The following is a 72,089-nucleotide window of genomic DNA, read 5'->3' as shown; positions in this document are numbered from 1 at the left end:
TATTTTGTATAGAGACTCCAGTAAATGTATGCTGAGATTTAGAATCCAACCTAACAGAGTTGTAAAATGTCGGAGCCACAATCTAGGCTCATTCCTCTGTATGCTATTTTCCCTCTTACTTTAACATTAATTTAGAACCAAGAAGATCACATCCATCAAGGCACAGAAAAACTTTTCTATGGGTGGGTTTACTCTTTTAGTTCTCTTTTCCATTTTGATATCTTCTCTTTTATAGATGCAAATCACAGTGTAGTTAATATGATTTTACTATAATTTAAGTATAAATTATCAGAATGTAGCTTTGTTGCTTCTTTAGATTTTCCTTGATTTTTTAATCCCATAATTAGGATTATTTTGGTCAAATCACCTTAGTCTCTACCAGGATTTCACACTGTCCAAAGTTATTACAATATCCCTTTCCTTAAATAAAATCAGATAAACTTTTCTCAAACATTCTCTCTGCTTGCCTTATAAAATGTATTGAGGCAAAGGTTTTAATTAAAATGCTGTATCCAACAGCTGTTAGCTTGTGAGCTTATAAGCCAAATGTATCTTTTTAGGAAAACGAGGTATAATTGAAATATGAGACTAACAATAGGAGATTTAAAATCAAGAATGAAATATAGTTTTTTCACAGCTCAGATGTGTCACTTGGAAGTTAAATAGCATTTCATCAATGCTTTTTTGTACTGATCAGTCTGCCTACTTTTAAGGGCCCTAGATAATGACAAGGAAACATGTCTCCATATTTATAGGAAGAGTCAGAATGAAAGCTAAGGCTTTTCTATGTACTCTTTTTTATTGTCTCCCAAATTAATGAATAAGAATGGCTAGATAATGTATTTTTTTCCTCTTCTCTACCATAAGATCTTGATCTTTGATCAATTATACATGGTTGGCTGGGAAGAAGAGACCTATACAAATATTTCTAACACATAGCATTCAACACAGCCCTACGTTCAAGAGAACTAGAACAAATCTGCATTAGCCGTCCCTCTGTGTGGCGTCATGGATTTGACCTACCCCGTAAGAAACAACGATAACTTGAAATGAAAGGAAAACGTGTGTGTGTATGAAATCAAGGATCAGGAGACATTTTGAGTCACACCTTATCTTCTAGAATAAGCCCTATGGTTAAAAAAATCATAAAGAGATGACTAATTTTAAACCAAGGTCATTTGTAGGTATTGTGCATATTATAGTGGAAACTTGGATGTAAATGGAGAATTTGAGGATCCCTGGATGGCTCAGAGGTTTAATGACTGCCTTCGTGCCAGGGCATGGTCCTGGAGTCCCAGGATGGAGTCCCACATCCGGCTCCCTGGATGGAGCCTGCTTCTCCCTCTGCCTGTGTCTCTGCCTCTCTCTCTCTGTGTCTCTTATGAATAAATAATCTTAAAAAAAATCCTTGTAAATGGAGAATTTCTCTCCAAATGTACAATATTCTGCTCTCGGGCTCAGGGTCAGATATGGGTGAGAGTGCATAAATGGAAGAAAATGCCTACTATACGATAATTAAAATAATATTAGTAAGATATGAATAATAATTAGGACAATAAAAATAAAGATAGTGATGATGAAATGGTAATTTAAACTTCTTATACAGTATTTATCAAGACTATACTCAATGCTTTACAGGGTCATTTCATTTCATGACTAGGTAATTTTTTTTTTAATTTTTATTTATTTATGATAGTCACAGAGAGAGAGAGAGAGAGAGGCAGAGACACAGGCAGAGGGAGAAGCAGGCTCCATGCACCGGGAGCCCGATGTGGGATTCGATCCCGGGACTCCAGGATCGCGCCCTGGGCCAAAGGCAGGCGCCAAACCACTGCGCCACCCAGGGATCCCTATGACTAGGTAATTGTTAATAAAATGGGAATAATAATAACATGATAGTCAGAGTTGTTGGGACATTCATACATGTAAAACGCTTATGAGAGTGCCTGGAATATGTAATTATTTAATTATTATTTTTGTTAATGTTTTGTAGTAATCTGGCATATCACAAGAAATAGGAATTAATACTTTAATTGTTTGATTAGACTCAGAGATTTTCAGTAATTTATTCAATGCCACACAGTGAATAAATTGGAGAATGATGATATAACACTTTCTCACTCTAATCCCAAAGTTCATGTTCCTTTACTGTGCTACACTACCTCATTTGATATCATGTAATTACAAAGTCTTATACTCATTACTTCATATATATTGAGCTATCTGTAAATCAGTTTTCTTGTCTGTAAAATGATGGGTTAGACAAAGAAGTTATTATCTTTCCCTATGTTGTGACATTTAGCCAAATAACTCCAGTTAGTCAAAATTCATTCCATATACTCACTTTTAAGCAGTTTAAAGCTACCTCTATAAACTCTTAGCAGTGTAAGTATTTCTGTCAAAGATCTTCACTTGATCCGTCTATACTGCCTTGAAATACTGTGCAGCAGTGCAGGGAAAGAGAAATATAGCTCACTTCTCTTGGAATCACTCAAGCAACTTCTAATAGGCATACAAATTGGGTAATTTTCACCCATTCAATGTAAAGAAAGGAAAAAATTAAGGAGAATTGTTGCCACTTGGCATTTCTTTCCTCCTTGAGCTGAGAGCAGTGAGAAAAGATTCTCACTCATTTTTTTAAATATAGAACCCAAATTAGACATGAAAAGGAAAGTGCTTCTTTTCTCGGTGGGTAGCTTCTTGATTTTGTTAAGTTTACACTTGTTCTTTTTCTATTAAGTCACTCATCAATTGGTAAACTTAAGCTTATTACTCACATATCAAGTGAGAACAGAAACCCAAAACCATCAGCTATGAATCTCAACATACCAACATATCAAGTGACTTTTTTGAACAGTACCCTGCAGGCAAAGGGAGCTCAGCTAAAGAACACACAGACGGCATCACAGTTCTGAATTTATTTTTCCTCTATGTCCATTCTAAATAATTTTAAGGTACTTCAAATCACCCTGGGTCTGAGATCATTGTTATTATCTTATTTTCAATTTGAGAGAAAGAGCAATGGAAGAGGTTAAACTCTTGGGAGCCCTGACAAAGAGTCAGGTACTGAATTAAGAGTCAGGTACTGAATTAAGATATAAGTAAAGATGTTGATTGTTACACGGAAACTGGATGGCACTTCTAATTTTTTTTTTGTAAAGCAAAGTTCAATTCACACAATTAACTTCCAAGCTGTTAAAGATAAAAAGTCAAAAATAACAAATAATAAATAATAAAATAAAATAAATAATAAATAATAATAAATTATATTTATAAATAAATTATATAATATATAATATATATATTATATATTGATATGGTTTTGATAAGCCAAGGGCAAGGGCTGCCACACAGAAGACTTGAATAAGAATAATTTTATAAAAGAACACTTTTTTCTTTCAAAAGAAAGAAATTATTTTTATGGAAGTAGTGAATGCCCAAACCATTCTTTTCTTTTTAAAGATTTTATTTATTTATTCATGAGAGACACACAGAGAGAGGCAGAGACACAGGCAGAGGGAGAAGAAGGCTCCATGCAGGGAGCCTGATGTGGGACTCGATTCCGGGACTGGGATCATGCCCTCAGCCAAAGGCAGATGCTCAACCACTGAGCCATCCGTGCGCCCCCCACAAACCATCCTTTTATCCCAGCCTAAACCCGTATAAAAGCCATATGACCCTCTTTTGTCACTGTCCTTCATCATATACCCTTCCTTCTTTTTCTAGATATAAACAGAAACAAAAAATGTTTTGCATATTCCATGGATGAGTTTGACATTGGGAAAAGAAAATATCAAAGTATGTTCTGTAATAAGATCCTGGACCCTAAGAAAACCATTACATGCCACATTCATGTGTGCAACAAACATTTCTGAACATCTCTATGCCAGACAATATTCTAGGGCCCCACCATATATTACTGAATAAAGTGAGAGAAAATAATTATCATACTAGAACATAGAGAGCAGAAGCTAATAATAAATAGTAAACATAATAAATAAATTATATTATATATTGATATGGGAAAACCACTATAGGAAAAATAGAGTCAAGAGTATGTGTGTCAATGCTATGAAACTAGAAGTCAACCACATAGAAAAATCTGGGAACACCACAAGTACCTGGAGGTTAAATAACATACTAATAAACAATGAATGGGTCCACCAAAAAAATCAAAGAAGAAATAATAAAAAAGTATGTGGAAACAAATGAAAATAAAAACACAGCAACTGAAACCATTGAGATGTAGCAAAAGTGGCTCTAGGAGGGAGGTTTATAGCAATACGGATCTACCTCAAGAAGCAAGAAAATATCAAATAAACAACCTAACCTTACACCTAACGGAGCTAGAAAAAGAACAACAAACAAAACCTAAAACCAACAGAAGGAAGGAAATGATAAAGATTAGAGTAAAAATAAATGATATAGAAACAAACAAACAAACAAAAATCCCCCAAACAATAGGACAGATCAATGAAACTGGGAGCTGGTTCTTTGAAAAAATCAGTAACATTGATAAATATCTAGTCAGACTTATCAGGAAAAAATGAGAAAGGACTCAAATAAAATAACAAATGAGAGAGGGGAAGTAACAATCAACACCATAGAAATAGAAACAATTAACGGACACCTGGGTGGCTCACTGGTTGAGTGTCTGCCTTCCAATCAGGGTGTGATCTCAGGGTCCTGGGATCAAGTCCTCATCGGGCCCCCTGCAGGGAGCCTGCTTCTCCCTCTGGCTGTGTCTCTGCTTCTCTCTCTGGGTCTCTCATGAATAAATAAACAAAATCTTAAAAAAAAAAGAAACAGAAACAATTATAAGAGAATATTATGAAAACCTATATGCCAACAAAAGGGACAACCTAAAAGAAATGGATAAATTCCTAGAAATATATAAGCTACTAAAACTTATATAGGAGAAGAAACTAGAAGAAAGGAGAAGAACTAGAAGATTTGAACAGACCAATAATCAGGAAAAAAAATTAAATCAGTAGTCAACTCCCAAAAACAAAAGTCTAGGATTAGATGGCCTCACAGGTAAACTCTACCAAACATTTAAAGAAGAGTTAATACCTGTTCTTCTCAAATTATTTAAAAAAAATAAATAAAAGGAAGGAAAACTTCCAAATTCATTCTATGAAGCCAGCATTACTGTGATATCAAAACTGAATAAAGACACCACTAAAACATAGAACTATAGGCCAATATCCCTGATGAACATAGATGCAAAAATCCTCAATAAAGTACTAGCAAACTGAATTCAATAGCACATTAAAAAAAAAAAAATCATTCACCATGATCAAGTGGGATTTTTTTTCCTAAGTTGCAAGAGTGGTTCAATATTCACAAATCAATGAATGTGATACATCACATCAATAAGAGAAAGGATAAGACCCATATGATCATTCTAATAGACACAGAAAAAGCATTTGACAAGTAATACATTCATTCATGATAAAAAATCCTCAACAAAGTAGGTTTAAAGGGAATATATCACAGCATCATAAAAGCTGTATATGAAAAACCCACAGCTAACATCATCTTCGTTGGGGAAAAAATGGAGTTTTTCTTCTAAGATCAGAAATAAGATAGTGAAGTCCACTTTCACTATTTTTATTTAGTGGAAATCCTAGCCACAGCAGTCATACAACAAAAAGAAATAGATTTCATCCAGATCTGTGAGGAAGAAGTAAAATATTCATTATCTCCAAATGACAAGACATGATGAAAGATTCTACCAAAAGACTGCTGGAACTGATAAACAAATTTCATAAAGTTACAGGATGCAAAGTCAACATATAGAAATCTGTTGCATTTCTGTATACCAATAGTGAAGCAGCAGAAAGAGAAAATTTTTAAAATCTATATCATTTACAATTGCTTCAAAAATAAGAGGAATGAGTGTAACCAAAGAGGTGAAAGACCTGTATTCTGAAAACTAGAAAATGCTGATGAAAGGAATTGAAGTCAACACAAAGAAATGGAAAGACATTCCATTGGAAGAACAAATATTGTTAAAATGTCTTATATTACCCAAACCTTCTACACATTTAATGCAACCCCCATCAAATTACTACCAGCGTTTTTTGCAGAGCTAGAACAAACAATTCTAATATTTATATGGAATCGCAAAGGACCCTGAAGAGTTAAAGCAATCTTGAAAAAGGAAAGCACAGCTGGAGGCATCATAATTCTGGACTTTAAGTAATATTACAAAGCTGTAGTGATTTAGACAGTGTGGTACTGGCACAAAAATGGGCAGATCAATGGAACAGAAAACCCAGAAATAAAGCCACAACTATATAGTCAATTCACCTTTGACAAAGCAGGAAAAAATATCCAATGGGAAAAGAACAGTCTCTTCAACAAATGGTGTTGGGAAAACCGGATGGTGACATGCAAAAAAAAAAAAAAAAAAAAAAAGAAAAAAGAAACTGGATCACTTCCTTATAAACAAAAATGAATTGAAGTGGATTGGGGACCTACATGTGAGACTTGAAACCATAAAATCCCTAGAAAAGAACACACCCAGTAACCTCTTTGACATGGGCTGTAGTGAATTTTTTCTAGATATGTCGCCTGAGAGAGAGAAAACAAAAGCAAAAATATACTATTGGGATTACATCAAAGTGAAAACTTCTCCACAATGAGGGAAACAACCCACAAAACTAAAAGGCAACCTATGGGATGGAAGAAGATATTTGCAAATAACATATCTGAAAAAGTGTTAGTGTCTTTGTCGCGATGAGCGCTGATGATGTACGGGATTGCTGAATCACTACGTTGTACACCTAAAACTAACACGAGTAAAAAAATAAATAAATAAATAAAAATAAAAATAAAAAACTAACATGAGATTGTATGTCAACTAACTGAAATTTAAAAAAATAAATAAATAAAGATTAAAAGAACTAACATGAGACTGTATGTTAACTAACTGGAAATAAATAAATAAATAAATAAATAAATAAAGAAATAATAAATATTGACATAAGACTGTATGTTAACTAACTGAAATTAAAATAATTTCTTTAAAAGTGTGTGCATGTGCATGTCTGTGTGTGTGTGTTTGTTGACTGGGGACAGAGAGAGCACGATGGTGGAAAGTCGGAAAGATCTCCTTAATCAGGTAGTACTTGAATACAGACTTGAAGTCTATGCATGTCTTAGGGCCAGCGTTCATCCTGAAACTATCTGAGAACTATAAATTGTTAAAGCTAGAGCCACAACCAGCACAGAATAACTCAAATAGGACACATCATGTTCAAGAGCATGAAAGTGGCCAGTGTTGCTGGTGTTCAGCTTCAAGGTAAAAATAATAATAATAATATTAATCTTAAAAATGTTTAGGAAGCCATAGAAGAGAGTAGAAGAAGAGAAGAGAGGGACAATAGGATGCAGATGAAATGGAGCTGTCTGGCTGTGATCATCATGACTTTCACTTTGAAACGAGGAGCCACTGCAGTGTTGTGAGGAGTGGAATGACGACAACCTACATGTTTAAAGAGTCACTCTGGGTGCTGTGCGTGAGGGAGTGGATGGTAATGGTGAAATCCAGGAAACTCACAAAGAAGCTAGTGACAGAAAGAGTCAGAATGGATTTGAAGGAAGGGCCAACAGGAGTTTTCCAGACCTTAGATGTGAGAGGCAAGGGAACGATGACAGGAGTGAATGGAAGTTCGAGTTGCCATCGGATGGATGGGAAAGGTGGAGGGCAGACGAGTTTGGAAGGGGAGTAGATCAGGAGTTAAATTTTAAATGCATTAAATTTGAAATGCCTGGTTGACATCTCAGTAGAAAAATCAGGTAGGCAGGCTGATCCATGACTCTGAAGCTCAGGAGGGAGCTAAGATCTACATACGTAAGAGGTTGTTAGCCCATGGATGGTATTTTAACATGGGATAGTGAAGCATGTGAACGGGGCAGTCAGTAAAGCTGGACAAGGTACCAAACACCAAGCTCTGTGTCACTATAACTTAAGATGTTAGGGAGGAGTAGGGGAGCCAGCAAAGGATCCTGACAACAGCAGTCCAGGGGAAGGAGGGAAACCACCCCTGGATGCTGGCCTGTGTGTCCGGGAAAGAGAATATCGAGGCAGAGGGAGCGAGCTAAGACTATGTCACATGGTATTGATCTGTTGACTGAGGTAAGGATTATGAATGGACTAAACATCCAGGAAGATCTACTCTGTAAACCCCAAGAAACAAAATAAAAACCTGGCCACCAAATGGCTTTGCCAAAAGAACACATGGAAAAGAAGTATGGAGACATAAAAATTGTCGACATCACAATATGTGGATTATTCTCTTTGTTTTGCTTACTACGGTTCCTTCATTATCATTATAGTAATTTTGATAAAAGGAAAGTATACTTCTATTCTTCCAATGAGCATCAAGTTAAATGGCCATGGTGATGGATGGATGTGTGCCAGCCATTTGTAAGGCTGCCTGCATTCTTTCTTGCTTGGGGGGCTCTCTTTCCAGGGTATTTTCCAAGGCCTTTACCAGCGCTTGCGATCCTCTCCATGATTCTAACCACTGAGCTCTCACGACTACTTTTGTCATATTTTATGGATGAACACACACACACACACACACACACACTCGTTTGCTCTTTCTCTAAATTCCCTCATTAAAACATCCACTTCCACAATCAGTTTCATCTCTCCCTGTTAGCAGTGTTGTTTCCACTTCCTCCCAGATGACTCCTCTCTGAGCTCCAAAATGGTCACAGGTTCCACAGTAGGGACACCTTCCCTTCTCCAGGCATCTTTGCAGATGGAAGCATTTCTTCCAAAATTCTCAAAGTAGAAACATTCTGACTGCATTTCCCTTATTGAAATACGGGGCTACTCCGCCATCCTCCTATGGGAAAATGCCTTCTTTGCCTTCAGATAACCCAGCATAGTGGCTGGTTTTAAGGAAATTCAGAAAAACTCACTCTTCTAAAGGAGATTGCAGAGGTGATACTAATATGAGTTTTTTTTTTTCCACCTCTCTCAGAGAGATGGACAGGAAAAACCATGGCCACTCCACTAAGAAGAGTCATGTGCCACCACTCATATGATCAAAAAAGAGCTGTCAATCCTCTTAGCGTTTGGGCCAGGTAAGGTGTCTTGTGTTAATGGTTTCTGCCCAAAACAACCAGGCAGATGGGATCACAGGAGAGACTCCCTTCTACTAGCACATCTGGTCATACCCATTTCATTCACTCTAGATATGACAATGGAAGGGTCTATTTTTCTTGTTCATCTTTACATCTTGAGACATGAGCACTCAGCCTTAAACGCAGAAGGTGCTCAATAGGTATCTTCTGAGTGGATGCCTGAGTCTATCAGCAGTACACGCGGGACACTGTTAAGGCCATTCATTTCAAGAAAGTTTTTAGACAAACCCAATTTCACATTCAAGTCCTATCATTCCTGTTGGTGATCACATCTAGGCCAAGGAGGAGCATTGCTGTCCAGGATGGTGGAGTTCTGGAATCCCAGATACCTCCGTGTGCCCCTCTGGGCTGCTCCCAAGTGCGATGAACATTACAAGTCGGCAAGTTTGCATTGTGCTGGCAACGCAGCACCAGGAAAAATTACCCAGCCCGTTGCCACTCAATTCCAGGTGCTCGCTGGAGTTGTTTTCGCCTCTTTCTTGCCTTAGCATCAGTACACAATAAAATGACTGCTACCCCTTTTTAAAATCTTAGGGAATAAGGGCCTGTGAACTTGTCTGTGAACTACCTTTGGGAACATCAGTATTTATTTTCTTATCTGTATATAGGAAACTGCAATTTGGAATATTAATGCCAGGAGTCTTCAAACCTAGACATTGAGAAAAACACTCATTTGTAAGTAGTAAGTTTTTCAGGGATATGGATGTTATTTCAATTACAATTAAATCAAATGGAGAGACAAAAATTCTGTACATATTTTGGAATTTGAAGAATCCTATGTAAATCATTTGTTGCTTAAATCTGTGAAATACAAGTTTCTTTGGGGGAGAGTATACATTTATAAATGTTGTGTAGAAGCAAGTGTTTTTATTGTATTTATGTAATTGTTTTTAAGTGTTGAGTGTCTTCATTGCAATATGAAATTCATTAAAAATCCATGTTCCATAAAAAAAAACTGAAAAATACTGAAAACTTTAAAAGCATTCAAATTTAGTGCATATTTAATTTATGATGTATGTAAAACTTAGAGATCGTAAGTTCCACATATTGAGTGATCACTATTTCCATTTAAAAAAAAATAAAATCCTATCTACCTTAAGAGAAAAATAGTCAACAGTAAATACAGTAAAACATACCTTTTGACCTTGGGTAATAATTGTAGAAGTATAGTCATTTTTATTCATCTTTTCATATTTATTTATTTTTCAACTGTTTTATAACGAAAAAGCATTACTTTCAATGTTACTGCAAAATCCGCCTGAGGTTGACATTTGAGGCATCTTCACTTTGAATTGTTTAAAATGTTGCAAAGTTTTTATTAGTGATTTCAAGAGAATATCCCCCTTGTTGCCTCAAGCAGTAATTTTTAAAGAAAGTAATTATATAGAAATAAAGAAAGTAATTATATGGATTAAAAAACGAGACATCTTGCTTTCACTTCTATCTCTGCATAAGACTGAATACCAAATGGTTTTATGAGTTAGCATAAAATTGCTACAAATTTCAGAAACGCCTTTTCTCATTATCTTCCTGAGACATCTGTCAATATTTATCTGTTAACAGACTAAGCAATCAGCCTCAGTAAATAAAATATCAGATCCAAATACATATATCCCTTCTGCTGTTAAAGGGATGCTTAGGGACAGGATATTAGGATAACGGTCGTCAGATATCCTACTTATACTGATTTTTCTTTCACAAAAATTAATAGGTAGCGAAACTGGCAAAAGAGTAAATGATGATATTTTGTAGGTTCCCTCCAAACTGTGTTGTCCGACCACTGCGCTGATGACAACTTTGAGATGCTTAAGTAGAAGCAAGTGTCAGAACAAATAGGGCTCCAGTTTATAAAAGTAAGACAAAAGTCAAGGTCAATTGCAGATACTCTACTAAAGCAATACTCTTATTCACGTAGAAGCACAAATCGCTGAAATTGACTCTGCTTGGCTTTTAGTCATTAAGTGTGTTACAGAGCCTAACAGCCTTTGACTTACTGGTTGTATAAACTTGAGGAGGTTCCTTGAATTCTTTGAAGCACATGAAAGGCATCTATCAAATGCGATTATAAAATCCACTTCATTTAAATTGGCATGAGAATTTTGAGATAAAAATATGTAAATCACTCTGTGTAATATGCAAGACTAAATAATCTTTGAATGCTTCTTAAATCAGTTTGGAGTGGTTAGAGAGACTTAAACAAATGGAAGACACTCATTTGTAAATAACCAGGTTCTTAAAAGTGATAATTTTGAGTTGAAGTGACAACACAATTGTTATTTTAATCGAATTCTGAAATGACCTCAGTATTTCAGACAAACTTATAGGTACACACAGATGTGAATTTGGACATGTTCATTTTAGCCCTGCCTATACTCCTGAGTGATGTGAAGTTTCTGAAATGTTTTTACTTCACTAGGAAATAAAAAAAATAAAAAATAAAAGACACGTAAATGTTGTTTTCCACCACAGGGAAAAATGGCGGCATGGGGGGTGGGGTAGGGAGTAGGGCACAGAATACAAAATACAGTACAAGAAGAAGAGAAAGGCTTTACAATAAAAGAATCATAATAAAATTCCACCTACCAGCTTGTATTACTCTTTTTAGTATCCAAACTTTATCTGAAAATTAGGGATAATAGTATCAACTTCAAATAGTTTTTGAGAAGTAAACTAATAGATGGCAACCAGTCATAGCTTACATGATGAAACCTTATATATAAGGTCTCTATAAATGTGACTAGCAGTAGGTTCAACTAAAGGTCATTTCTTGGGAGAACTTGTGCAGAGCTTTTACTGTAAAATAAAATGTCAGTTCTATCTACACAACACCTTTCACAGGGAACAACAAAAAACTTTTCAAATTGTTAAATATGAAGGCTCTTTCTCATATACTAAATGAAGAAATAGTTAATAATGACAAAAGACTAAATTTAATACCTTTTTTTTTAGAAAATCAAGAATATTGGAAATTTTTTTTTCTGGCTTATGGCTTTGGCATCACCAACCGCATATAAATAGGACAATCTAAAGAAAGATCATGATGATACTAGCTTCTAGTTTTTTACGACATGAATCACATTATAGGTACTTATCATTGGAGTATATAGAGTAAGATTATGAATTTGGATTCTAAAGTCTGAGGTCATATCCCATCCCTTCTATTACTTTTGTTTGATTTCTTCATATTTTCTCAAATGTACAATGAAGTTTTTGTCCAGTTCCCATTATCTGAATCCTGTGCTTCGCAGAAGTCAGGGAGCAGCAGTTATGTGAAACCAACTATTAGACTATTATTCTCAAGCAGGGAACCACAACACAGAGTTGAGTCATAAATTCTTCATGGACATGTCATCAGTTTGGGATAAACTATAAAATTCAGTTTTGCTACATGTTTGATGATCAGATTTATATCAGACTATGCAGTGTATTGGAGCCTAGGAAGCAATTATTTGACAAGAAAAAAAAATAAGGCTAGAATCAGTTCAGTAGTAGAAGTTGAATACAAACTCAGAGTGATGTCATGTTCATTAATCACACTTGATGGCTGTGCCAAATGTAATATCACATCAGAAATAGTAACTTGGAATTCTTGTTAAATCATAGATTCTTCTTCAATCGGTCTGGGTTCTATGCATCTAACAAATGCCCAGGTAGTGTCCAAGTCATTGTCCTAGGGAAACACTCTGGGTAGGATGAGTCTAGCTTAGTGCTGCCCAAATAGCACTCTCTGTGAAGTGGAACTGTCCTCTTCTTGTACTGTATTTGTCCAATATGGTAGCCACTAGCACCTACGGCTTTTAACCTTTTGAAAAGCATCTCATGCGACTGAAGAACTGAATTTAAATGCCTTTTCATCTAAGTTTAAATAGCCATGAGAGGTTGGTGGTTATTGGTTATTGGGCAGCACAGGTCTAAATAATTCAAGTAATTCGTCTTGATGATATGAGACCATATTCAAGGCAATAAAATTATCTTTCCAAACAGCAACCCAGGGTCCTGATTATTGACTTAGTGTTGATTTGTGTCTATCGATCCTTCAAACGTGGCACAACAACTACACTTACCCAAAAAGAGGAGACAGTTTTGGAAATCGTAATGGGGCAAATGGTTAGCTTCTGGGGTTTCAAATCTACCATGTCCTTACTAGCTGTGTGACCTTGAGTAATTTAACTACTTTGTGCCTCAGCTTCCTTACTTGTAAAAGGGGATAGTAATAGTAATGCTGTGAGAGTTGAATTAGTTGATACTTCTAAAGCATGACAACAGGGTCTGACACAAGCCTGTACAGCATGGTGGGTGTTATAAATCATGCTCCGCGTTTTGTACAAAAACATCAGTTTCAGGGAAATCAAACATTTCCAATGTCAGAGCCAATTTGTTGTGTTTAATTTGGCATCATTTGCACACTGCATGGAGGCATAGTTCTTAAATGTATAGTTAGATAAATATGTCACCCCAGAAAGTTCCTTCAGGTGTGTTCCTAGATTAAACCTCCTAGCAACCACAACCTTTATTTCTCTTACCAGAGATTAGTTTTTGCACGTTCTAGAAGTACATACAAATGAAATTATATGCACTCATTCTTGCTTTTGTGACTGCAAAAATTATTTTTAAGGTCCACCCCCTGGTGAGTAGTAGTCTCTTGTATGACTATACCACAGTCTGTCTATCCTTTGTCCTGTTGATATTCAGTTGAGGTTTTGGTTAATAAGGAATAAAGGAAGTTGCGCTAACCATCTGGTGCAAGCCTTTTATAGACATTCATTTCATTTCCTTTGGATAAATACCTAGGAGTAGAATTGCTGGGCAATAGGGGGAGGTGTATGTTTAAGTTTTAGGTAAGGTCAAAGTGTTTATCAAAGTAGGTGACAATTTCCCTCAGACGTCTTACTATGTTTTGAGAGCAGAGGTAACTGACTGCCTTTGTTCTTTTATTTTTTTAAAGATTTTATTTATTTATTTGAGAGAGAGAGAGGGGGTACGCATGAGTGGAGGAAGGGGCAGAGGGAGGGGGAGAAGTAGACACCCCACTGAGCAGGGAGCATGATGGGTGGCACACTCTCAGGACCCTGGGATCATGGCCTGAACCAAAGGCAGACACTTAACCGCTCCTGAACGCTTTTGTTTTGGACTACTGTGTTAATATGGCATATTGAAAGCCTTGAAAAATAGAGCTAGGCTCCACCTCTGCAGCGAAGAATAGGTTTGCTTCCTGACAAGTATCACAAAGAAAATGTTTCCCTCCAGAGCAAATACCTTATTCTCCATTATTTAAAATTCAGGTTCCCTAAGCTCAAGATTTCTTTCTTCCAATATATCCTGACCATGCAGCTATCACCTGACTCTCTTCATCATTCTGTGGGAACTGGGGCTTAGAAAATTGGCACAAATGCTAATACGCTGGCTCATTGCTCTGACCTGAGAGTCTTGTGTTTTCTTCTAGTGTCTAGGAAACCATGGCAAGACTTAGCTGTGATCTTGCAAGTAGGGTAAAATCTCAAATCCTTCACAGTTCTGGGTAGTTTGGTAGCAAGGATTAGATGTTGACAAGACATATATTGCTGGAACAAGAAAGATGAAGTGTTTTTTGAGGTTTTAGGGACATACAATGGAATCAGCAGCCAACACATTGACCAAATTGTATGGTTATCAGGTGGGTTTATAAAGAGGCATTGGTGAGATATCTGCAGGCTGAGTTCCAGAAAGTAGGTTAAAGACAACTCTCTAAATGATGCCCTGATTGCTGTTAACGCTCCTACAGGTAGGGTGACTTCTCACCAGGCTGGCAATCATTCTCAAGTCCATCCATTCTAATGGTTTGTACAGAGCTTTGTGTTAGCTAGCAGAAAACCTCACCTGCCCACCTCCTTCAGGCCATATTTACAAAAGCACACACCTGTACCATTAGTAGAAGGAGGGTTATTTGCAGCTGCTCTGGGCATAAAGCAGGGCACTTATTATATCTTTGGCTGTTTCCTTGGAAGATGAGGGGGCTGGAGGGACATGCTGCTTGTTCAGGAAAAATGGCAAGAGCTGAGCGTCCTCTGCAGGCCACCATGCCAACTGGAGAGGCACTCAGACATGAAGTAGAAAGGTCTCAGGGATGTTTATTTCTTTTTGCCATGGATCTGGGCTGCGATAGCAAAGCTTTAGCTCTCTGAGAGAGATTTCCCTGAGACAGGGGAAAACAAAACAAAACAAGAAAAAAAAAAAAAAAAACAAAGCAAAATAAAAACAACCTTTGGGAAACCATAAAGGAAGCATTGACAAGTATACAAGCTTGAACTATCCTAGACTGGATTTATAAGGCCGATAAAATGACCCATTGGCAAATGGGCCAGTGTGCTCTTTGTGGCTCCACTGCTCATATACTAGTTCTGTGGTTTTACAGTTGTACTACGAGTGCCTGTAAAGTCGAGGGGGGGTGTTGTTTGTTCAGGGGACTGTGGCCTGTAGAGAAGTGCTAGTGAGGGACAGGAGTCACTCCTCAGTTTGTCTCCTTGTCCTCATGTAGCTGCTGAGGCGGAGACCATATCGTAACTGAGGAAGAGAAGGAGACATCACAGCCATGATTAAGGACCTAGTGCCTCACAGGCAGTAGGAGATGCAAGACTGCAGTACCACACCCTGTCTGGTCCACTGTAAAGCCAACAGGAGCTGTTTTCCACAATGAAACCAACTGAATTCCATTCTTGCTCCTGTATTCTTGGTTTTTCTAGATATTGTGACTGTTACTGAATTGATTGCATGAACCAATGCCCTCAGTGTGTTGCCTTAGACATCACCAACACTTTTTTTTTTTTCCATCCCAAAGGCACCCAAGAACCAAGACTAATTTGCATTCACGTGGCAAAGCTGCTCATCTGCATTGGCAGTACTCAGCAGGGTTATCCAAACTTCACCCTTCCCCGCCTGTGGCTGGGTCAGGATGTAGAGTGAATGTCTACGTTTTGTGGTGCGAAGTTTTCACCATACAGATGATGCCCTGTTTATTGGCAAGTCAGGACCCTCATGCCCAAAGGTCCTTACTGCAGTCTCCATCCATCGGCAGACATGCTTAATAAACCCTGACAAAATTCAGGAGCTCACTTACCAGGTGAAATCTCTTGGCATTATGTGAATAGAGTCACAACTCTCAGTCCCTCTGGCATTCAGGGAAAATTGCTTTCTCTTCCTCCAACAATATTACCAAAAAGGAGACTTCATTGGACTTTCAGGTCTTAGAGACAGTATGGTCACGTGGGGGCATTCTACTTGGTCTCTTATTCATTGGCTACCCTCAAATCAGCATCCTTTGAGTGGGGACCAAACCAAAGTCTTCATCAGAAACTGTTTAACAAGCTATTACATGCCATTTACATTTGGAGTCCCGCAACCCAAATGATGCCTTTGAGCAACATGTTTCTATGACAGATGATTTTGCCAAGTGGAACCTCAGCAAAGGGTGTCATCCTCTGCCCCAAGACCTCCTTTGGGATTTTGACTTATCACTTCCCTGACTCTGCTACAGGCTACATCCCTGTTGGAAATTAGCTCTTAGCTGGCTGCTGTCCTCTTGTTGACATGAATGCCTGAAGCGGGAGGTGTCCTGACTCTTCAGCCTGATAATCCCTTTTTGGTGTGACTTAACTCAGACTTAGTGACTATCAGCATGGAAGGGTCCACCAAAGCTCACATCTTGGCTTTATGTGAAGAAAGTAGCAGCTGTTCCTGTTAGGGCAACTTCGTCCTCCTTTCTACTGGCTGGAGCAAATCTGCTGGCTCAGTGGGGCCCTGGGGTCATGGGAAGTTCTACTAAATGCCTGAGCCTATTTCACTGATGGCTCCTCTAAACTGAAATGCAGTGGCGTCCACTGGGATAGTGCACCTGTTCAAACTCAGCACCAGCCATGCAGAACTGATAATGGACACAGTTGCTCTGCCCAGTGGACAGAACTCAAGGTCATACATCTGACCAGTACTTCCCTTGATGAACCTTGTTGTATTGTTACCCACTCTTGGACTATTTACTATCATTTACTATTACTTTAGCCATTTTGTTTGCCACTTGGAAAAGTACAGACTAGCAAATTAGAAACACTGTGCTTTATATGTCTTTATCATTATTTAATCATTATTATTTTAACATCACATTTCTTCTGTAGTTAGTACATTATGAGTTCTGAGAAATTTTTGCTTACTCCCAAATTATGATGATATTATCCTCTTTTCTTCTAGAGACCATATAGTTTTAGCTTTTATGTTTCCATCTATGATGCATCTCAAAATAACCAAGTCTTACGATGTAAGATATTACATAGGGGTCAAAGCTTTTGTTTTTATTATTTATTTTTTAACATGACATCATTTCAACACTAGTGGTTGGAGAGATTTGCTTTCCCCGTTGAATTGCTGTAATGGCCTTGATGAAAACCAAGTAATGATTAATTTTTTAAAGAATGTATTATTATATTTTTGTAAGAAGGATATCTTAATCAAGATACAAAAGGATCTAATCACAAAAAGAAAATGCTCATGTACCTGAAAAATAAACTTAAAACTTCCATTTTTCAAAAGTGCTTTAAAGAAAATACAGATAAACCGCTAATTAGAGAAGATAGTCCTGGTACATAGAACTGAGATAGCTACAGATCTAGATATAAGTATATACTTCCTCAAACAAATAAGAATGGCATAAAAACTCAAATAATGCACTCAGATATTATCAAGCCATCTGTAGAAGAGAAAACGGCCAATGGATATATGGAGTGTTTAATTATATTAATAACCATTTTATATCCATTCCATTGGAAAACTTAAGGCAATGCAAGCTATTTATGATCATATGGATTTATTAAAAACTGATAGTTGATGCAACAATTTAGAAAATAATTTGGCATTCTTTTAGATGTAAATATGCAAATATCCTCTGACCTTGTTATTTTACTTCCAAGTATATATGCAAAGACATTTTGGTACTTCTGCCACATGAGATCTATATAAAAATATCCATAGCATCATTATTCATAACAGCAATACAGATGGAAATGGCACAAGTGTCTTTCAACAGGAGAAATTATCAGTAAGTTGTGATACATTCTTCATAGAGTATTACACAGCAGTGAATATTACTGAATTAATGTTCCATGCAAAATATAAATGAATTTTAATGTCATAATGCAATGTAAAAAAAGCAGGTTGCGTGAGACTACATTTTTTTTTTAAAGCAAAACCAAGAAATATATGTGTGCTATAAAAATACATTAAAAAAAAACAAACTACTAAAAAAAAGAAAAAAGAAAGCAAACTACTGTCAAACAAATTAAGGACACATCACTTGGTGGGGGTAGGTGAATAAGAAAAAGAGACATAAATATCTAGAATCAAGTTGTTGATAATGTTTTAACTTGAGGCACAGTAATTTCACCAATACCTGTGCTGGCTTTGGCCGCACATACACCAAAAGTGGAATGATACAGAGAAGATGAGCCTGGTCCTGCACAAGTACAATTTCACAAATAGCCATTATGTTACTTAAAATAGTTATGGAAATACATATATTTAAATACATAAATTCAAATGAATACTTGTTTAAATATACATATAAATTCAAGTTAAAAAGGGATGCGTGTGATTTAATTATGATAGTGCTTTATGATCAGAGGATAATAATCCATCGAATTCTGTGTTCATCTTCCCTCTATGAAAACACAAGAAAACAAAACAGGCATGTGGTGACTACGAAGGGTGAAGCCACTGTGAACGCAAAAGTCAAATTCTGATCCTTGTATCATATTCTGTTCTTCATTACTGAAATATTTGAAGTGACCTGTCACTGACCTGCATGCTGGACATCAATAGGAGTGTGGTTACTAAGTTCCCGCAACTAATCTTCAAAGCTGCACGACTCTGAGTTGCTATCATGCGGATTATCCCTTTTATGAAACATTCCACCGCAGCATGGCCAAGACTTCCCATGAGAGTAAAGACTATTTTTTATTTTATCAGCCAGAGTGTGCTCTTCTTAATCCTGGCTGTTTGAACACCGTGTATCTCCACATGTTCCACACAAGTGATTTTGAACATTAGTAAATCATCATTACCCCTGTTAGATCTCAAACTTGTCATGGATGCTGTTGCTTTTGGCCTGTGAGGGAAGCGAGGGCACCAGAGAGGATTCTAGCAACCGAAAAGTAGAGGCCTTGCATTGTTTCTAAGATGTAGCACATCTTGACCAGTAAATAACAGGAAAAAAGATGAATATCCAAATAGATAGTGACAACTTGATCAAAGGAAGAGGGGGAAAAATGCAGTTATGTACAACAGGCTTAATCAGGTTAATTAGAATCTGGGTTGCATCTTGGACCTGGGAATACTCATCAGCTGGCTGTCATCTGAAGAAGGATTATCCTCACTTAGTCTAAGGAGCGTGGCAGGTGTGTCGCATGTGGATAGACCGTCTCACACCAGCTCTCTGGGGAGCAGCGCTGTCACGGCGTTGCAATTTAGCAGACTGCCACTGCTCACACCAAAAAAATGCCTGGTGTCCCTGGTACTCCAGTGTCTGGAAGCGTCATCGTGCGGTGGAAGTGTTGGTGCAAAGGAGGGAGGAGGGGAGAGGTAAACGAGGAGAAGGGGAAGAAGAAGAAGGGGAGCCTGATGTGGGACTTGATCCCGGGACCCTGGGGTCACAGCCTGAGCAGAAGGCAGATGCTCAACCACTGAGCCACCCAGGTGCCCCTGAGGGTATAGTGTGTGTGTGTGTGTGTGTGTGTGTGTGTGTGTGTGTGATTATGACATTGTCCTTCTCTGAATTATTAATTTCTTTTTACTTTTTAATTTGATTAGATATTTATATCCTTATACTTTTCTGGTAACATAAAATACACTCAACATCACAGACCCCTAATAAATAAGAGGGCCCACAGAGGAAAGTTTTGGTTTTTTACTTCTCTTCTAGATTCCCATTTACATGGAATATAATAGATATATACACACTCTAGATTTAAGAAATTAGATTCATAAGTCTAGTATACCTCTCAATTCTGCTTACTTGCACTATAAAACTATAAAGTTTTAAACTAAATTCTAAAATATTTTAAGTCATAAACAAATATGCCTGTTTTTCATTAAAACTTATGAATTAATACAAATTGACCTAATATCCATATATTTTATATATTTTTTTTAATTTTTATTTATTTATAATAGTCACAGAGAGAGAGAGAGAGAGAGAGAGGCAGAGACACAGGCAGAGGGAGAAGCAGGCTCCATGCACCGGGAGCCTGACGTGGGATTCGATCCCGGGTCTCCAGGATCGCGCCCTGGGCCAAAGGCAGGCGCCAAACCGCTGCGCCACCCAGGGATCCCAATATCCATATATTTTAAAAGCCTCTCGATAAATGTGTGGTCCTTCTCACTTCAGTCCAGTGCCTTATTTCACACCCTCTAGACATCCTCTTCTGGATACATGTTTAAAAAAATTTTTAAGTTAAATTTTAGGTACATTTTTCTGATACTGACAATTTCATTTCTAGATATGATGCTTAAACATGAGTTTACTGTTTTTTCAAAGTTTTAGGCATTATCTCTCTTTATTCACTAGTTGTTTTAGAATTTAGCTTTTATTTTCACTCCCATATTATATCTCTTCTCTCATTCTCTCCCATATAGTTATATTACCTATTTTTGTAAACTCAATATTGAGTATTTGTATTAAATATATTAAATTAGAAAGTTTGTTAAATATTTATCAGTTTTATTAAAGTAGCCATTTATAACTGAGTTGAAGATTATGATTGTCATTTCCCTTATAACTCTCCACTTATTTAATTTGTCTTTAGTTATTCATATACTTACGTTTTTAGGTCTCACTAGCAATTTCCCTAAACCTTCTAAGAAATCTGAAAGAAAAATCAGAATATTGTTGGTTATACAATTGAATAGATAGCTTCCTATTTATTTAATTGATGCCATTTCTCATGGAACTCACAATTCTCTAGTTCCAGTCTCTATGTTCATTTCAAAGAAAGAGCAAAAAGTATGGCACTCATAAAATGAGAACATGTTATAACGAAAAGAATAATCAGAGGCCATGAATAAACTGTGGAAGACAGATGTGAAGCATTCATTTGTGAAGCTGGAATATACCAGATCTTAAATGTGGATTGAAACATCATATTTAGAAATGAAATTATTGGTATCAGGTAAAAGTACTTAAATTCTACCAGAAGATTAAGAAAATCACTAAATGAAAAACAGTAAATAATCAATGAGCGTCTTCCTTCGACCATGTATTAAACAACTTGCTGGTTTATCACTTTGTGTGGCAACCCTCAGAGGCCTTCATTCTAATAAAACATAACTTGAAATATGTCACCCTTTTTTATACCTCTAATGATGACTTTTTTTTTTTTTTTTTTTTTTTTTCGTATAGACCTAAAGCTTCTCGTTGAGTTTGCAATCTAGTTTGGGAGACAGACATGTTATCGCACTGCATGGAGCGCTTTAATAGGTGTATAGGTGTGTACACAGAGCGCTTCAGAGGCAGAAATGAAGACCGGTTATCCTCAGTCTGAGAGCATGGGTGGATGTGGATATACAAAGAGAAAGAAGTTTCCTGAGTGGGCTAATCCCTAGGTTAAAATCTAAAGAATGAACAGCAGCTATCCGGGTGCAACACAGGGAGAGAGGGTTTTTCTAAGCATTGATGTTTCCATCAGCACCTCTCACTGAATTGCAATGGTAGATGGAGGGCATTGGATGCATCCGTGAAAAGATGCTGAAAAATCAGTAGGGCTCATCACAAGTTTGGACAATATAAACTGTCACGTAATTGATAAAAATCGTTTATTTGATGAATCTGACCAGATCAAGAATGTGTGACTAATGTGACGCCAGGAGATTGGCAGGAAAATAAGACATCTACCTTAGGAAAGAGGTGGGAAGTGACTTTCCATCATTTTCAGAAATATGACATGCCTTCTCAAGTCGCTGAATTCTCATTATCCACCTGACAGTCTTCCAGCACTAATGCACCTGTTGGAAGAATGTGGATGAGGTCTTTTTCTAAGGACAAAAAGAGACTGTCACTTATCAAAGAGAAGCTAAACAAATGGTCTGAAACTATTAGAGAAGGTTGTACATTCCTATATAAATACTTTCTGGAGACAGACTGTATTTTTATAAAATACCTATACAGCCGAGGGTCTTAAGTGTTTTATTTTACAGGGACATAAAACAAATAATTTATCATTTCAGGAAGCATCACAGAAACTGCAACATTTAATTCATTGTTGACATACTCGGGACTTTGTAAAATTAGAAATAAACCCACCATTTGCCTCGACGTGGATGGAACTGGAGGGTATTATGCTGAGTGAAATAAGTCAATCGGAGAAGAACAAACATTATATGGTCTCATTCATTTGGGGAATATAAATAATAGTGAAAGGGAATAAAGGGGAAAGGAGAAGAAATGAGTGGGAAATATCAGGGAGGGAGACAGAACATGAGAGACTCCTAACTCTGGGAAACGAACTAGGGGTGGTGGAACGGGAGGTGGGCAGGGGGTGGGGGTGACTGGGTGGCGGGCACTGAGGGGGGCACTTGATGGGATGAGCATTGGGTGTTATTCTATATGTTGGCAAATTGAACACCAATAAAAAATAAATTTATTAAAAAAAAAAGAAATAATGGCAGAGAAGTTTGTGTAAATGGAAAAGTCTTCCAGGGATTGTTCTATATATCCCCTACATGTTTGACCTAAGCACTGAATTAACTGGGATCTCAGAAATGGCATTTTATAACTGACTCAAAAACTGGGGCTAAGAAGTGGAAAAGTTATATTAATTACTCTTTCTGGTGAAGAGTGACTTTGAGGAGATGCGTTTATTTGAAGGGATGAAAGATGAACGTTCTGACCTGCAGAGAGATTAGAGATGTGCTCAAGAATAGACAAAAGGAATTTCAGTGTAAAAAAAAAAAAAAAAAACCCTCAAATTCAATACAAAGTGAGCACATTGAAAATCATTACAACTAAGAACAAAAGACACAGCTATTAATGTAACAAGTTGCAAAATAAATATAAGATTATGCACCTCAACCCGCCATCATCAGGAGCACTACCAGCTGTCAGATAGAAGCAGAAAGGTCAAATAATTATATATCTTCATAAAATGAGATTTCAAGTGCACTTTGAATTCACCATGGAGCATCCTCAATCAATAACAATATCAAATTTTAAGAAAGGTGCAAAAGGAGCAATTCTGTAATTACAGTATAAGTGATACAATTATTTCAAATATTTCAATAGTCTTTGCCAAATGAGGACGGGAAAGATAACATTTCCTTAGAGTGGAAATGAGGATAGTGAAAAATTTTCCAAGTGTGTAATTCACAATAAGACTCAGGGGCTTTGGGGACCCCTGGGTGGCTCAGTGGTTGAGCACCTGCGTTTAGATCAGGGTGTGACCCCGGGGTCCTGGGATCGAGTCCCACGTCGGGCTCCCTGTATGGAGCCTGCTTCTCCCTCTGCTTGGGTCTCTGCCTCTCTCTGTGTCTCTCATGAATAAATAAATAAAATCTTAAAAAAAAAAATCAGAGACTTGGAGAGTTCAAATAAAATTCCATGTTGTTTGAAGGCTTTGTCTTAAGAACACCCTCAGGGTTCAAATGCTAATTTTGCCCCAACTCTAAGAAAATACAACATATAATATTCTAAATTTATAAATGCTAAGCCAGCATGGCCTTCTTCACAAAAAGAAATACTATTTTTTAAAGTTTTTATTTAACTTCCAGGTAGTTGACATACAGTGTGATGTTAGTTTCAGGGGTACAGTTTAGGGATCCCACACTCACAGGCAGCCCCCGGTGCTCGTTGTGAAGAAATGTCATTTAAAGGTACTCAAAGGTACTTTTGAATAGTAGATACTTGGTGAATTTTGTGCTTTTGTCTAGAGATTTTTATCACTGGCAGAAAGACTAGGGGAAGGAATTAATAGTCTGGGTGTCTCTCACATGCTTTTCAGTTTTATGCACATTATCCATACGACACGTTGACAAGGTGATCATCGCTGCCTTGTTTTACACATAAGAACCTGGACACAGATGACTTAAAACTAAAAGCAGTAAATAGAGATAACAAAGGATGCTCTAGATTCAGGACACCTGGGCTTCATCATGGCTCCGTGACTTTCTAGCTGTGTGATCTTGTGCACGTTACTTAAAGGTTTTCTGTGACCAAGTGTTCACAGGGATGGTAGCACCTCACTTTTAATGTCCAGGTAAATTCAATTTACAGAAACTACCTAAGATGGGGCCAGACATTAGTTAGTATCCAATAAAAATAGGCTATTTCTTTAATTCTAATTTTTCTGTTTTTTTTTTTTATAAAGAGCAAAAAGTAAAAATCTCATGCTTTATTCCTTATTTTTACCAGATTCCAAAATACTTTTTTTTCTTTTTAAAGAGTATTTATTTAAGGGGGTTGGGAGGAACAGAGGGAGAGAATCTCAAGCAGACTCCCGCTGAACAGCCCAATCCAGGGCTCGATCTCAGGATCCATGAGATCATGACCTGACCTGAAACCAAGAGTTGAAGGCCTAACCGACTGAAGCACCCCGGTGCCCCCAAAACACAAGGTTGAAAAGTAGCCTGTATACATATAATCTGCAAAAATTGGAACATAGAAGTAAAAGAAAATTAATTTGATATCTGTGATATCTGTCATATCACAGTTTCTGACTTTAATGAAATCACTAACATTTTCAGGAAATTTCCTTGAAAAGAGAGTTTTGAAGATTCTGTATTGAGAAAGACATGAATATTATTAAATATTGTCATTGGAACAGATGAATTTTAAATATTAGAGTTCCTTTCTTCAGGGTATTATTTAAATAATAATACTAATAATCCCTATGTCCAGTTCAATTGTGGATGTGTTCATCATAAAACCAATATTTCTCCCAGATGTTCTTCCTTATGAAAATAAAGTGTCATTTTTTTTTTTTGCATTCTTATTTTAATTCTAGTTAAGACAGATATTAGTTTCAGGCCTACCACATAGAGATACAACAATTCCATACATTACATGGTGCTCATCACAGGTGTCATACTGTTCTAAACAACTTTTAGAGATGCATTTAATATTTAATATCTTGTCCTAAAATTGTTTGTTAGATATCTCTGTTAAAAACGGAAGCAATAGGGCAGGCTGGGTGGCTCAGTGGTTTAGTGCTGCCTTCGGCCCAGGGCCTGATCCTGGAGACCCGGGATTGAGTCCCGTGTCGAGCTCCCTGCGTGGAGCCTGCTTCTCCCTCTGCCTGTGTCTCTGCCTCTCTCTCTCTCTCTCTCTCTGTCTCATGAATAGATAAATAAAATCTTAAAAAAAAAAACAATCATTTAAAAAAATTGAAAGCAAGAAAAAGTGATTTTTTTTTCAAAATGTTGGCTTTACCATGGCATTCAAAGCCTCCCAAAAACTATCTCCTCCAGCCTACCCATCCACTGCTCCTTTCCTGCCTTCACTGATAAAGCTCCTCCTTCTGCTAATGTGTTTTTTTCATTAATCACTAAATATGCCTTTTTCTCTCCTACCTTTATCTGCTCTTCTTTCCTGGAATGGTCCATTCCTTCCTCATACTCTACTCTGACACACAAACTTTGACCTGATTCTCCTGGCTCCTGGGTAGGTTAGCCTGATTCCTCCACCCAGCTCCACAGACTAACTTTGGAAAGTGTCATGTGCCTCTGTCTCTCTCCCTCCTTATTTTCTCCCTGTGGAGTGGAGTTACGATAATCACCTTAATGTCCACCAGACTCTTCTGTTGAAATTTCTTTAAGGTACATTTAACACTTCCCACAAACTTTTTCATAGCCATCATTGGAATTTGTTATTAACTCCTATTCCTAGAAGTGATAGCTTTTTTTTTTTTTCCGAGCTCATTAGCAGAAAAGAGGAAAATGAGGTTTGAACAAGTCAATTTACCTGTTTAATTTCACACAGTTTCTGACAAAGTCGGAACAAGAAGCTTTCCTTGAGATCAATCTTCCATTTCTACTTCCAGTGATGAGACATTGCTCTGTCTTATGGTGTCACCCCAGATTGATTATAATTTATCACCTTTTTTTTTTTTTCGTTTGGATTCTCTACGAGACTTGCTCATTTATTGCATTTATGTCAATTAGTGATTGATTGAACAGAGTACATAAAATTTGTGGAGCAGCTGTAAAATCCACTTGCACTGTAATTTTGAATAATATATTGGTATACTTCCTGGAAATATTGAGGCAACATTTTCTAGGCCTACAGATAGAAAGAAATGGAATTGCTTCAGAATTCTATTTATATCTTGATCACATGTTTTCCCAAGACAACTGGGAGCTATAAAATAAATTGGACAAGTATAGACGTAAAACCTTGAGTAAGTTTCTGGTTTCTCAAAACCTAGGGGATGTCTTGCACAAAACTGTTGTTTTCTAATAAAAAATACAATACTCTGTAAGGAGAATGTGTGGGACTTCTCATATCTTTCTTTGCTCAGACCTAATCACATTACAAAATGAGCATCTGGCTATTGAAATTGCAGTCTACAAATACACAGGCAGCCTTTTCTTCCACTCAGTTTTTCATAACCATTTGATATTACATTATCCTTTCTGTATGAAGTCTGTGTTAGGTAGGAAGAATGAATCAAATAATAAAAACTCAATATGGAATCTCTCTATCATTTTATGCTTTCAAAAATAGTATTCCTTCACAACCTCAGGGGAGAGAGATTATTTTATAGATGTCAATGGCTTATGCACTGGAAGCCTCTGTGAGTGAAGTAGCGTCTATCTGTACAGTATGGTAGTTAAGACTTAGCTCCCTGAAGTCAAGTAGTTACCTGAGTATATCAGTTGATACTGCTCAGCAAATCAATGCTGAAGTCGATTTAGGGACGCCTGGGTAAAACTAAAACTAAAATTTTAGGGGCACCTGGGTGGCTCAGTCAGTTAAGCATCTGCCTTCAGCTCAGGTCATGATCATGGGGTCCTGGGATCGAGCCCCACATCTGGCTCCCTGCCTAGGGGAAAGTCTGCTTCTTCCTCTCCCCCTGCCTCTCCACTCATGCCTCTCTGTCTCTCAAATAAATGAATAAAAATTTAAAACAAACAAAAGCCCTTAAAATTTGAGTGTAACAAACAAATATTTTGGCTTTAAAGTTTTTTTTTTTTTTTCTATTTCTCTTCACCTTATACACTTGTGCAAGACAGCCAGTATCAGGGTTCAAAAATCCAAATATGTTCAAAAGATACATAATTACCAGATTATTTTTGGGATAACAGCAAAATGGAAGATGGGGGAACTTGATAGTGAAAATTTCCCCTACAAATTTCACAGATCCAGAGATTTTAGACAACTTAGATAAACTGAGATGAACATTCACTTTACTCAATGTATTAGAACTTTCTGCTGTTTTCTACTCTTATGATATTTGTAGCTGTTCATATTTTAATAATGGTATAAGGTAAATGTGAAAAGTTTTCTCTACATTTATTGTTTTTCAAATTGTTTTTTTTCCCCACTGAGAATTTTTGAGGTATATGAAACACTTGCTTAAATATGACAATCTGTCACTATTTATAAGTAATTAATTTGGAGAGATTTTTATTAGGAAAATATTAATGAATTGCCTATTTTTACAGAGGCTCAGCTTATAGGAAAGATAAATTTCTCAATTCAAATGCCATTCTTTTGGCATATGTATATGGATAGATGATAGATATAGATATGAATTCCTAATTTTCTGGGATTTCTGGATGTAGCTAATATCTGTTCCTAAAGATATTGAGGTGGAGTTATATTGTTCATTAAAACCAAAGATATCAGGGGACACCTGGGTGGCTCAGCAGTTGAGCGTCTGCCTTCGGCCCAGGGCGTGATCCTAGAGTCCTGGGATTGAGTTCCACATGGGCTCCCTGCAGGGAGCCTGCTTCTCCCTCTGCCTGTGCCTCTGCCTCTCTCTCTGTGTCTCTCATGTATAAATAAATAAAATCTTTTTAAAGAGCAAAAAAAAAAAAAATATATATATATATATATATATCAGGTTTATATCCAATATTTGCTTAATAATGTTACAAATTAGGAATGATTTCGCTGTAGTTAACAGAAGGTCTAAAGAACAATGGTTTGTTGATATAGGCAATTCATTATCTAATCTAATTATACGATTTATTATCTAGCTTAGCTAGACAATTCATTATCTAATGTAACAAAAAAAATCTGAAGTATCAGATTATTTGGTCAACCTCATTGAACAGTTCAACCTTGTTTTATTTTTATTTTTATTTTTTTTTCAACCTTGTTTTAATACTTGATCCTAGTGGCAATGGGCCGTGTAAAAATAATACATACACACATACTTACATAACTGTTTAAGGTAAGAAGTGGTGAGAAACTCAGGAAAGGGGGAAAGAAAGAGAAGAGAAAAGGAAGGGAAGGCATAGGCTCTCTTCATGTATGTTTTATCTTTTTCCAAAGAAAAATAAATATATTTTACAGAAGGCTTTCCCTTACATCTCATTGGTCATTAAAATGAAATGGACACCTTAAGGGTGAGGAAGAATGGGGAAGCAAATTTTGTTTTTTCTTGCTTTTATTTTGTGAGGGGACTACAGGAGTAGTGTTTTGGGGAATGTTCCTGGACATAGACCAAAGGTTTCTGCCAAGAACATTTTCAGTGGTAAATATTTCAAAAGCCTATACCAATTTTTGTGAGATTTCTTTCTTATCATTGTTTAGGTATTTGGATAATGTCCACTAAAGGTCATCTTCAGATTTATTAAACCAGACAACAATATTTTAGGGGAGCATCTAGTCAGCATCAAAGTAAATATTTTCATCTAGGTTTAAATCTCAGGTTGTCCGAAATTTATATTTTACATTGAGAGAGCTCTGGATGTTTTGTTGTTGCTGTTGCTTTTAAGACATTTCTCTCAATCAGTTTTGATGGAAATTTCCAATTTACTAATTAGGAAAAATTAAATTTTAACATTATCACGGCTGGGTTAGCACTTATTATCAAAACTGCCTGAGTTTTGTTAAGTAGCATTAATTCTTACTGAGTGCTAAGTAATTAGTGCATTTTACTGTTAAAATTAATAATTAATGAATCTAAGACTGATCAAATTCTATGCTGACCACCTAAAATCAACCTAAGAATCATTTCATTAAAATATATTAAATCGTAGCTCCTTTACTCTTCAGTATTATTGAAGGAAGCACATTTCACTATGGCTTAAAGTAAGAGCAAACAGAAGCTTACCATTTAATTCACCAAGTGTACATCTTTAAATAGTTAACGGGTTAACTTTTATATTTTAAATCCCGAAGTCATCTACATTTGTAAAATGGAGATTCTAAAGAACATAAAGCCTCTTTCCTGAATAAGGTCAATTGTTTTGTTTTGTTGTTGTTGTTTTTCTTAAGTAAACTCTGCGTCCAATGTGAGGCTTGACCTTACCACCCTGAGGTCAGGAGTTGCTCCCTGTACCAACTGAGCCAGCCAGGAGCTCCGAGGTCAATCGTTTTTATATCCTTTATCGCTTCCCCATTTCCATTCATCCCCAAGGCATCTCTTATTCCTCTCCTCCACACAACTTCTGCCTTTGAAACTGAGAAACATAATTGTTGTTAAGTTCAGTTCTCCAGCACTGCCCTGTGTGCATCCTGTCACTCTTCCTGGGCGGACGTCGAGGATGATATCTCTTTACTTTGTCCAGCTAGTTCAAATGAAATTTGGAATTATTTATGCAAATCATTTAGGCCCTTTTGATAATCAATCAAGTTTAACACATTATTTTTTTAAGGATTTTATTTATTTGAGACAGAGAAAGTGAGAGAGCACAAGCAGGGTTGGGGCAGAGAGAGACTGAGAAGCAGCCTTGCTGCTGAGCAGGGAGCCCACGATGCAGGGACCCCAGGATCACCACCGGAGCTGAAGGCAGACACTCACCAGATTGAGCCACCCACGTGCCCCTAACTTTATTTTTGAGTAACTTTTAAGTCACATATAATATATAAAATGGGACCTAAGGCCTTGACAGTTTACAAAATATCTCTAGCCTGAAAGAAAAGGACAAAACAAAAAACAAAAGGGAGAAACAGGACATTTCCTGTAAGTCCCTATTTTTGTTTTTCATGAATAAAATAATCTTACTGCAAAGTCTTCGAGAATATATGTGGCGTTCAGGATGCCTAAGAAATTAAAGGGAATATCGATCTTTCTATCCACCAGCTACCTATTTATTTGTATTGACTTTTCTGTTTTTATACAGACACACACACACCTATTTATAATTTCATATGTAATAACTGTGTAGTAACTACATTTAGGGTCACATAAAATATAAATGTCATATTAGTTAAATTTCTGGTAATTACCCTAATAGTATACATTGGGTGAACAGTGTTAAATCTATCTCTTTTGTAATTATGCAACAGATATGTTTTACTGTGAATTAGAATTCTTTTTTTTTTTTTTTCTAAGATTTTATTTATTTATTCATGAGAGAGAGAGAGAGAGAGAGGGAGGCAGAGACAGAAGCAGGCTCCATGCAAGGAGCCTGATGTGGGACTCGATCCCAGGACTCTAGGATCATGCCCTGGGCCAAAGGCAGATGCCAAACTGCTGAGCCACCCAGGCATCCTGAGAATTCTTCTTGACTGCAAAGAACTCACAGAATTGAAACATCCGAGAATAAAAGAAAAAAAAGTAAGTTAGAAACAATAAAAGTTTGAGTGTGTATTTAAATGACAAGGGTGTGTAAATGTCAACGTGACTTTCAGATAGATCAGTTCCATTTCAAATATCTTGACAATATCTTTGACTTTGACATGGGTAGTGGAGATTCTACAAAGCTGCTGCTGTGATTCTGGAGACTACGTGGTGGGGGAGGTAATGAGAGACTTGTGTGTGCATAGAAAAGTGGCTCCTGTATGTGTCAATTTAAAAACTAAAGCTTCTTTTGGGGAGTCTTTGCTCTGGTTTTATATTGTAATAAATAGTGTCTCTGCTAGAGGTGACATTTATGGCTCCTCAGAGGTCTGCCAATAAGGAAGAATGCTACTGTTTCCTGAGTGGTTCTTGTTCCCTCTGTATGTCATTTTCCATCTTGCCCTCATAGTGGCTTTGAGACCAATTTAATCTGACTGAAAACAAAATCATAGAAGGAAGTCATAAAAATATCTGTTGGAGAACAAGATGTGTTCTTGTGGTAGCAGGTCAGAACCCTCCATTCCGTATTTGCATTCTCATCAGGTCCAGAGTGAACTCGAAGCTTTGGTTAGGAAAAATGCCCAAGTCAATTTGAAGACATTAAGGATTTAGTTGTGATGCAACTTTCAATGGGCAGCTGTAAAATTACGGCTGCTAAGGATTCTGCTTAATTCTGGTTACTGACGTTTTTGTTTGAGGAAAACTCAAAATGCATTTACATTTGTAGCATGTTCTTCAAAATGGTTCTTTAAACGTGAAAAAAATCTTACTCATCATTAAGATTTAAACATTTCTTTCTTTATTCTGTGGCTTTTCTTGGCTTTCTCCTCTGAAGTAGCAAACTTAGACATACTGCTTATTATTCCCTGAACCATCCTTTGATAGGTGTCTAGTCTGAGATATTAAAACTGAGAGAATGATCTTTGAGAGAGAGAGAGAGGAGGGGCAGAGGGACAGGGGCAAGCAGAGTCCCCACGGAGTGGGGAGGCAAGTGAGGGCTCGCTCCCAGGACCCTGGGATAATGACCTGAGCTGAAACCAAGAGTTGGTCACTCTAACCACTGTACCACCCAGGTGCCCTTAAAACTTCAATACTATTTTGATAAAACTTCAATACTATTATTTCTGTTCTTGATTTTGACTATACTAAACATGCTTCTCTTACATTTCTTAATTTAACATCTCTCCAAACAGAAGTGTCCTGGAAAGTAGAAATAAAGATTAAAAATAAGTAAGTAAGTAAGGAAAGAAAGAAAGAAAGAAAGAAAGAAAGAAAGAAAGAAAGAAAGAAAGAAATGAAGATTATAACTCATAAATGGTGGTGGAGAAATATTTGTGACATCTAACATAGATATGAGATGGATGTTTTATTTCTTTGCAAGAATAACATCTTTAAGATTGCATTAGCACACCATCCTTTCTCTCACAACTTTAAAGGATGTTGTCTTTGGCCAAAGAAAATAAGTTTGCTTTGTTTCAAGTGTTTTATTCATTAATTACCTTCTAGTTATAGGGCAGGGAGTGAAGTAAATTTCTAAATAAAGTCAATACATGTAATACTGACATTTTACTTACTCTGGGTTACCTTAGCAGGTATACAACTTGCCCATATTATGAGTGTTTTTAATGAGATTTAGTATAATGTATTGAGATGACCCACTGTAATTTAAATAAAAGATATTTCAAGAGCAAATAATCTACATTTCTATATAAGGCAAGATATAAAATTAGCTTTCTATTTTTTTAAATTAATGTATCATCTTTATATATTGATCAATAACAGCAAACAATGATCGATATGCTTTTATAGAACACTGTAATATTCCATGATCAAAATAAATTAATTTAGTTATTTTTACTGGGGCTGTCAATATTTTTATTCTCTTATCTTAAAATGACTTTATGTGTATGTGTGTTTGTGTGTGTGTGTGTGTGCGTGTGTGTTTGTGTGAGGAATAACCTGTAGGGAAGATCCAGAAGCTAAAAAGAAAGCCCTTGGTGTCTTCAACAGAAAATCATAAATGTCAGAGACAACCCTTACATATGAGACAAGAAATAATGGAGCAGACAAATGGAGACATATTTTAACTTCTGTTATGAACTGAACTATGTTCTCCCAAAATTTGTATGTTGAATCCCTAACCCTCAATATAACTACATTTGGAAATAAGGCCTTTAAAGAGGTAATTAAGGTGAAATGATGTCATAAGAGTGGGTTCTAATCCAATAGGATTATTCCTTATAAAAAGAGGAAGAGACATCAAGGATGTGTGCACACAGAAGAAAAGGTCATATGAGGACATAGTGAGAAGGTGGCCATCTGCAAGCCAGAGAGAGAGAGAGAGAGACTTCAGGAGAACCAAACCTGCTGCTACCTTATATTTGGCTTTCAACCTCAAGAGCTGTGAGAATATAGATTTCAGTTGTGTAAGCCAGTCTGAGGTATTTTGTTATCACAGCACAACCATCAATTGGCAAATCCAGTGGGGGGGAAGTTTGATAAAAAGTTTGATAATAGAATAAAAGAAATAGCTGAGGACGAAGTGAAATCTTTGAGTAAGTGCAAAGACTGAGGGGGTGATTTTCCAGGCAAAACTAAAATAGAAAGTCATTTATTTTCCATGTTAATCTGTAGACTGGCTTCAGATTTCAGTTATAAATTTTCTGAAATGGATTTATTAGCCCTAGCAAAAAAAAAAAAAAAAGAGAATAAATAATCTGATGAAGATTTTTGTTGTTGAAAACCATCAATTTGAAGACTGCTAAAAAGTTGAAAAGGGAAAAGAAAATAATTCAGAATAAAAATGCATGAAGACATTAACCATCAACTCAAAGCTAACGTGTTAACACTACTATAGAGAAGAAGATTGATAAAAAGCATTAAAAACCACATAGTAGTTGGGCATTTATTGTGATTTGCTATCCATATTACCATATATTTGAGTAGATAGTATTTTTTTTTTTTTTTAGATAGTAAGATTGATTTTGGTTAAATTCATTTGTTTTCACCTCATCCTCTCTTTGTTTTTTTGTTTGTTTGGTTTTTGTTTTTGTTTTTTGTTTTGTGTGTGTTTGCATTATAAGTTTAAAATTCTTCTCTTATGGCAGCGATCAGAACACTGAAGATTATGGGCCATTTCTAGTCACCACCTGTTGTAGTAAATAAAGTTTCATTGGCCCACAACTACATCTACTCTTTACATACTGTCTTTGCTATTTTCACTATAATAGTAGTGTTGAATAATTGCAATACAGATCATTTGGACACAAAGCCTAAAATATTTATAATATGATCTTTAAAAAATTGTTGACTTTTTTTTATAGCAACAAGGATTTTCCATGTTATAGCAGTTGCTGCTACTGCTTGAATTATCTATTTATTGTATGTCAGTTTAGTTTCTTTAGCACCACTAAAACAGTACTGCCAGGAGAAACCCTGCCATGCTCACTTTGTTCAGTACTGTGTATGTAGCATCTCCATAATCGCTAGTATGAAATAAGCGCACTATTCTTTGTTCAATAGGGGCATTTAGTTTTAAATTTCAAGTTGGTTATAAAGTTATAAAAATGCTTGAACGGGTCGCATGATCATTACTTATTATCACTAGCTCCCCACATGCCTTTCTGAACTTTGCCAAATATGAGCCAGATCTGATTCTATAAATTGAGATTTTCCATTCTCTTTCTTCCTTTAGCTGGAACCAAATCAGACCAAGTGTATCAAATGTATCAATTTCCCACAGGTAACAGGATTGCCATAGCTCACCCCAAGTCCATCATCTTTGTCTTCTCTGTTGACAGAAGCCCAATATCTGGGCCATAATGTCTTCAACTATGACTCTATTTCCAACCATTCCTTGTATCTAGACATTGCCAACGAAAGGAAACTAGTGGTGATTAATTGGCTGGACTTTTCTGAAACTCTTGAAGAGTAGTAACTCATCCAGGAAGCATGTTTGGGCTTCCCTGCTTTTTCTGTCTTCAGCTTGCTGGGAATATGATTGTCATCACTACAGTTCCAGTGCCTTTTATTAACATGTGAGATGAAATCAAACTCAAATGAAGGCAGATGAGGAAAATAGTGAGCCTGATTCTGTGGTGATCATTCCTGCACATGAATACCTAATCCTGTCCATGTGAGGTGAAAGAGAAAACCTGTGTTTTTATTTGGTTTATGTCACCATAACTTGGAATTTCTGTATTATTAGATGAACCCGCTTAGCTGATCCTGTAATCCTTCTGAAGGCAACTTTTTTTAAAAAATGTATTGTGTATCTTAGGTTCAGGAAGTAGGGTTGGTAGCCCCTTTCAGCCATATTGCCAATCCCAGACCATTACTACTATTCTTCCAGTTGCTCATCTGAGAATTACAATATCTTCCTCTTGTTGACATTTACTAGCCTCGTGGTCGCAGCATCTTTTTCATTCAAAACATTTGTCCCCCTTACATTCTTCCTTTCTCCTGTCTCTCATCCTTCCCAGTGACTTCCATATCCATAAAGATTAAATACCAACAGTCTAACCTCTCAGTTATGTCAGATGTTCCTTTACAATGACTTTTTAATGTGATATTTTAAAATTGCCCTAAAATATTACATAATATGAAATTTACTAGGTTAATTATTTTTAAGTATGCAGTTCAGTCATTAAGTACATTCATATCGTTTTGCAATCATCACCACCATCCATCTCCAGAATTTTTCATCATCCCAAACTGAAACTCTCTATACTCTAAATGATAACTTTCTATTCCCCCAAGACCAAAGCCCCTAGCAACCATGAATCTACTTTACATCTCTGAATTTGACTACACTAGGTACCTCATATAAATGGAATCATGCACTATTTGTCCTTTTATGACTGACATATCATTTAGCATAATGTTTTCAGGGTTCATTTGTGTTGTAGCAAGAATGAGAATTTCTTTTCTTTTTCAGGCAGGATAATATTCTATTGGTATGCCACATATTGTTTATTCACTCATCTATTGACAGACATTTGGGTTGCTTTTACCTTTGGCTATTGTGAATAATGTTGCTGTGAACTTGGGGATACAAGTATCTGTTGGGGTCCCTGCTTTTGATTCTTTATGATATATAACCAGAAATGGAGTTCTGGATCAAATGATAATTCTGTCTTTAATTTTTTTTTTTTTTTTGAGGAATTACCATGATGTTTCCCGTAGCACCTGCAGCTTTTTACATTCCTACCAACAGTTCACAAGGGTTCTAATTTCTCCACATCTTCTCTAACACTTGTTCTCTTCTTTTCTTTTTTATAGTAACCATCCTATTCGTTGTGAGGTGATACCTCCATGTGGTTTTGATTTACAGTTTCATAATAAATAGTGATTGAGCATCTTTTCATATGCCTGTTGGACATTCATATATCATCTTTGGAGAAATGTCAATTCTTTTGCCCACTTTAAATTTTTTTTAACTGAGCTATAGCAGTTCTTTATATGATCTGGATATTAATGAACTCCTAATTAGACATATGATTTGCAAATATTTTCTCCCATTCTAAATGTTGTCCTTTCATTCTTTCTATTAATAGTGTCCTTTGATAATCAATGGTTTTAAATTTTGAGGTTTAAATGATCTATTTTTTCCCTTTGGTTGCCTGTATTTTTGATGCCATATCCAAGAAACTATTACCATAACCAGTATCGTGAAGTATCCCCACTATATTTTCTTCTAAGAGTTTTATAGTTTTAGCTCTTCTGTTTAGGTCTCTGATCAATTTTGAGTTAATTTTATATGTGCTATAAGGTAAGCCTGTGTTTCTTCAGGGCTGTTTTCTAAAGATTTATTTTGTCCCTTTGAATGGCCCATGTTTCCAAGTTCCTTATCTGCATTGTGATCTTTTGTGCAAAATTGGGTACTGAAAAAATAGCTTCTCCCAGTGCTTTCAGATTGACTTCACACAGGAGAAAATCTACACTAATCAGCCTGTTTAAAGGCTCAGGATCTTCTGAGGCTTTTTCTGGGTGAGTGTTGTCCTGGCGGCACTTCTGTGTGTTTCCAATTTCACAGGGCTATATTTAAATACCTTAATTTCCCTAAGTGTCTCCCTGCTGTTTCATTTGAGCCTTATTTCTCTGCCTGCATTCTCTTATCTGAGAGCATCTGTGAATCTGAATTTTTTTTTTTGAAATCAAAGGAGTTTATTTTTTTTGTAAATTTATTTTTTATTGGTGTTCAATTTGCCAATATATAGAATAACACCCAGTGCTCACCATCAAGTGCCACCCTAGTGCCCGTCACCCAGTCACCCCCACCCCCGCCCACCTCCCCTTCCCCCAGCCTTAGTTCATTTCCCAGAGTTAGGAGTTTCTCATGTTCTGTCTCCCTTTCTGATATTTCCCACTCATTTTTTCTCCTTTCCCCTTTCTGAAATTTTCATGAGCCTCACTGCCTATCCCTGTCTCCTGTAGCTCCCAACCTCAGATGCAAACCATGCTGCCTTTAGGGTGAACTCTGAGTCAGGCTCTATAGAATTGATTTCCTTGGGCTGTCCACAGACAAGTCAGGACATTGCAAATGACTTCCACTTTCCTCTTAGGGGAAGAATTGGGCTACTTCCTCCTGACGTCACTGTACCTATGACAGGAAGGAAGTGCGAAAAGTGTGACCAAAAACACCAAATTCCTCATCATATTATGTGCAGATTTCTCTCGATTGGACATTTGCTTGGTTGCCGCAGATCCTTGATTGGTTTCCAAAGCTCCCACAAAGCTATTTTAGTTGGGTCTGTATTGTTTATTTAATTTTTCCATGGGGGATTGGAGCCTCTTACTCTACTACCTTGCAAAGCAACACCCTATGGACTCTTATAACCTTCTTTCTGCAGACATTGTATTAGCCACAACCTCAACGTTGTTATCAGGCCACTTCTGATAGTTCAACTTAATTTTTTTTTTTTTTTAATTTTCAGACATACTGTTTTTGTCATTCCAGTTCTTGTGCCCAAGTTCTCCAATTACCAACCTCATCGAGATCTTAAAGACCATATATTGTCTCCCACTTGCTTCCTCTGTGATCCTTGTCTAGTTTTTCTCATGAGGCTTCACCATGGGCCTGGTTTTCAGGGAGTTTATCAGCAAACCTAAAAATTATTCAGTTGTTCCTTAGTATTTCTTCTTGGATGTAAAACTTAAAATGAGATCACATGCTACCACTTAGAGTTGTGTTCAATAAATATTTGATGAATGGATGAATTGATAAGATTTGAATAAAATCAGTGAGGTGGTATATATAGCTTGGAGATCTGTTATCCTATCAATAATATGAAAAATAAGACTCAGTGTTTTTCCCTTAAAAATAATTTTCAAATAATTATAAAAAGTATTTGCCATGGCAAATACCTATGTACCATCTATCTACAGGAAAGCAAATATTAAGGAAAATAAAAAGTCAACCTAATCTTCCAAAAAAATTGAAATATTTTTATTATTTTGTTTAGAAATGCTATCTTTCTTAGAGGGAGATGAGTCAGAAAGAAAGACTGCAAGTCACACATTCAATACAAAGATTTTTATCTGGCATTGACTGTTATTTTTGCTTTCTCTCTGAACAGAATGACTGCGAATGTATCCTCAGCAAGATCTGGTTTCAGACACAATTCAATCAAGTCTAAGTTCAGGGGGATCGTCTTAGAAAAATAATAGAAGCTGAATTTGAAAAAGTAGAAAGAGTATATAGAGGGCTTTAAACAAAAAGACAACTAAATCAGTGAAGTTTCTGACTAAACCAGCAAGAAGCAAATTCAATTTATATGTCACCATTGAAAGAAAATTTTGTGTTGGTGCTAATATTGGTTCCTGATCTGAGTGGCTTTTTAAAGTAATATCCCATGGATAAGAAAGAAAGACTAATAACCAGTTTCTATAAAATTCTAACAGAGGGTTATGTCATCTAAAAAACATGGTGTTTATTACAAATCATTAGAGATAAAGTGAAGGAATACAATAACCAAAGGATATAATATCCACATCCAATCAAATGCAGGTAGTCTCTGTTCCTTCAAAATGTTGTTTCCATTAATTCCCTTACTTTATCTCATGCTGATACCAAACTGACTAATGTATTATTTCTTATCTGAACTCTTATAGGATTTTCCAAGCATTTCATATCTCCAAAATCACTTTCCTCCCATTTTTGTAGGAAAATATTGCCAGAATAATTATCCTTAAATGATTCTTTTATTATGCCATTATTATATTCAAAACCCTCTACAGAGCTCTATTATTTTTATTTAACATTATTTCAACAAGAGTTTTTAATGTGTGCTAAGTGCTAAGCATCATTCTAGGTGTGTGAAAATAACTGTGAACAAACAGAGCTAAGAATATTCAAAATTTTCTCTTTCTACTCTTGTATTGTTATCTCATGAATGTATTTAAAACATAAGTTGGCAAACTTTTATTGTAAAGGGCCAGATAGTAAATGTTTGTGTTTTTCTACATCGCTAAGGGTAGATTACAACTACTCTGTCGTTGTTTCATGGAAACTGCCATACACTGCATGTCCGTAAATGACTGTGGCTGTATTCCAATAAAAGTTTACTTGCAGAAAAAGGCATTGAATTGGATTTGCCTAGGAGGCATAATTTGTCAACCTGTGTTCTAGAATATTCTCTGATACCTTCTTCATTATTCAACATATTCAAGCCCCAACTGAAGTTCTGTTTCTCCATGAACTCGGTAGGATCATACCTTTTACTACTGGCGATTTAAAGTCCACGTGATTCTTATGTTTCCTATTAGAAAGGCCATAGGTGTAAACACTGGTTCTAATATACATTATTGTAGCATAGATAGGTCACTAAACATTACTGTGCCTCAATTTTTCACATGTAACAGAAATATACTAACACCAACCTTGACAATTGTGTGATAATGCAAGGATTTAATTACATGAAGTATTTTAATCTGTAGGCCAAATCTGCTGAAAAGCACTTTTCTCAACGGGTCCAAATCAAAGCTGGCAGGCTTCCTTGTGTCTTGGTAAATGGGTAGAGGAGCATTACCAGTGGCACACACTACTTCCAGGAAACAGGGAAGCCTATCAAGGATGGTGCTATTTGTGTGTGTGTGTGTGTGTGTGTGTGTGTGTGTGTGTGTGTGATAAGATGGAATATGCGATAAATTTTCTTTTACTTTATATGGAATATTTCAGCGTCCCTCACATCACTGGAAACATAAAATTTCATTGAGGTGGTAACTTCTTAAACTTTGTAGTATTTATCTATATTCTCTGAATGTATACACCTTACCAAGGCTTTAGATATAGATTCTACTTGTTCTTGTAGTCTGATTAACATGAGGTTATCAATAATAGCTGATGGATGTGGTATTCTATGGACTGCCCAGATGATCTTGGACTGCCCAGATGATCTTGGTTCTGCCAATACGTAGTGGCTAGCATCTGCAGCATTTTGATATATAATATCTTTTTTTAAAAGATTTTATTTATTTATTTGAAAGAGAGAGAGAAGGAGAGGGAGAGTACAAGCAGGGGGAGAGAAAAACAGAGGGAGAGGAGAAGCAGACCCCCCACTGAGCAGGGAGCCCAGTGTGGGGCTCAATCCCAGGACCTTGGGATCATTACCTGAGCCAAAGGCAGACACTTAACCAACTGAGCCACCCAGATGCCCCTATAATATCTTTCTTTCCTTCATAGGCCCAGTGCTTCCAATACTGAGTTACAATATGGCTTGACCCTAGTTATATGTCTGTTGGCCAAGAGAAGAGATGGAGGTGGATCCTGAACACAACACATGCTATTCTGTAAGTCATAGCTTTGGCTTTATTTGCAAGTGGGCTAATGCTTTAGCTTTAATAAGGAGGAGTGGGAAACTTCTGTAGATCCAGAAGATTCAAGGGAAACTGACTTAAAAATGTTTAAGCTCATCAATCCAGATTCCCCATATGACATTTCAGGTGTCCATTCTTTCTTAATCAGATTCCTTATCTTAGTGTAGAACAGCCAAAGCTGATAGCATGATTTTTCCTAGAAATTTCTTCACTTGTAATATGTTCTAGTCCAGAATTCTCACTCTCTTTCTGTCCTCTAATTCTTTATATGATTCCAATAAGCCAGCTGCATTTTACAATCTCCTATATTAATCACCTTCAACCTTTAATTTTTTTCCCTACTGTTTGTCAATAGTCCTTAGAGTTAGAAAAGAAAAAGAGAGAGGAAGGAAGGAAGGAAGGAAGGAAGGAAGGAAGGAAGGAAGGAAGGAAAGAAAGAAAGAAAGAAAGAAAGAAAGAAAGAAAGAAAGAAAGAAAAAAGAAAGGAAGGAAGGAAGAAGAAGAAGAAGAAGAAGAAGAAGAAGAAGAAGAAGAAAGAAAGAAAGAAAGAAAGAAAGAAAGAAAGAAAGAAAGAAAGAAAGAAAGAAAGAAAGAAAGAAAGAAAAAGGAAGGAGGGAAAAAAGGAAGGAAGGAAGGAAGGAAGGAAGGAAGGAAGGAAGGAAGGAAGGCCATCCAAACCATAGCCATCTTTGTTACTACGAGTTTCTCTTGAAACTTATCCCAGCTGTGGTTTCTTTTCTACAAGTATCCATCCTGACTCATCAGCAGTGAAAGTTTTAGTAAAACTCTAAAATCATATGCTGAGACCCGTCGGTTCTCCACTTAACTAATAGTGATGAGGTCTTCACTGCCAGCTGGAAGTTGAGGCATCCATCTCAGAACTCCCAAGGTAGAATCAGTTCCAAGGACCCATCCTAAGAATACCTGTTGTTGATTAGTTCCGTGATAAACAGACTCTGAGCCTCTGGAATTTGTATTCAAGACTTCAATTAGAGATGGATTTGAGAAACAATATCTGTGAGCAGTGTGGCAACAATGTTGAGAAGAGAGATAAATTGATCTGAGGTACAATTGCAACAGAAGCGTCACCAATCCTACCCAGAGCAGAGTACTCCAGTTGAGACAGGGGGCTGGGTCTTTACGCTAACATAAAACAGTTATTATGTGTGGGCTGCCCCCAGAGACTCCACATACTCTTGGGTGAAGCAGTTGTTTTTTTCTTCTTTTAAGAAAAATTCCGGAAGGGGGCCCCAAGTTGGAGCATATATACTGGCAGAAGCTGGGAGAATGAGGGCCTTCATCTTGAAGAAGATATCCACATTACCAGTTTAGGCCTGAAGAGCTTCATTGACTAAATTGAAAACATTTTGAATGGTATATTTAATCTACGTTATTGACAACCTCCTTGTTTCTAAAAATGAAAGCCAGTTTATATTGGCATCCATTTTTTGATGGAGCAAGAGCAGATATTCCAGTCAATACAAATATTTTAATCCACTTTCATACCTAATATGTGGTTACATACCATTGGGGATAACATGCCATTTGGCAGAGGAAATACTTGCTTTGTGCAATTTCATAGTAGAACATGGACCTCTCTACCTGAGTACTCAGATTATGAAAAAAAATAAAAAAAAAAATCACCATGCACTTGTGATTTGCTTGGCTGTGGATTTTTAGGTAGGTATTTCACAGCATTGTGAGGAAACCCTATAAGCATTGACTCCTAGGAATTTCCAGGGTAGTTGCAAGAGAGTAAGATGGAAAAGTTGATTCACTTTTTTCTAGAATATAAACAGGTGGTTTGATCTATTAAGGTATGTCTCCTAGATTTCCTTTCTTTCTTGACCATTCTGCTTACTAAGCCGTGGCAAGTTGCTTTTCTCCCTAATTGATGCTTGTACTCATGAAGTGTATCATCATCATTAACCAAAATCAATTAAGCACCTACGTGAACATGGCCTTTCTCCTGGGCACTGGCTAATTTACACATGATCCTGTGTCTCCGTGTTAGAGATTCAGCCCTTTGGCAATCCCACTCTTTGAGAAAATTTTATTTCTGAAGTTAGACTTCTGGTTGCTGAGAAGTAACTTAAGAAGGCAAATAATTATTATGCAGATTGAAGATGTCATTGAAGAAACACAATTGATCAGGACATTGTTTGATATTCATGAGTAGAACAAAAATAGAGCCCCTGTAAATATTAACGTATTCATTAATATTAACTTGGGTAGGTTATATTCCATATAATGGAATGCGCAGGATAGTTTTTATTCCATTTACATTGACCTTCCTCAGTGACAGTTTGGTTCTGATCACGTAGCCGCTGAGATTTAGAGTAGAAACAATTTGACCCACCACAGGGTCAACTTAGTTGTGAAACTTAGACTTGGAGAAAGGGATATATATGGACAGAAGCCTTATTTAAGTTGAGGAAAATCTGGAGAATTGAAATGACTTGAGAGGCACAGCCTGAGGTATGGATCCTAACCCACGTTTTCTGGTTCTCATTTTGAATATTTGTAATAATTGCAAAGCTGAAATGTTCTTCTTTATAAATGGCAAAGATCCTGTGTCTCGGAGTTTCACAAATTATGTCCTTCTATTTAGTGTAGGATGATATCAATAATGTATAGACTACACTCAACCATTTTTAGGACTTATCACAGAACTTTTAGTACTTTTTACACAATAGATATTAGCTAAATATTTGGGAATTAATACAAATATCAATAGATTTATATTTATTCCTCTAAAATGGAATGATACACAATAAATATAACATTTTATGTAATACTTAAATTATCAACCCTTTATATTAGTCAAACCTTATAATGACATAATAGCTAAAATAATTACTAAAGGTATTAACAAAAATGGTTATACTTATTGATCAGGTGCATTCAGAATGGTATGGCCATACACATCTGTGGCTGGTGATGCTTATTGAATGCTTACTACATGACAGACACATTTCTAAGTGCTTAATGGATAAACCCATTACTCTTCATAAACACGGGGGGGGGGGGGTAATATTTCAGTATCTACTACATGAGAGAACTGATGTGTTCAGCATTTGAGTTATTTGGTGCAGATTTCTTAGCCAGGAAATAGCTTGGATTTTATCCCTACCAGCTGATTCCAGAGTCTATGTAAAATAATTTAATAAGAAATTGAATAAAATAATTAAATACACAAAATTTCAGATATTTAGAATGATTGTGAGATAACTTGGGATATCCTGTAAACCCTAAAAAAAAAAAGAGAGAGAGAGAGAGAGAGAGAGATCAGTATTTTTCCTCCCATACTTATTTACCCTTCGGGGTTCTACCTAAGATAAAGATGGAAGAATTCCAAAAGAGGATTCATGAGTGTGAGGCTAGCAGCAGCCTGTGGTAATAGGGGGTAAGAATGGGGTAGATGTGTTTATGAAGGGGTAACATGGGAAGATTATTGTGGTAATGGTATAGTTGTATATTTTGATTGTGATGGCTGCCACACAAATCTACACATGTGGTAAAATAGCACAGATCTATATACACACATTTACCAATATCAATTTTCTGACTTTTATATTGGAATGTATATGATGTGTATAATCCTAAATTGTCAGCCTGGGGGATAACTGGGTAATGAATATTTGAGACCTCTCTGTACTGTCTTTGCAACTTCATATAAGCCTATAATTATTTCAAAATAACATGTTAAAAATACCATTTACAAGAAAATAAAAAACATGTTATATTTAGGAATAGATTCAACCCAAAATATAGAAGACATCTACACTAAAACTATAGATTATTATGTAGAGAGATTAAAGAATACTTAGATAAATGGAAAGATGAACTATGTACATGGAATCAAAACTCGATAATTTTAAGATGTGACTTTCCTCCAATTTTTCAGTAACCAAATCCTGCAACACAGTATTTTAGAAACACAAAATTACCTAATATAAAATGGTCAGAGAATTTGTGCAGAACTCACACACACAAAAATAAATATAAATGACACAGGAAATAATGCTCAATATCCTTTGATATCAGAGAAATGTAATTTAAGCCATCATATAATACCAACACACCCATTAGAATGATTATAATTAAATAAGGCTGATATTAAGTGTTGGTAATTATGTGAAGCAACAGAAACTCTTATATACATTCTAGTTGGAATTTAAAATGATAAAACCATTTTGAAAAGGATTTTGGAAATTTCTTCTAAATGTAAGCATATCTCTTCTATGACCAAGTTATTCCACGTACTGCTATTTGCTCAACATAAATGAAAATATATATCCATAAAAATCTTTTTACAACAATGCTCAGAGCAGCTTTATTCATAATAGATGAATACTGGGATACAATACTGTTTATCTCCAAATGAAAAAAAATTATGCAATGGAATACCAATCAGCAATAAGCGAGCACTGACTACTATTACCCATTAACATAGTTGAATCTCAAATCATTTTGTTGTGTGAAAGAAGACAGAAATAAAGGATCACATATAATATGATTTCTTGATATGAAGTTCTGGAATCGGTAAAATTATTCAAAACAGATGATAGGACTCAGAATAGAACTTGGATGAGGGGGCTTTAGAAAGCATCACTGACATGTAACTATTTTAAATCTTGACCAGTAGGTTGGCTACATGGGTATACACATTTGTCAAAACTCACCAAACTATACCCTTAAAAACTTTGCATTTATTGGGTTTAAATTATGCTTTAACTGAAAATTAATAGTTTGAGTTTGACAATCCGTTTGATAGGACTATTAGCAGTATGATTGAAGATGTCAACCAGACAGATTTATGGGTCTATAGTTCTAGGGAAGTTCTGTGCTACAGGAAACACTTGAGAGTTATTCATCTCAAAGTTCAGTAAGGCATGTGGGGAGCTAGTGATAATAAGTAATGATCATGCGATCCATTCAAGCATTTTTATAAGAAATAGTGATATTTCCTCTTTCTCAACTCCTTTCTTTCTTACTACCATAAAAGCAGTGTAGGTTCCAAGCATTCTTTTTCCTTTCATTGTAAGCTATCCTTTACCACTGAGATGGATGTGATATAATAACTGCCATCAGATACATGCTGTGGGTCATTTTAGGATAACACTTTTGTTTTTGAAGGAAGGAACTGGTCATTTTGAGCTACCTCAATTTTTCAAATAGGTTTGTCTTTCTTTCTGAACACACAGACTCTAATCTTCTCTTGGACATGGAGTTATCTTAGAGTAAAAGTTTCTGCCTCTGTATTTTTTAGATCTGCTTTTAACTAGTAAGAGGATGGATTTCAAGTTAAAAAAACAAAAACAAAAACTTAATTCCCATCTTTGTCATTTCACCAGTATCAAATCCATCAGAATAAAGTAAAGATAATATATTGATACTTATTTGTTCAATTTAGGAAAGTTCATTGGATTCCAAACTTGAGCAGATAAAGTATACACCTGTGAGACCCTAAAACTTGAAGAGAGTTTCTATTCCCAGTCCCAATTCTCTATTTTTACCAATTTTAATATTAATTAGTTGCTTATTTGGAACACTTTGCAATGCAATTAAACATGAGCATTTGGGACTAATCTAGGGAAAAACTCTTTCTTCTAAACCATAATCAAATTTTATATGTAAGATGTTTAGGAAGACTCCTGAAAAAAGTTCTTACGAAGGATGGAGAAAATCACTGTACATCAGTTCTTCTATTTTGAAATCCATTCATTTCAGAAGATTCATTAATGTTTGTGGCTGTTGTCATTGCTAAAGAAAGACTATGAAATTTGAATACATATGTTGTGGCCTCAAAGCTAAAAGTGCATAGGTTGGTTCCAGATAGGCAGAAGATAGAAGAAATGAATGTACAAATTACAGAACTATACTAGTTTGATAAGGTGGTATTGGTGACATTCAATACCAATGATTTTTTGCTCCTACTGAGGGTGACAAGTCAAAAAGGCACAAGGCTCTTTTTATCTTTACACATCAGACACTACTTTATGACAAACATGGCAAGATACCTACAATTTAAAATTTCCCTTCCTGTGTTTAAAAAAAAAAGACAAAGTGAGGACACAATGTAAGTACCTACCAATGTAGCATACATAGAAAATTTATGGAAGTTCTTAATACAAGGAACAATACCACGACTGTGTCCCTAAAGGCTCATAATTGTTTCTTCAAAAAATTAATTGTGTGCTATGCCCATGACTATCTCTTTCAAATGCTTCATAAATTTGGTAAAGCTGTTTACTGCTGTGTGCTGATTTCTTGGTCAAGTTTGCTTTGAATGAGTAGGAATTCCCTTTCACAAATTTATAGATAAAAATCTTTGTTTTCCCTGAGCTTTTGAATATTTTTTTTTCCGTTTCAAAAGTACAGGAAACATACTATTGTATGGCATGTTGGTAGTGGGGAAAGTTATGCAGGTATCGGGATGGGGCTGTATCAGAAATCTGTATTTTCCACTCAATTTTGTTGTGAAACTAAAACTGCTCTAAATAATAGTTTATCATTTTTTTAAAAAAGTATAGGCACTTTTATGAATTAATACTGGGGAAAATTGGCAATAATGGCTTATTAATCAGTTGTAAAATTTACTCAGAAAAAATATCACATAATGATATTTTGTGAACTATATCTATTAACATTTACAAAGATTTAAGTGTTAACTCCCAAATTTAAGTGAACTAAAAATACTGATACTTTTATTAGAAAGAATTTAAACAGAGCATAAGAGCAGTGAAGAAATGTTCAAGAATTTTCTAATTGTAATATAACTTAAATAATTCTTTGGAGAATATATATTCTAATAATTTTCATATCCTACAATAGACTATATCGACTTTTTACAGTATGCAGATAGATATTGAAAAATTGGATTATAGTCATACAATCTATAGATATGTCTAGAGGTTTCATTACAACTAAGACTGAAGAGAAATTGGGATGAGATTGAGGGATTCTAGATCTTTCATTAGCCTCTCTGCCTCTAAGGGATTTTAGTCCAGCTGCTTCACATCTCTGGTCCTCAATTTCTTCATCTATGTAAAGATATTACTTTTTAAAAAATTTATTCAAGATCTGATATTCTTAATCATGGGATACCTGGATGGGTGGCAGACAGTTAATGGGAAATCCTGTAACTCAATGTAAATTCAATGAGAGTGTATATTTTGCAAGAGAGTCTATACTTATGCTCAATGGCAGTTACAGAATTTCTATATGACAGGTCAGGAAAATATATTTAATTAGATTGATTATTTAACTGAGATAGCTATGAAAGCATATAGATGGCCAGTATTTGGTATCCAGCGCCTTCTACGCAAAGTACATTGGTAGTGCCACTTCTTTCAACTGATTTTCGAAAGGATTATTGAGAGAACAGGTAAAAGCCACTAGTTTAGAAGGACCCAAAAGCCTGAAGGCAAAATATATATTATTTCCAGCTTTTAAGTGAATGGGCCTGCTACACTCTAAGCAAAGTGGAATAATGCCACACAGGAAGTCAGAAGGCCAAGCTGAGAGTCTGGTTACTAACTTCAAGGTGAAACTTAGAAAGTTTTGGAGTTCTCATGATATCTGTTGGCACTATGTAAAAAGAGTTATACACAAAAAAAACATCAAAGAGGCGCTTTTTTCATCCTCATTATCTTTTCTGGTCCCTTCTGTGCCTCCACACTAGTCTTATTTTCTTCTTATAATAGCCCCAATGACTATAAAACAAGTAAAATCATTATTGAGAGCGTGTGGTGGGGGGGAGCCATTTTTAGTATATCACTTTCAGGATCCCTGTTGATTTTATATTCTATGTCATAATCTCTGAATATTTTGAATGACAATATCACAATTAGCACAGTGAAAAACTCAAGCAACTTTGGCACCAACGTAGATTAATCTTACCTAAGAAGACAGAGCTAAGGTAAGGAGTGTATGTGAGCCTCTTTATGACTCAATGGCAAAGTTTAATTAGCCTCAACTAAAGAGAAATAGGAACTGTTTCCAGGATGGCACCCTTTTATAGGGAAATCTGGTATTAGATGATTACAAATTTTCCAAAGCTGAGGAAAAAGAAGAGATATTTAGTCAAGGGAGATTCTTAGACTCTTGTCTTCAACAGCGTGTATTCCCAAAACATCAACTCTGCTTTTAACTCTCACTCAACTCCAAGGTTTAAAATGTTAAAAATTATAAGATAAAACTTGAAATTAGCAAAGTTCACAGCAAGTAGTATAGCAGAGTTTCTGCCTCAGATCTTTTGTCGGTTTAGACAAAGAGCAACTATATAAATGAAATGAACAAAAATGGTACAAAAAAGGAATTATTTTCACATTGAGCGGTATTGCTTTTGTTTTATTTAGGCTTGTATGGGCAGAGAAAATCTTGTTCAATTTCTTTTCATCATTTCTCACTTTGCATTAACTTCAGTCTCAGACTGGCTCTATCCTTTCAGTCTTCAGATGACTGGTGGCAGTTCCAGGGATTTGGGGACCTTTATCCAAACTCACTTGGGATGAATAACAAGTAGCTGTATTCTAGAATTTCTAGATAATTATACTGGCATATGTGCTAATAGATCTAGTTTATTCTGGTCTCTTAACCAACCTCTAAATCTCAGGTGCAGTATGCTGTTTGGTTGAGGCCTAAGTCATGTGCTTTTCTCAAAGCAATAGTGATGAAAGAAATACAAACTCCAACAAGATGCCAGGTTTCCCTACTAAGTTAAAAAAAATGAAATAAATGCTAATATCTGTCCCTCCAGATAGCTACCTAATGTTGATTCAGGCATTAGAAAACTAGAGCAAAGGAACTGTGGTTGATATAGTACTTGTAGACAACATTATAGCTCAAATATAAAGAAAAAAGGGCAAACAAAACTTGCTTTTTTTGAACCAGCACTTTTAACACCTAGGAATTTATTTCTAAATTAAACACCAAATTTAAAATATGCATTAAAGCATGTAGCTTTTATCCTTTTAAACAGAGGAATTTAAAATAGTAACATTTTGGAAGTGAGGACATTTTGGTACATTCTCACCCTCATTGGCAGAGAAGTAGTTAGAACAGTACCTCATTATGAAACAGTGTATTAAAATAAAACGCGATGCTATTTTCACCAAGTTTTATGCCATCTTTCACTTCTACACCTCATCTCCTACCCTAAAATATTGCAGATATAATGAACCCTTGTGATGAGGGTCATACATCACATCTGTCATTTCTATGAGTCATGTAATTATAGGAAAATGTTGATAACCCGGTCATACATATGGCAACTTTGAAAACTAGTAAGTGAGAAACATTTTATATCATAATGTTAAATTGAAAGAAAAATAGACTAGTACATCTTAGGCATACTTTGATTGCAATGATAAAAGCATGAAACTCTGGAAGTTAAATCAAGTTAGATTAAAGAAATTAAGAGTGATTTAATATGGACTTAATAATAAATCAGGATTGTATTAATATTTTTGTTTTATTACATACACCATGTTGCATATTCATAAAAGAGAAAACTAAGTTAAAAAAAACACACAAATTGCAGACTGCTTTGTTATTCTAAGTTGTATTGAAAGGTCATACAGGAAAAGTCAATCCCGTAATGATACCACAATACTTTAATAGAACTCATTGCTTAAAATTCTTTGAGAGATAGCAAACATGTTTTGTATATAGACCTATTAGCTGTAGGCTATTTTATCATGTTCCATCACTAAAGAAGAGTCTTATTCTGTAAAGTATGGTTTCCAAAATGAAAGCAGGAAATTAGAATGACTACTTTTCTGGTAAAATGCCTGCTGGCTCTTAATGCACACTATCAGAAAGGTGATCAGTTCGCAATCACTCAAACCTGATTGTCGACTTTTCATTAAAATTATTGCTGCTAGGAAACTACCACATTGCAACCATGCCTTGAATTTCAGAACATGGGAAATTCCTGGAATCTGCCAACTTGGTAGAGTTACTGGAGGGATAACATGGGAATTTAAGGGGAATTTCTTTATTTCAAATTCCTATCACATTTGGTATAGTAGGAAGGCCAGACAATGCCTAAACTTCAAAGGATGTAAGAAGTGTCCTGCTGACATCTTGTACTTGGGTATTAATATATGTATGAGGGTTTTAGTATATATGGGTATCCATGAGGCAAGGAATCCCTACAGCTCTTCACCTCATAAGGAGCAAATATGGATAAGGAATAGTGTGCTGCTGCCATTGTCCAGACCAGATGGACAAATCATTTCTAATTGCCTTAGTCTATAAAAATCTTTTAAGTATCTGGTATCAACTCCTACTCTTCCTGGAATTGGTCAGTTGTGTTAACTCTTTTGTATCTTTATAGCATCAGAACCATGGATAACTTAGAGTCATTATAGGTGATCCAGGGCCTCTAGTAAAATTGAAAGGAGTTGAACACAACTCTGTAGTGAAAGAGTCTCTGGGGTCACTAATGGAAGTACTTATATTTTGCAATTGAGTGCCTACTGTATTATAATTTGGAAAGATTCTAGAGTTTTTTGTTGTAGGGAGCTCTATAGTGGGCTGGTTTGTGAGTAACAGAATAAATGAAATTAAGTAAAATTTGTAGATGAGGATTGTGTTGCCTCTAGAATCCAAAACTTCCCAGAAAATATTGGGTTTACTTTAATATCGTGGATGCTGAAAGGGTCAATAACTGTTTCTTGATATTTTCAAAGATGGAATGGTTTTTGACTGATCAAATGATGCCCAGAAATTTAGGTGAGATCATGAGATCTTATATTTTGGATGAAACAATACCCCATCTCCCTTTCTATGAGATCATTTGTGAATATTTATATGTATTTAATTAGTGTGTCAAATGACTCTATGTAGAGTCGGAAGACATGGATGTAATGCCATACCTGTTTTCCTGGAGAATGTTGGATGAGGTTAAGATCTTGCCTGCAAAAGCTGAAAGCAGTGGCATAACTGTTGTTTTGCCATTGAGAGTCCTCATGGGGAGTTTAGTAAAGGCAAATCTCAGAAAAAGAAAATCACTAAAACAAACATAGAAACAACATATTAGCCAAATCTATTATAGCAAAGTGATTACTAGTCAATGATCAAATGGAATCATTACTTCCAATAATAGTGGATGTGAGAAAACTGTTGGATAGGGGTATAGAACTAAAGTCACCATATTCCACTATAAGGTTCCATTCATTCTTCCCAGACCTAAGAGAAGGGCAATAAAGGGCTATTATACGGAAAAGCAGTGGGTATAACCATCCCTTTTCTAAATAGGCCTTATTTGAGTTCTTGACAGTTGCGTTTTGATTTATTTTGAGCCCTGTATTAGTATTCTTTGGCTGCTGTGACAAATGGCCACAAATTTAGTGTATTAACACAGTACAAATGTATCTTATAATTTGATAGTTCAGAAATCCAAAATGGTTGTCACTAGACTAAAACTAAGGTGCTGAGAAGATTATAATCTTTTCTGGAGACTCTCAGGAAAAGACTTTTTCCTTGCTTTTCCTAGATCCCATAGGTTTCCTACATTCCTTAGGTCATGGCCCTCTTAGGATATGGATCAGTCTCCATTCAAAGGCAGCAAATGTGGGTCAAGTTCTCACACTACATTGATCTGACCTCCCCTTCAAACACTATACCTCATTTAAGGACACTTGTGATTATATTGACAGACACAGATAATCCAGACTAATCTCCCTATCTATATGTCAGACCTAATTTCATCTGCTACCTTAATTCTGTAGCCATATAACATAATAGATTCACAAGGTCTGGGATTAAGACATGACATCTTTAGGGCACCATTATTCTGTCTTCAACAGGTCATACTAACTATTTTAACAAGGAAGGAAAGTTATGGAATCTCATTTTACAGATCCGATGTTAAATGCCAAAGGCCTAATTTTATTTTAATTACTCATTGAGTCAGAGAGTCAATGCTCATTATTATGGCAATGAGTTCCATTAATATAGAGAATTTAAGCAAAGCAAAGTTCAGATGGTTAATGTGAGGCGTTCCTATGTGTTCTCTATTTTATGCATGGGAACTTCCCTAAGAGTATAGGGGATACCGTGTTTAAGGGAAGTGAGAATTCCAGGTCAGAATGTAATGCGAGATCCAGTGTCCTTTTTTTTTTTTTTTTTAAGTTTTTCTTTACCTTTTTTAAAAAATTTTATTTATGATAGTCACACACACACACACACACACAGAGACAGAGACATAGGCAGAGGGAGAAGCAGGCTCCATGCACCGGGAGCCCTACGTGGGACTCCATCCCTGGTCTCCAGGATGGCGCCCTGGGCCAAAGGCAGGCGCTAAACCGCTGCGCCACCCAGGGATCCCCTTCAGTGTCCATTAAAGCAATGAAGGACTGCCAAATAGTGCATTTCAGCATATGATACAGTAAATTCAGAACCTATGTTTTGAGATGCAAAAGTGAATTAGTCCCCATTTATCTTTTTGTTGTGTAAATGACTTTAGTATATTTTTAGATTTCCATTTGGATCAAATTGTTGGCCTTTTTTACAGAGGCTTTTTTTTTCTTTCATTGTATACCCAGATCTCTCTCTCTCTCTCTCTCTCTCTCTCTCTCTCGATTGGTTGTGTATGTGTATGTGTGTGTGTGTGTGTGTGGTCACTGGGTATGATCATCATCATATCATCAGGGGATGATTCCACTCAACTCAACTGTGCTAAATTCCTTCCTCCAAAGAGATTCAAATCACTGTGTCACAGTTAGGGATCTCCTTCCTGGCAATAGTTGTTTATTGGATTTAAGGACCCTGAACTAACAACAAAAAAAAAATAATAAAAAAAATAAAGACCCTGGACTTAAATCAAATTTGAATTAATCTCCAATCTCTTTGCAGTGTCATGAGGGTGTCATAGGCATTTTTTCCTTAATTCTGTACATTAGGAGCATCAAAGCATTTCATAGAGTTTTAAGGAGACATTTGCTTTAAAGGATGTGAATCCCAAAATGCCATATGATGACTAGATTTCCTTGGTAATAGTGATATATAAATCGAGAAATCTATATATAATCTCAAAGGTTATCAGTCCTAGCCTTGAGCGCTCTATAGAATGAGGTTAAGTCCCTGGTTGAGTTAACACCCAGTGTTTGCAGGCTAAGAATTGTTCCCTTGAACCTAACACCAGTCACAGCCTATGCTGGAATCAAGACACACAGTTCAATATGAGACACACATATAGGACCAGGGCAAGACCCACAACTAGAGGCACATCCAAGATGGCTACAGTACCATACTCCTGTTCCTAAATGCCAATTCTAGAAGCTTTGGAGTTAGGTCAGTTAAGTTTTTAACAGAGGCTTGGTGAGACTCAGCACATTAAGCACAGCTCGAATCACAAACTCTCCAGCAGGCAGCAGTGCAGCTCAAAGAGAAAACTTGTCAGCAGGCAGCATCGCAAAGTACAAAGTACGTGTTGCCCTTCAGGCTGCAGAGTCCGTTAGCAAGCTAAAAGAAAAGAAGAGAAGAGGAAAGGAGAGGAGAGGAGAGGAGCGGAGAGGAGAGGAGAAGAGAGGAGAGGAGAGGAGAGGAGAAGAGAAGAAAAAAGAATTGAGAAAAAAGAAAAGAAAAGAAAAGAAAAAAAAAGAAAAGAAAAGAAAAGAAAAGAAAAGAAAAGAAAAGAAAAGAAAGAAAAGAAAAGAAAAGAGAGAAGAGAAGAGAAGAGAAGAGAAGAGAGAAGAGAGAAAAGAAAAGAGAAAGAAAAGAAAGAAAGAAAGAAAAGAAAAGAAAAGAAAAGAAAAGAAGAAAAGAAAAGAAAAGAAAAGAAAAGAAAAGAAAAGAAAAGAAAAGAAAAGAAAAGAAAAGAAAAGAAAAGAAAAAAGAGAAAAGCAAAGCAAGCCCCTTGGTGGTGGTGATCATCACCTAGATAAGCTGCTCACCTCTTCACTTGTTTTCATCACTCCATGAAGATAGGACAGATCCTCACCCAAAATTTTGTTTTAGTATCAAAACTGGTGATATTACCTATTCCTCTCCTCATCTGCTTGGGCTTCTGTAATGAAATTCTACAGACTGGTAGGTTTAAATAACAGAAATTTATTTCTCATAGTTCTGGAGGCTGGAAAATCCAAGAACCAGGGGCCAGCATGTCAATTTGTTCTACAGTATCCCTAGTTGGCTGGCAGGTGACCACCGTCTCAATGTGGGCTCACGGGACTTCTTTGTACATGCACGGGTGGGGGGGATGAGAGAGAGAGAGAGAGAGAGGGAGCAGAAGCTTTCTCTTTTTTGTCTCTTTTGATAAAGACACTAATCCTAAAAAAAAAAAAAAAAGACACTAATCCTGTTATATCAAGGCTGCATCCTCATGGCATTATTTAATCTTAATTTTTTCCTAAGAGGTTCCGTCTCCACATAAAGCCACACTGACACAACAAATAATTGTCGGTCCAGGTAAAGGATGTAAGGACTTTCTTGTATTCTTTGTACATCTCTGTAACTTTGAAGTGATGCCAGATAAGTAAAGTACAAAGAATCTAAAACATAATTTACTTGATCTGCTTTAATATTTTGTGAAGATAGCTAGCACACTCACAAAGATGGATAGCAGTTTCTCGATTTAACTTAGTAATCTAAGGGTATCATCTTCTATGGTCTGCACTTATTTTAATAGCAAGGATCAATATCGTGTAAAATGTATACAAACCCCATAGAAAATTTAGGACTCCAGATTTAAAAAGAGGGAAAACATAATTCAACATAAATATCTGTAAAACATCATAATCAATTTATTCTCCTACTGAAATATCTTCACAACTTAAGCATGGCTTTGCAAAAGGGATCTAGAAAATTGCATGTCAAAATGATAAATTTATCAATTTGTCCAACTGCTTATTGTTATGGGCATGACACTGATGATAGAATGAAGGAGGGGAGAGGAAAAAAAAAAAAAAAGACCTTTATTCCTGAAAGTCTCATCTAGGGGATATGGTGCACCTGCTCTTCACTTACATTTCCTGAATTTCATACAGTTTTTCTTGCCTTCAAATTTTGTATTCCTTCTTTTCCTTCTTCCCTTTCACCTTTCCTCCAACCCTCCCTTCCTTTCCTCCCTTCTTCCCTCCCTCCCTTCCTCCTATTCTGTCCTTTTTTTCTGCCCTACCTTCTATTTTTCCTCTTTTCCTCTTTTTCTCTTTCTGTTCTTGTAGTTCATGGTGTGGCTCTGAACAAAAGTTCTACTTATCATAAACTAATTCAATTATGCCTTTTTCTATAGAGCTCCTGGGACCTGTTGTCAAAGTTCTTAGAGGGCTAAGGACCTAAATATCCTTCTTGATTATAATGAATTTTAATTTCAGTAAAACAATAATGTTCTAATTATAAACTAAGAAAGTTTATTATTGAATTGAAAATTTAATTTGATGAAAGTAGGAGTCTATTATTTCTTCAACAATCAAATGAAAATTTACTCAGTTTTACACTTAAATATGTGGAGTATATTTTCCAACCTTATTAGAAAAGTTGTCATTTTTTAACTTCAGTTTAAACGAAATGAAAACAAAACACCCCCTTGTTCCCCCTTGGAAATCAGAGTAGATTAGTACAGAATATTTCAGTTGTAAGTGCCATGATAGAGGGGACCCCAGAGCACCACAGAAGCAAAATAGAGAAAGAGCTAGCTTTGACTTAGAGGCTAAGCTGTTTGTGCAAGGGGCTATGGAATTCGGAGAAGTTGCCGTTATTATGGACTTTGCTCCATGGCAAACCCAGAGGTGACAATTGTCTAAGGTAGACACAGAAGTAGACAGAGCTTGTTCTGTGCCTGGGACTTTAACATGTGATAAAAAATATTCTTTCCTAAAATGGTACCTAGAGAGACTTGCTTCATGTAGTCAAAGGGAATCATTGTCTTTCCATGGCCACTAAGTGGAACTGTCTGTTGGAATAGCCAGAAGAGACCTAGAATAAGTATCATGGAGTCTATAAAATAAGATAAAGCTCCTGAGGAACTAGGGTTATAAACCCTAATTCCTAATACTATACCCCATTTAGGTGTTTTAGGCCTTTTAAAAACTTAACTCATTTTCTATATTGAATGATATTTCACAACATTCTTTAAATGGATTTAGATGATGCAACCAGGTTAACATTACTCTTGGAGCATATTAATTGGGGCCTGGAAAATGTAGTGATGATCCATGGAGATTCTTAACACCATATCCCACATAAGTCTCTTACCCCCCCCTACAAGGGAAAGACAATGGTAGGACTCCAGAGTTTTCTGTTCTGACTGTAGCATAGAACCAATGCAGGCAGATACCTAGGAAATTAGTACAGAGTGGTCATATTCTATTATTTTGTGGCATTTTTTGTTTTTAATATTCCATCTTTTTGTATTAGAATTTTTATATTCGAATTCAGAGAGATTGCATATTTCAGTTGAAACATGGGTGGGCCAGAAAGGTTGGAAATCAACTAGCTGTAAAATGCTGAAAACACTCCATTTCCATAACAAGTTCCCAATGCATTATGCACAAGGTAATGCTATGAATAAAATAGGAAATAATGCAAACTAATGTTAAAGACCGCACCTAAAAATTTCATTTGTTTTTCTTGAGTCTACGTCTTCCCAAATATTTTAGAATTCCAGAGAGACACAAAAATTTTAGAATCCTGGCAACAAATGTTTTCGAGACTCTTTGAATTCAGGTACCCTTATGTTTCTTCCATTTAACTTATTGCTATTACTGCCAACTGTAGAAACTTTTCTACAAACTCGATAATGCATAATGTAACTAGCGCCTGTTATCAGACATGTTAGAATCAATTGACAAAGTCAGTACTGTCTTCCTAGCATGATATGCACTACATCAAATGGGGTAAAACTCTTGTAAGCTTTAACATACAAGCAATTCAAGCTGTGGTACATATAGTAGATGAGAAACTCTACTAAGTAGTGATTTTTACAGGATAACTCTGTGTTACTTATTCATGAAAGAGGAATAGAATTCTGTAGTTCAGTAAAACTCCTGAATAACACAACATTGCAGTATTTGCAATGATCAGATTGTAACTTAAAATTTAGAACAGAGTGGGATAGAACTGAACAAAGCTGGACTGGACAAAACATAAAATATGACAAAATCATTGTCTTGAAAAATTACTTTCTCAGCACTGTGACATAAAAACACATTTAGTCACATTCGTAAAGATGGAATATTCTTATGCCCTAATAAACACCTCTGTATGAAAGGCTAACTGTGATGCCGCATCTACGATCTGTTTGGAAAATTTACAATAAAATATTTTGTTTTGTGGTATTTACAAAAAGATCAAAATGATTCCTCAATTCCTATGCATTACTGATCTTGACCAGTTGATGAAGTCAACGACTACACTTTTAATGATTCTGAAGATAATTTTCAAGTTCCAGAGCTTAGATAAATTTCAGTCATCCTTCCTTGGGGGGTATGGGGGGCGAATTATCACTCTTCTCTGTATTTGGGGGATTTCTTTAAAAAGTTCCTATTTCTGTTTCCATAGTCGTTTTATTTTCAGGCATTCATTGGCAGGAAGCCATTGATTAGACTTTAGGATATTGATAGGCTTTTTTGGAGATAAATGAAAATAGAACTCATATACTTTCTCAGGAATGCCAAAGCTAAATTTTCTCAGATTCTTCATTATTGGAAACCCAATATTTTCATATTGAACTGCCATGACTATCACAAAATTTGTAAGTTAATTACCTCTACATCCTTAATCATAATTGCTGAAAAGCTCCCTAATGCGGTAGGGAGTAGACTCTGCTATATTTTTCTGGTTAGCTGGAGAGAATAAAGAATGTAGGCGATGAGGATGTTCTCTATGACAGTGTATACCCGGCCGTGGTAAAAAAACAATTCTACAAGGCATGCTATACAGAGAGGAAAAGATAAGCCTATCTGAGGGACTGAATTTTCTTTTATTATGTTTTAGACTAACAATTTTTGCAACTTTCCAATTTTATTCCCACCAAAAAAAATTATGCTTCTTTTAATCAGATTTCCAGCTGAATTACTTCATTTTCTTTATTTTTTTCCCTTAGTTTTCTTTTACAGATAATATATTAACATTCTCTTTCTGAACAGATGGATTTTTTTTCATCTTTGGTTTGATATACTACCAGCACAATGCTGCATTCCCTAGTTTGAAAAGCACAGCAAAATACCACACTGAAAAAGATACGTAAAACTTCCTACTCTCCATTTAAAATCACAAAAAATATTACATAGAGATAACTAATTAAATGTATTTTTAATAATTTTGAGAACAAGTAAGTTTTATACAGAAAAAATAGCACTTTATGTTTATTTATGTATGAACTGACCCATTTTCAAAGAGAAATGAGATTGAAAGTATTTTATAAAAAGCCAGAATAAACTTATTTCAGAGAAATTTGTCTCCTTTGCTAGAGATTGGCTAATTGTTTGTTCTTGTTTTCTGGTGGCCAAATTAAAGAGGGAAACACAATCAAGTGCTGCAATCAACATATCCATAAAATTAAAGCAAACAAGTTGTACCAAGCTTTAATTTCTTAGCATGTTTCATATGTGGATTTTTTTTTAAATGTGGGTAATACAACGTGGAGAAAATTATTATTTTAATTTTAAATAAATTTTAATAAAGATAACATGGAGAAATTTTAATAAATTTATGATTACAAAATTATTTTTGCTTTTTTTCTGGAATGCATAGTTTAAACTCTTAAAAACCAATATATGTTCTATTTTTATATTTGCTGACATGTTTTATATATTATTCTCAAAGCCTCAACACAGAAATCATTCCCTTTGTTGGTTCACTCTCTTTGCTAGATGTATCAGTTCCGATCCATAGTAAAAAAAGGGAAACAGAAGAAAACATGGAATATCCTTCATGAGGCAATGCATGGAGCAACAAGTCATAAAAGTCCTTTCCTTGAAATTTCAGAGTAAGGTGAAGTAAAATAGGCGATTTAATAACACTTTTACTCAAAAAAAATTAAAAATAGAAAAAATAACATTTTCATTCATTTTTATTGAGTCTTTACTGTGTTCTAGATACTCTTCAGGGAACTGTGAAAATAACAGTACACAAAAAGAGGCTGTTATATGTTCTTGCTGGGAGTAGACGCTGCACTAAACATACATACATGATGTGTCATATGCTGATAAGCGCTGCCGAGAAAAATAAATCAAGATGATAAGGAAACGAAGTGCCAGTAAGTGGAGTAAGGTCATTATATATGGGTTTTGATTGATTGATTGATTTGAAAATTGCACTGAATGTGTTAAATAGGCAAGGTGAACTATTCAAGACTGTTCCAACAGGGACCAATGCCACTGCAATAGGAGAGAGATAGAACTCAACTGCACTGAGACAAAAGACAGGAAAGTTTCAAGCTGTGCGTTGAGTTCGTAGGAATGCGATTGCAGGAGTTAAAAGGAAGGTTGGTCATTGTGATTAGGCCACTTCTGTTTGCTATCTGGTGACCATGGAAGTGAGGGTCATACTCTAGCACAGAAACTGAGAGATCAGGGTTAGATGATTTTATTTCATTTATTTCAGAGAAATGAGTAGTGGTTATCAGGTTGAGAAAGACATTCCTGTGCTGTAGAGAGGTTGTAGAAAGGCAAGAGGCAATTCTTTCAGACAAAGAACATACACATGAAAGGTTTTTGTTTGTTTGTTTGTTTGTTTTTCTCAAGGAAATACTCTGAGAAAAGGGAGTTAAGGGGTCTGTAGTCAGGAGGAAGCCTGTCTGAAGTTTAATGAAACTGAAGAGAATGTCAAGACCATTTTGGGGTTGTTTGTTTTTAAGATTTTATTTTTCAATAATCTTTACACCTAACATGGGGTTTGAACTCACAACCCTGGAGATCAAGAGTTGCATGTCCACTGACTGAGCCAGCCAGGTGCCTCCAAGGCTATTTTGATTTGAGGTTTTAGTGGTAAATGATTTAAGAGATAAAGGTGCCCTGGACCAGGTGCAGAAGACTGAGCATAGTACAGACCAGCCAGAGTCAGGATATACTCAGCAGATGAATTGATGGGACTTGCTTCTAGATCAGCATGTGGGAAATGAGCCACGGAAAAGTAAAGAATGCCTCCAACTATTTTGACTAAGAAAATAGAAGGCTTATGCTCGCTTTTACTGAAAATGTAAAGATATTCACTGATACAATTCTGAGAAGAATCAGAAAGAAAAAAAATAAACAAATTAATATGCTCAGAAACACAAAATATGCACATCAATCATAGAGGAGGAGAAATGGCACCTGGAAATTTCCAGGAGATTTTCTCTCTGACTCCTTATTTCTTGTCTATTAGATTATTTTAAATGTAAATGATGTGTTTTTTATTTGTTTCTCCATAAGCAAATGTTCAGTCCAATGGCCCTCAGTATCTACCATTTATTCAAAATTTCTACCATTTATTCAAAATTCAAAAAAACCCTCATTTTGAGAGCCAAACAGAACATCTATTAGAGATTAACTAACTATAGAGGGTAAATTTTCCACGAACATGCACCATGAGGAATTTATGTTGATGGGGCTGTAGAAAGAATTGTGCCTTTAGTAATTAAGTGGACTTTACATTATTGCGTTTGTTATATAGATTATTATACTAGTTTTGGAGTTTATATTAAAAAAAAAAGAAAAAAGAAGAAAGAAAGGAAGCACAGGTGAGATAAGATGGAAGGAGGAAATCTTCACTGATAAAATGACATTTCTTTGAACCAAAATTCTAAGTGTGCATTTTCAGAAGTTAGTCTTATGAGAGCTGCATCATTTATTCATTAGTTAATATTTTTAATGGTTACAAAAGTCACCTATCTTGAAGGATAAAAACACTATTACAATATGTATCTTATAATTACTTTTAAATGAAGAAACCATTTTCCTCTATAGATGACAGGTGGATAGATGATAGATGATAGAGATAGAAATAGAGACATATAGGATAACTTTTTTGTATGCTACTTAGCACCTTGTTGAGATCCAAGGGAATTCAGTGTATTTAGAGGAGGGTACATCCTGCTACATAGGACATTCAAATCCAGTCAGTCTCCAATCACTAGACATTAGCAAATAAAAATAAGGTTAGCTTTTGTTTTGTTTTTATTTTGTTGTTTTGTTTTGTTTTGTTTTGTTTTGTTTTAACCTGGATTTTGGTCCTCTGTTGCCTGGTGGACTTCTGAGTTTTATAGTTTAGTTTTATAATTTTGCTAGTGTTGTTATTTGTAATAATCACATGTATTTATAAAAATAATCTCGGGGGATCCCTGGGTGGCGCAGCGGTTTAGCGCCTGCCTTTGGCCCAGGGCACGATCCTGGAGACCCGGGATCGAATCCCACGTCGGGCTCCCGATGCATGGAGCCTGCTTCTCCCTCTGCCTATGTCTCTGCCTCTCTCTGTGTGACTATCATAAATAAATAAAAATTTAAAAAATAATAATAATAATCTTGGTGTGGGGTGCCTGGGTGGCTCAGCTGGTTAAGTGTCCGACTCTTGATTTCAGTTCAGATCATGGTCTTAGGATTGTAGGATGGAGCCCCATATCTGGCTTCACCCTGGGCATGGAGCCTGCTTAACATTCTCTCTCTCTCTCTCTCATCCTTTGTCCCTCCCTCTTTCTCTATTCTTTTCTAAGAAAATAAAACTAAAAACTATAATAATCTCAGTGAATAAACAAGAAAACACAATTTTAAGTCTCTATGGAGGTCCACAATAAAAGAAAACCACCTGCAATCCTCATATATTTAATTATTTTATACTTTTTGTTATCTGTTCTGTATTTTTAAATTTCATTGCTTAATCAAAATTGTTTTCTTTTTTTAAATATTTTTATTTATTCATGAGAGACAGAGAGAGAGAGAGAGAGAGGGGCAGAGACACAGGCAGAGGGAGAAGCAGGCTCCATGAAGGGAGCCCGACGTGGGACTCGATCCCGGGTCTCCAGGATCACACTCTGGGACGAAGGAGGCGCTAAATTGCTGAGCCACCCAGGGATCCCTTCAAAATTGTTTTCTTTCTTTCTTTCCTTTCTTTTTTATCTTTCTTCTTTTTTTTATTTTTTTCCCCCTCTGTGGCCAGTAGATCATGGTGTCCTACAAACTGTGAACTCATACAGAACAGCAAGGTGTTATATGTATATACCATCCATTAGTGCTCACTTCACCACTAAGCCCCCAAAAAATCTATTCAATAATTCCTCCTCAGTTACTAACTTGAGTAATTCTGAAGAATGTGTAATACTGACTTGGGCTTCTTGACATCTTAATTGGAATCCTTTTCTACTTATAGAGTATTTTGTATTATTGTTGTCTACTTCTGTCAAAGATTGTGATTTTTTAGGGATGTATGAACTTATGTTTCTCAAATTACAAGCTTATCTGTTTCCTGGATTCAATTTAACATGAAAAACTTGGCATATTATTGCTTCCTTTAAATACTCTCCACCTTAATTACTGGTTTTGATGTCCTTCATATGCAAGTTACACTCAGATTACTACAAGTGAATTAGGTGTTTACTTTTATTTTTTATAACTTCTCACCAACATCCTGTTTTGTAGCTACCCCTACAATACCGCTAATTTAAATTTCACATTGTTCTTTTTTTTTTTCAAAGCTTAATAATGATCACTTTATGCCAGCTTACAAAAGTTATTTTGATTTACCTCTTAATGTGCTGTGACATATGTCTTCAAACATTTGATATCACTTATATGTTGTAAAATCATTACCACTATCATGTTAGCACCTGCATCACATCACATAATTACCATTTCTATTTTTTGGTGAGTACATTTCAGATCTTCTCCCTTAGCAACTTTCTATTACATAATAGGGTATCATTAACTACAATTTCCATGCTGTACATTTGGTCCCCAGAAGTCACTTCTTTTACAGCTGGAAGTTTGTACTCTGATCAGCATCCCTTTTTTCCTACCTCCAACCCCTGTGAACCACCATTCTAATCTCTGTTTCTAGGAAGTCAAGCTTTTTTTAGATTCTCAATATAAGTGATATTATATAGCATCTGTCTTTCTCTGTTTGACTTATTTCACTCAGCATAAAACCCTCCGGTTCTATCTCCTTTGTTATTATGAACTCTGTTAAATTCACTCCAATAGGGATGCTGCATTGCACATTCCATCACAATTATTGTGTCAAAGGCAGTGATTTCTATGTTGAAAAATCCAGTAGACACTTCAACTCAGTGATAGTTGTGCTCTCTGCAGCCCATGTGATGATGACCAGCCACTTCTTGAACCTTATCACAGTACAGGTATTTGATATCTGTGGCATCACAACTTCTCTTGGGTTATACTTACTTCTCTGTCTACTTTAGTTTTTCACTTTATTCTCCTACCTTTCTTTTTTCTTTTTTTTCTTCTCTTACCTTTCTATTAAATATCAAATTTCTCAGCACTTATTTTATGCTGTAATATTCTACTCAATTAGTTTTCTCCCTTTAGGCTCCTAGTATTAACTAAACACAATTTAGCTAAGATCTGTTTTCTGAGATCTCTCAGTATTTAACATGTACAAAATTGCATTTTATTTCTGCCTAACTTTAAGTTCCCCACAACATGTGTATTGTGATAAATAGTGCCTACATAGCTAGCTATAAAACAAGACATATAAAAAATATTTTTAACTATTTTTTCTTCTTTACTTTCCAAATTAATTCCTTTAACCTGAAAATATAACTCCTTTAACACTCTTGTAGATGAATAATTTCCCTTTTTCCCTTAAAGTTTCAGTATATTTTAAAAAATATTTTATTCATGTATTTATTTTATAGAGAGGGGGGAGGGGCACATGTAGGGAGGAGAGGGACAAGCAGACTCTGAACTGAGCATGGAGCCCTATGTGGAACTCCATCCCAAGACCATGAGATCATGACCTGAGCCAAAACCAAGAGTTGGACAGTTAACTGACTGAGCCACCCAGGTAGCCCTAAAGTTGCAATTTAAATATTACTTCCTCTAGGCCTATGCTAAATACTATGAGAAAGCATCAAATATGCTTGGCTTATAGTTGATGTTGAACAGATGTTTGAGTTTATCTGTAATTTTTTATGATAAAAATCCAAAGGGTAGAAACTCATAAGGAATTTATGGCTTTTAGAATAATTTAATATTTAATATATAGAATGAATTAATCTTATCCTCAAAAGACATAGAATTTAGAAGAGAATAGCATCTTGGTCAAATCCATGTAAATATAAATAAAAAGACCATAAAATGTGATGCTTCTTGTCATTCTGTGTGTGCAATGTTCATCATGCAGTCATGTTTACTTTAGTATATAGGGTAGGAATGATATAAATCCTCATATGAAGGAAAAAATTCCTAGAACTCACACTTATTAAATGTCTCCTATATCCTCATTCAAGACACTATAAATAAACTCTTCACATTAGTTCTCATAGCAAGACTTTTAGATGTATAATATTAATCATTTTATTCAAATTGGGAAATTTGGTTTCAGAAAATTAATGAACATTCTTAAATATATGTCCCATCCACCAAATTTAAGATATAAATCAAAACACATTTAATAATAATAAAGCCATGAACTTTATACTGTATTAGTCTATTCTTGACTCTAATTCTTTTAACTTCTAGGGTTATTAAATTTTGATTAACATGGTATATATGGTATTGAGAAAAATAATTCATTTCCTTCATTTAATAGGCAGAAATTTCAATGTAATCTATGTGTCTTTACATATTTTACAAACCTTAGTTGAGTTCTTCCCTCTTCTATGTTATCTAACCAAAGTGGATATTTCATAAATTAAATCTAGAGACAGCCCTTTAAATATATATCAAACCAGAGACACCGATTACAATATTAAACAACTGAATGAATAAAAAGTAAATGCAACATAAATAATTCAATGTTCATTTTTAGAATATTTTCTTCAACAATGAACAGGGAAAAACACTTAAAAATGCAGGGTACATAATGAGTTGAAGAAAAATCAATGTTATAGCTTATTAATGGGTTTGGTAAATTGCACTTCTTAGGAAAATGGAAGAGGAAAGATTGAATTTGAATTAGTATTTCATTATGACATATTTCACTAAACTTATTCATCTCTCAAGATGTTCTATTTCATCAGCTGATTTGAATTTTATATACTAATTTTGGAACTGTGACAAATCAGAATTTAATATTTACAAAGTATTTTACAATTAGTAATAACCCAGTATATTCAAGTCAGAGTTATTTTACTTCATTTTAACTATGGGAGTAAAATATATGAGTAGTTCATCATGGTAACTAGTTTGTATGACAAAGTAGCTGTGTATAGCTACCCAACCTAAACTCTTACTTACTCAATTTATTCTGTGAAATTGGATAACATAGTAGGAGAGCAGCTGACAGGCTATTTAGCAACAATTAGACAACTGACATCCTTCAAAGAGAATGGTGGTTGTGAATAAGCTTTGTCATACTTTTCAAATATCTATATTGGTGTTGATTAGACCAAAAAATACTTAAAAACATGGGTATCTATTTAAAATTAAGTTGTTTCTGCTTCATTTAACTGGAAAACCTCCAGAAAAATTAAATACAGGTATGACCTTAAACAGATCACTTTCTTCCCTTATAACTCAGCTTCTCCTGCTAAAATCAAATGGTTTGATGTGACCAGCATTTCCCATACAGTCTGTGCATACTAGTCATGGGGAACACTGTAATATGAAAATAATTTCATGGTTAAGTAAGTTTCTAAAAGTATTTGTTTCAGTTCCCCTTTTGGATAATCATAATTCATATTATTATTATTTTATGCAGTTTGTGTTTCATTGAATAAATAATTATTGAATGCTAACTATCTACTAGGCACCGTGATTTACATTATTTTTATAAGAGGTCTGAGAAATATTAAAGCATAAAATAAAAAACAAGAAAAAAATTAAATGCCTTTTAAATTACAACTCACCTAGCACTTTTCAAGGTAATTTGATCATAAAATATATTTTAAATCATGAAAGACTCCTCATTCCTTCCATCACCTGATGGACCATACAGTAGGAAATACTGGATAATCAGTAAACCCCATCCTACTTCAAGATGTTGAATAATCCCCAGGGTCATCCTATATCACTATATTTGTGACATGAATATGAGGATTAATATATAACTTACCATTTCCTTCAGAAAAAGGGCCCATACCAATCATGGAGTTTTCAAACCTTTGGGATATATGTGCCAGATTTACATTTCTGGGATAGCTTATTACACTGTAACTCATCTAGTTGTTTAAGCATCACCATCAAATTCTGCATCACTGTTAATAGACCCATACCATTATTCAAACGACAGTACAGTCATAGGAATACATATGTACTTTGACTCCCTGAGTCTTAACTTTTTTTTACATGGTTTATGGTCCTACTTAGTTGTTGTTGTTGTTTTAAAACTTATTCCTTATATATTTATTTCTTCTTTTATCTCTTGTCCATCAAAAGCTCATATACACACTTAAAATTCCACTAGTAGTTCTCTGAGCCTTGGTAGTCATCCATAATTCTGTAATAACAGATAACATATGCATGGTTACACTAAGAAAGGCAAATATATTAATTCATTTAGTCTTCATGATAACTCTAAGAGTCAGGTGTGGTATCAAACATTTATTTACTTATCTTAGAGAATTATTATTTTTTGAGATTTTATTATTTATTCATGAGAGACACAGAGAAAGAGAGAGGCAGAGACACAGGCTCCATGCAGGGAGCCCTACGTGGGACTCAATCCCGGGTCTCCAGGATCATGCCTTGGCGGGAAGGCAGGCGCTAAACCGCTGGGCCACCTGGGCTGCCTTTATCTTAGAGAATTATTATAAGACTTGGTGGGTGGGAGTATGTAAACCCTCTACCACATATAATGCATAGCACACGGCAGGTACTCAGATGGTGATGATGATGATGGTTGTGAATGATTTGCCCAATAAAATCATTCTTACTCAGATTCTTGATTCTAAAAAGTCAATTAGTTCAAAATAAGATATAACCTTGGTCAGACCTATGCCAAAGGCACTTTGGCAGGTGATTTGATTATTTTACTTCTTTATTTCCAATGCTACTCCCAAAAGATTCAAAGAGATCTGTGGGAAGGTATTGACTTCAGAACCAACATTTTTTTTTTTTTTTTTATGATAGTCGTACACACAGAGAGAGAGAGAGAGAGAGAGGCAGAGACACAGGCAGAGGGAGAAGCTGGCTCCATGCACCGGGAGCCTGATGTGGGACTTGATCCCGGGTCTCCAAGATCACACCCTGGGCCAAAGGCAGGCGCCAAACCACTGCGCCACCGGGGGATCCCCCAGAACCAACATTTAATTAACATTAATTCTTCAGTAGCATCTCAATTAGACAATTTCTAGATTCCTGAGAACTTTTACAAGTTCATGTATATTAGGGTTAAAAAATAAAAAAAGCAAGTAAGCAAACAAACAACAATAACAACAATAAAAACTGTGGATTCCAAATCTGGTTATAGGGGAAATTCACTGCTCATAGGAGATAAGTTGAATACACTAGATTATGAAGACATTTCTTGACTTAGTATTCTATATCTGACTCAAGCCAGCCAAAGACCTTACTTTTGCTTATTGTTTTCTCTCATTACTCCCCTCCAAGAATCTTCACCACAGTGCACCCCTATCCCATTCCATCTTGAAAACTTGAAAAAGTATAGTCCAGGCAGCAGAAACTTCTCAGTTCTTAAAATTGCCAAATACCAGTGATATTTAAATTGAGCTCAATTAAATATCACTCAATTAATGAGTGCTCAATTAAATATCACTGGTAATCATAATCATCCTCTTCCACCCAACTTCTATTTAGGTCTCTTATTCTCTTTACATCCATCTATTCTAAAACTTGCTACTACATTTTTTTGTTGTTGTTAAATGCTATAGCTAGGAGAAACAATAAATTTCTGCCTACAGAAAAAAAAAAAAAAGATCTATCGATGCTTATTTGATAAGAAGAGAAACTGCCATAGGAGGTCAGCTAGCTTCAGTGCAAAAATATTCAAAGAGCACAACAATGCCTTAAAGTAATATAAAGAGTGGAACTTTTAAAGGAGTAGAATCTTTTGTACTCTACTTGGAAACTATGCCCAAATTTGCACTTACTTAAGACAGTACACATTTGATATTGTATTATCCCACATACAAAGCATTGTTCTACACATGTCAAAGACAGTATCTAATTTGTGGAGGCCAGGACTACTAAGAGGAAAAGGACAGTCAATCAAAGAATTACAATGTATTATGACGACGTAGTTAGGCATAAAAAGTAGTATGGGAGCTAAACAGAGTACATAGTTTATTTTTTAGGTTAGAGATGAAAGGATAGGATGGATAAGAACATTTTATCAAATGGCCTTTTGGGCTAGATTATTTAAATACTTGGAGAACGTCACTAGGAAATGAAAGAAGGGCAAATATAATAGGAAAACTATTTAAGTAGGAAATTTCTTAATAAGAGAAAGGTACACAGAGTTAAGACTAAATTTAAAATAGGAAAATCATGTACTGTTTATGTTGAGTAGGCATAATGAAGACTATTTAATATTATTATTTCATTACATTTTTCCATTGTACTTGGGTTAATATATGTGAACATTAAATTCATTAATATATGAATGTTAATATGAATGTTCTTAGAGAAGTGCCTAGCACACAGTATAAGTGTCATTGCTATCATTATTAGTGTTATTATTCTTATGAGTAATAGACTTCTTTTTTTGGTTCATAATCTTGAAAAATAATCAAAGTGAATATTTTTAAAACTATTCACATTCTAGGGATCCCTGGGTGGCGCAGCGGTTTGGCGCCTGCCTTTGGCCCAGGGTGTGATCCTGGAGATCTGGGATCGAATCCCACGTCAGGCTCCCGGTGCATGGAGCCTGCTTCTCCCTCTGCCTGTGTCTCTACCTCTCTCTCTCTCACTGTGTGCCTATCATGAATAAATAAAAATTTTTAAAAAAATTATAAAAAAAAACTATTCACATTCTAGCATAACTAATTCAGATGGACCTCTTATTCTGATTTTTCTAAAGCAATGAAGAAAGAATATAATATCTTTTCATGAAATTTTTAAAAATATGTTGCTTATTTATTAATGAGGGGCAGAGACACAGGCAGAGGGAGAAGCAGGCTCCTTGCAGGGAGCTCGACAAGGGACTCGATCCTGGGTCTCTAGGATCCGGCCCTGGGCTGAAGGCAGTGCCAAACCCCAGAGCCACCCGGGCCGCCCCCATTCATGAAATTTTAAAAATCTGCCCATTTATTTACCTAAGTTCCTATTGCATCAATTCCATGTAATGTGTTAACATTTCCTAAAACTATTGAATATGCCATTTGAATATCATCTAGCAGTAACCATTGGATCTTTTTCAGATCCATTCTGTAGTCTTCATGGGGAAGGGTGGTGGGAATAGGAATTAAATATTCAATTTAAAAGATTATGGAAGATGTCCCCAATAAAGATGGTGAAGGTATGACCAACGCTGTCCTGGTAGATGCCTTTGAATTTCATGCATTATTGCAGTATGCAGATGAGAATGTTCCTATTTTCTTCTGAGCTTCATGTCATACACAAAGGAGCATATCTTTTCCTTATATTAACATGGAGTATAGGGCAGTAACTAACAAAAAGTTTAGCCACATTGTGTATTTGGATCTATATGGCATCAGTATCTGAGCTTTAACAAGTATGCAATATGGCTTTAGATTAGTTGATCATTTAGTACTACAACTCTTATCCTAAAAGTTCAGAAATACCTTTAGGAATAAAATTCTCATAGATGAAACAGATGCTTCATTCTGAGGAGAGTTAAAGTCTTTAATGTAAAAGAAAACAAAATAAAACATTTGTCATGGAAAATGCCCAGTTGTTGTGGAAATATTGTCCCTAGAAAAAATATGGTGAATTTCTTAAATACATAGAGATATACCTTGTCTTACTGCTCTTTGCTTTGTTGTACTGTGCAAATAAATTGTGTTTTTTTAGAAATTGAAGGTTTCTGACCATCCCGCATCAAGCAAATCTATGAGCATCATTTTTTCAACAACATTTTCTCACTTCACGTTTCTCTGACACATTTTGGCAATTTGTGAAATGTTTCAAAAGTTTTATTATTGTTTTGTTATAGTTATCTGTGCTCAGTGCTCTTTGATGTTACTATTTTAATTGTTTTGGAGCACAATAAACCATGCCCAAATAAGACAGCAAATTTAATAAATAAATGTTGAGGATGTTCTTACTGCTCCACTGACCAGCCCTCCCTGCTCTCTTCTCCTTGGGCCTCCCTATTCCCTGAGACCCAACAATATGGAAATTAGGCCAATTAATAACCTTGCAATAACCTGTGTTCAATGAAAGGAAGAGCAGGATGTCCCTCCCTTTAAATCAAAAGCTAGAAGTGAGGTCAGCCCAGGTAGCTCAGCGGTTTAGTGCTGCCTTCAGCCCAGGGTGTGATCCTGGAGACAGGGAATCGAGTCCCATATTGGACTTTCTGCATGGAGCCTGCTTCTCCCTCTGCCTGTGTCTCTGCCTCTCTCTTTTTGTGTCTCTCATGAATAAATAAATAAAAAGTCTTAAAAAAAAAAAAAGGCTAGAAGTGATTAATGAGGGAGAAATGCCTAAGACATTGACTTGCCTCCAAAGTCAAGATGAATACATGAATGATAAGAATACAAAACAGTTTTATTGTTGATATAGAGAAAATTTTAGTGGTCTGGATAGAAAATCAATCAGCCACATTTCCTCAAGCCAAATCCCAATCTAGAGCAAGGCCCTAAATCTCTTTAATTCCATAAAGTCTAAAAGAGGTGAGGAAGCTGTCGAAGAAAAGTTGGAAACTAGCTGAGCAGGTTCATGAGGTTTAAGGAAAGAAGCCATCTCCAAAACAGAAAAGTGCAAGGCAAAGCAGCAAGTGCTGATGTCGAAGCTGCAGCAAGTTCTCCAAAAGATCTAGCTAAGATCAATAATAAAGGTGGCTACACTAAACAACAGATTTTCAGTGTAGATGAAATAGCCTTCTGGTGGAAGAAGATACCATCTAAGACTTTTCATGGTGAGAAAGGAGAAGTCCATGCCTGGCTTCAAAGCTTCAAAGGACAGAGAGACTCTCTTGTTAGGGGCTAGTATAGTTGGTGACTTTCAGTTGAAACCAATGTACACTCACTATTGGGAAATCCTAGATCCCTTAAGAATTATGCTGGATAGGTGCACCTAAGTGGTGCAGTCAGTTGAGCATCCAAGTCTTGGGTTTGGCTTAGGTCATGATCTTGGGGTTGTGAGGTGGAGCAATGTGTTGGCTCCATGCTCAGTGCAGGGT

The 72,089-nt window shown here is 35.8% G+C and overlaps 1 long non-coding RNA gene across 1 annotated transcript; it reads right to left on the bottom strand.

Moving 5' to 3' along the window:
• Positions 1–20,343: 20,343 nt before the first annotated feature.
• On the bottom strand, positions 20,344–51,738 carry LOC118351319 (uncharacterized). Its single transcript, XR_004806559.2, has 4 exons — positions 51,608–51,738; positions 22,073–22,182; positions 21,004–21,047; positions 20,344–20,606 (listed from the first exon to the last, which is right to left on the bottom strand). It is a non-coding gene; the product is annotated as an uncharacterized LOC118351319 (long non-coding RNA).
• Between the last annotated feature and the right edge of the window lie 20,351 nt (positions 51,739–72,089).

This window comes from Canis lupus, chromosome 18 (genome assembly GCF_003254725.2).
Source record: "Canis lupus dingo isolate Sandy chromosome 18, ASM325472v2, whole genome shotgun sequence".
NCBI classification, from domain to species: Eukaryota; Metazoa; Chordata; class Mammalia; order Carnivora; family Canidae; genus Canis; species Canis lupus.
Note: the sequence above shows the minus strand (reverse complement) of the source record. Positions and strands in the feature narration are given on the sequence as shown.